The 62,953-nt window shown below is 38.1% G+C and overlaps 1 protein-coding gene across 1 annotated transcript; it reads right to left on the minus strand.

The window, feature by feature from the left end:
- Positions 1-26,562: 26,562 nt before the first annotated feature.
- Positions 26,563-60,586, minus strand: YIPF4 (Yip1 domain family member 4). Its single transcript, XM_027850576.1, has 6 exons — positions 60,453-60,586; positions 34,990-35,143; positions 33,603-33,774; positions 31,967-32,044; positions 29,538-29,651; positions 26,563-27,685 (listed from the first exon to the last, which is right to left on the minus strand). The coding sequence occupies exons 1-6, from the start codon at positions 60,532-60,534 to the stop codon at positions 27,548-27,550; spliced, it is 738 nt and encodes a 245-aa protein (XP_027706377.1). The 5' UTR covers positions 60,535-60,586; the 3' UTR covers positions 26,563-27,547.
- Between the last annotated feature and the right edge of the window lie 2,367 nt (positions 60,587-62,953).

Below are 62,953 nucleotides of genomic sequence, written 5' to 3' on the forward strand. Positions count from 1 at the left end.
CAAGGTATCTGCAGGTTTAATTTTGTCTCCATTGCTTTCACACCTTCTAAACAAACATTTATTTTTATATGTATTTATGAGCTCTCTCCCTCCTACTCCCCACCATCACTGAACAAAAATGAATCAAAAATGAAAACAAAATCCAAAACCTTGAAAAATTAAACTCTTCTCATAATCATTCTTGGTCAAGCAAAATAAAATCTTACATTCACTGTATTGGAAAATGTATGCCTCTTTCTGCATTTTAAGTTCAGTACTTCTCTAAATAGGAGGTAAGTGGTGTATTTCATCTTCAGTCTTCTGAACTCATCATTTATTATTGCACTGATAAGAGTTCTAAAGTCTTTCAAAGGATCAATTTGGATGTAGGTAGAGCAGCTGAACTCTCTCAACATTCCCCTCCAAACAACTTTAAAATAATGCTTCAAATCAAATTTTGGAGGGCAGAGCCAGCAAAAGATCAGGGTGAGACATTTTTCTGGCCTAAGAAAACTTAGGACATCTGAAGGAAAGGTCTGTAATACCCGCATGAAGGCCTGTCTAGACCACACACATGGGGTGGCAACAACAGTGGCTGTGACAGCAGTAACTTTGGGAGCTCTCAGCCCAGAGTCAATAAGGGGGTAGGAAAGAAATTGCAGGGGACACTTTGCTGGCACTGGGTACAACTGGTGTTGAATGATAACTCTATTGCCCAGGCACAGTTCTAGATCACAGTTCTGGGTCAGAAAAAAGTGCTTCTGGTCAGTCAGAAGGGAGCAGGGGCTCTGGTCACAGTTACAGGACAGAGAAGAATGCTAGTACTTGTGGCAGTTATAGGGGAGCTAGGGCCCTTCCCAGGTAGAGACCAGAATGCAGACCCCGAGAGGAATGATCATGCCTCTCCTTGGATCACACCACCTTAGAAGCACTGAAAATTTGTAGTCCCCCAGAACTAGCTCTGAAAATAGCAGCGCAAAAAAAGCCTAAAGCTTGGGACAGGATCTCTCCATCCCTGGTAAGCAGAGACCAACTTTAACATAAAGTTCAAAGTCAAGAAATAGGCTCGAAAAATGAGCAAACAAACAACAACAACAACAACAAAAAAGAACTTGAACATAAAAAGACCAAGATACAAACTCAGAAGACAATAATGCAAAACCAGCTATAACCAAAGCCTCAGAGAAAAATGCTAATTGGACACAAGCCCAACAAGAATTCCTGGAAGCTTTAAAGAAATAAATAAGAGTGGTAGAGGAAAAATTGACAAAAGAAATGAGAGTGATACAAGAAAATTATGAAAAGAAAATTAACATCTTGTTAAAAGAGGCACAAAAAATACTGAAGAAAATAACTCCTTAAAAAACAGAATTGACCTAAGGGTAAAAGAGGCACAAAAATTCACTGAAGAAAAGAACTCCTGGGGCGGCTAGGTGGCGCAGGGGATAGAGCACCTGCCCTGAAGTCAGGAGGACCTGAGTTCAAATCCGGCCTCAGACCAAACACTTGACATGTACTAGCTGTGTGACCTTGGGCAAGTCACTTAACCCCGATTGCCTCACAAAAAAAAAAAAGAAAAAGAAAAGAAAAGAACTCCTTTAAAAGCAGACTAGGCCAAATGGAAGAGGAGGGACAAAAATTTACTGTAGAAGAGAGCTCCTTAAAAAAAAAAAGTAGCCAAATGGAAAAAGAGGTACAAAATCTCATTGAAAAAAAATTCTTTAAAAATTAGAATTGGAAAAGTTGAATGACTCATGAGACATTGAGAAACAATAAAACAAAATCAAAAGAATGAAACCATAAAAGAAAATGTGAATATCTCATAGGAAAAACAACTGATCTGTAAAATAGATCAAGGAGAAATAATTTAAGAATTATAGGACTACCTAAAAGTCATGATCAAAGAAAGAAACTAGTCATCCTATTTCAAGAAATTTCCTATTTCATGGAAAACTACCTCAATATCTTAAATTCAGATGGTAAAATAGAAATCAAAAGACCTGACCAATCACCTCCTGAAAGAGATCCCAAAATTAAAACTCCCAGGAATATTATAACTAAATTTCAGAGCTCCCAGGTCAAAGAGAAAATACTTGAAGCAGCCAGAGAGAAACTATTCAAATCCTGGGGAGCCACAGTCAGGCCCACACAAGATTTAGCAGCTTCCACGTTAAAGGATCAGATGGCTTAGAATATATTTTGGGAGGTAAAGGAGCCAAGATTACAACCAAGAATAACACACCCAGCAAAACTGAGTATAAGCATACCTTCCTTCATTGAGCTTTGCTTTATTGCACTTTGCAGATTTTTTTTAATTGAAGGTTTGTGGCAACCCTGAGTCAAGCAATTCTTTCAACACCATTTTTCTAATAGCATGTGCTTACAACATGTCTATGTGTCATATTTTGGTAATTTTCCCAATATTTCAAACTTTTTCAGTATTATTATACCTGTTATTGTGATCTGTGATTAGTGATCTCTGATATTATTATTGTAATTGTTTTGGGGTGCCATGAACTGTGCCCATATACAATGGTGAACTTAAATTGATAAATGTTGCATGTGGTCTTACTTCTCCAACAACCAGGCATTCGAGTCTCTCTCCCTCTCCTTGGGTCTCCCTATTCCCTGACACACAATATTGAAATTGGGGCATTTAATAACCCTACAATGGCTTCTATGTGTTCAAGTGAAAGAAAAGTCAATAAATGTAGCAAACTTAATTGCTGTCTTATTTTAACAAATTTCCACAGCCACCCCAACCTTCGGCAACCATCACCTTGATCAGTCAACAACAAGGCAAGATCCTTCACCAGCAAAAAGATTATGATTTCCTGAAGGCTCAGATGATGGTTAACATTTTTTAACAATAAAGTATTTTTAAATTAAAGAATGTACTTTTTAAAGACATAATAACCATTATACACTTAATAGACTATAGTGTAGTGTAAAGATAATTTTTATTTGCACTGGGAAACCAAAAAATTCATGTGACTTACTTTATTGCAATATTTGCTTTATTGCAGTGGTCTGGAACTGAACCTACAATATCTCCAAGGTATGCCTGTATAATCCTTCAGGAGAAAAAAATGAATATTTAATGAAATAAAGGATTTTTAAGCATTTATGATAAAAACACCAGAGTTGAATAGAAAGTTTGACTTTTAATACAAGACTCAAGAGAAGCATAAAAAGATAAACATGAAAGAGAAATCATAAGAGACTCGATAAGGTTAAACTGTTTATATTCCTATATGGTAAGATGATTCATGTAACTCCTAAGAACTTTATCATTCTTAAAGCAGTTGTTTTTTTTTGGGGGGGGGGGGGAAAGGGGCCAAGATGGAAGAGTAAAAGCAATGACTTGCTTGAGCTCTCCCCCCAAGCCGCTGTAAAAATGATTCTAAACAAACTCTAGAGCAGCAGAACCCACAAAAAGACAGAATGAAACAAATTTCCAGCCCAAGACCATCTGGATGGTTGATAGGAAATGTTTGTTGCACCAGGCTGGGAGAAGAGCACAGTTCAGCATGGGCCACACAGGCAAAGATGGAGAAGGCCTCAGGAGACTGAATCACAGGCAGCTGTGGCAGTTTCCTGACTTCTCAACCCACAAATACCAAAGACAACTTAGAAGGTCAATGGGAAAGGTCTGTCAGACCTGGGTGAGAGAGGAGCATGGTCTAGCCCCAGCTCTGGGGCCGCAGGGCAGCAGCCACAGCAGCAGCAGCTGTATCTAGAGCTCTCTGCCTACAGACAGTTGTGGGATCAAGAGGCTGATCAGAGGGGCATTGCAGGGATCTCTCTGCAGGTGCTAAGGCAGGATTCTCTTGCTTTGCCTCTGCTTGGATCTGGGTTGCAATCCTGGGTGGCAGTTCTGGGGTGAGGAGCAGTGCTAGAGAGGCAGAGCTTGTGGCTGCAGTGGAGAGGGAATTCTCACAGTTCCAAGGCAGAAAAGAGTGTTTGTGGTCACTCATAGACCACAACACAGGCCAAAAAAGGAGTAAACACCTCTCCTTAGATCATACCACCTTGGAAGAACTGAAAATTTATCGGTACCTAACCTAAAAACAGTTGCACAAAACTCCTGAAGCTTCAGACTGTATACTTCCACACTGGAAGCAGAGTCCTACCTTAATGAAGTGTTTAAAAAATCAAGTAATTGACTGGGAACATGAGCAAACAGAGGAAAACAACCCAGACTGTAGAACCTTTCTTTGGTGACAAAGAAGATCAAAACATACAACCAGAAGAAAGCAAAATCAAAGCTCCTACATCCAAAGCCTCCAAGAAAAATATGAATCAGTCCCAGGCCATGAAAGAGCTCAAAAAGGATTTTGAGAAGCAAGTAAGAGAAGCAGAGGAAAATTGGGAAGAGAAATGAGAATGATGCAAGAAAATCATGAAAAACAAGTCAACAGTTTGCTAAAGGAGACCCCCCAAAAAAATACTGAAGAAAATAACACCTTAAAAAAATAGCCTAACCCAACTGGCAAAAGAGGTTCAAAAAGCCAATGAGGAGAAGAATACCTTAAGAAGCAGAATTGGCCAAATGGAAAAGGTAGTCCAAAAACTCACTGAAGAAAATAATTCCTTAAAAATTAGAATGGAGCAAATGGAAGCTAATGACTTTATGAGAAATCAAAATATTATAAAACAAAACCAAAAAAATGAAAAAATAGAAGACAATGTGACATATCTCACTGGAAAAACAACTGACCTGGAAAATAGATCCAGGAGAGATAACTTAAAAATTACTGGACTACCTGAAAGTCATGATCAAAAAAAGAGCCTAGACATCATCTTTCAAGAAATCATTCAGGAAAACTGCCCTGATACTCTAGAACCAGAGGGTAAAATAGAAATTGAAAGAATCCACCGATCACCTCCTGAAACAGATCCCCAAAGGAAAACTCGAAGGAATATTATAGCCAAATTCCAAAGTTCCCAGGTCAAGGAGAAAATATTGCAAGCAGCCAGAAAGAAACAATCCAAGTATTGTGGAAACACAATCAGGATAAAACAAGATTTAACAGCTTCTACATTAAGGGATTGGAGGGCTTGGAATATGATATTCTGGAGGTCAGAGGAGCTAGGATTACAACCAAGAATCACCTACCCAGCAAAACTGAGTATAATCCTTCAGGGGGAAAATGGACATTCAATGAAATAGAGGACTTTCAAGCATTCTTGATGAAAAGACCAGAGTTGAATAGAAAATTTGATACAAATTTCAAATACAAGACTCAAGAGAAGCATGAAAAGGTAAACAGAAAAGAGAAGTCATAAGGGACTTATTAAAATTGAACTGTTTACATTCCTACATGGAAAGATGATCTCTGTAACTCATGAGACCTTTCTCAGTATTAGGCTAGTAGAAGGGAATATATATACATACACACACACACACACACACACAAACACACACACACGGCACAGGGTGAGTTGAATATGAAGGGATGATATCTAAAAAACAAAATTAAGGGGGAGAGGGGATTGTACTGGGAGAAGGAGAAAGGGAAAGGTAGGATGGAGTAAATTATTTCACATAAAAGAAGAAAAAGCTTTTACAGTGGAGGGGAGGTGAGAGGAAATACGTGAATCTTACTCTCATCAGATTTGGCTTAAGGAGGGAATAACATACACACTCAATTGGGTATGGAAATCTATTTTACCCTACAGGAAAACAGGGGGGAAGGGGATAAGAAAGAAGAGAATGATAGAGGGGAGGACAGATTGGGAGAGGGGATAATCAAAAGCAAACACTTTTGAGGAGGAACAGGATCAAAGGAGAGGATAGAATAAATGAGGGGCAGGATAGGATGGAGGGATATATAGTTAGTCTTTCACAACATGACTAATATGGAAGTGTTTTGCATAACTACACCTGTATAACCTATATCAAATTGATTGCCTTCTCAATGAGGGTGGGTGGGGAGAGAGAAAGAGAGAGAATTTAGAACTCAGAGTTTTAAAAATGAATGTTAAAAATTGTTTTTACATGCAACTGGGAAATAAGCAATGGGGTATAGAAATCTATCCTGCCCTACAGGAAAATATAAGGGGAAGGGGATTGGAGAACGGGAAGCAGTGATAGAAGGGAGGGCAGATTGGGGGAAGGGGTATTTGGAATGCACATCATCTTGGGGTGGGGGAGGGAAGAGATGGGGAGAAAATTTGGAACTCAAGATCTTGTGGAAGTGACTGTTGAAAACTAAAAATAAATTAATTAATTTTTTAAAAATGCAGTTTAAAAACTTTACTTAGAGTTGATTATGTTGTAAGTTGATTATGTTGGAATTATCTTCCCAAAAAAATAAAGGTATGAAAAGGAGGGATGCACTAGGAGAAGGGGAAAGGAGAGGTAGAATAAGAAAAATTTTGTGTCGTAAAAGAGGTATGCAAAGGAGAGCTTTTACAGTGGAGGCAAAAGTGGGGGGGGGGGTGATGGGCCACGCTTGAACCTCACTCTCATTGGAATCGGTTCAAAGAGGGAAGAACACACACACATGCATGCACACGCACACACGTATGTATGTATGTATGTGTATGCATTCAGCTGTGTATAGATGTCTATTTTACCCAACAAGGGAATGCAGAGGGGAAAAGGATATGAGAAAGTGTGGGGTGGATGATCAAAGGGCAGGTAGATTAAAGGAGGCAGTGGTTAGAAGCAAAATAGACTTTTGTGAAGGGACAGGATAAAAAGAGAGAGAGGGAAAGAAAATGGGATGTAGGGGAATACAAAGTTAGTAATCATAATAGTGAATGTGTATGGGAGGAGTTTACCCATAAAATAGAAGCAGATAGCAGAACAGATTAGAAGACAATCCAATAATATGTTGTTTACAGGAAAAACAATTGAAACGTAAGGCATACACAGAATTAAAATAAACGGCTGGAGCAGCATCTAATATTCTTCAGATGAAGTTAAAAAAAAAGGCAGGGGTAGTGATCAGGAAAAGCAAAAGCAAAAACACAACTAATTAAAAGAGATCAGGGAAACTACATTGTGCTAAAAGGTACCATAGACAATAAAGTAAAACAAAAATATTTTACAGCAAGTTTGTCTTATAAAGGTCTTATTTCTCAAATATATAGACAATGGAGTCAATTTTATAAAAATTAGAGCCAGTCCCTGACAGATAAGTGGTCAAAAGATATGAACAGGCAGTATGTGGAAGAAGAAATCAAGGCTATCTATAGTTCTATGAAAAAAATGCTTTAAGTCACTATTGATTAGAGAAATGGAAATTAAAACAACTCTGAGGTACCTTTCATACCTATCAGAAATGACAAATGATAGAGGGGATGAGGGAAAATAGGTACACTAATGAACTGTTGGTGAAGTAGTGAACTGGTTCAGCCATTCCAGAGAACAATTTGGAACTATGCCCAAATGATTATAAAACTGTGCAAACTCTTTGACCCCAAAATACCACTACTATGTCTGTATCCCAAAGAGATCAAAAGAAAATAAAATGGATTTAAATGTACAAAAATATTTATAACTGCTCTTTTTTGCGGTGGCAAAGAATTAGAAATTGAAGGGATGCTTATCAATTGGGAAATGACTGAACAAGTTGTGGCATATGATTGTGATGGAGTACTATTGTGCTATAAGAAATGACAAAGAGTTCTGCCTGCCTGCTCTCTGCCTACTGTTGATCTGAGAAAAGAGATCCTCAGGGTCAAAGCCATGGCTCAAGTGCCCTTTGGTCTGGTTCTGTGCCCAAGCACCCAGGGACCTTTAGATACATCTCAGATTGAGTAGCTCATTTGCAAGGGCCAAGAAGCCAAGGAGTTTGCCTACTGTCCCTACAGTAACTTCCCAGTGGGAGCAGCTCTCCTGACTCTAGACAGGAAAATTTTTTTCAGGATGCAACATAGAAAATGCTTCCTACCCAATAGACACCTGTGCAGAATGCACTGCCATTCAGAAGGCCACAGAAAGACACAAAGCGTTCCAGGCCATTGCTATTACCAGTAATTTGGAGGATGACTTTATTATACCATGTGGAGCCTATAGACAAGTGATGAGAGAGTTTGGAAAACATTGGTATGTCTACATAACAAAAATAGATGGTACATGAAGTACTGCCTGCATCATTTGGATCAGATGACCTGCAGAAGAACTAGTGAACCCTGACCCGATGGAATTGTCCAACTGGGAGTCTTTTCAACCACCTGGGAGAAGATTTGCTCTCAGTATTGTACAGTACCATCATCCCCAGAGTAATATTGACATGAATCAACCCCAGCGCTGACTAGGTCCTAAGCATTGACTGCTTCGGTATCTCCTGTTCAGTCTAGGGACCTCTTTGCCATTTATATTTGAAGTGCCTTGAACATACTGGTGATACTGGAAAGAACACCAGCCTGGGAGTCAAGAGACCCGTGTTGTATTCCCAGCCCTGCCTCTAACTTCTTATGTGACCTTACAGTAGTCATTTAGCCTCTCTACGCCTCAGTTTCCTTTTCTGTCAAATCAGAATGTTGTCCTAAATCAGGGGTTCTTAATCTTGTTTATATCCTGGATCCGTTGGGCAGTTTGGTGAAGCCTATGGACCCTTTCTCAAGAATGTTTTTAAATGCACAAAATAAAATATATAGGATTACACAGGAAACCAATGATACTGAAATACTAATAGCAAAATATTTTTTTAAAAGAAACAAGAAAAACAAATTCATAGAGCCCAGGTTAAGAATCTTTGGCTTAGGTAGTCTCTGAGGTTCTTTCCAACTCAAACATTCTATGTGTTAAGGTCCATCATTTGTGTTACGGCTCAGCTCTAACATTCTATGTTCTCCAGTTTCTACTGTTCTCAGACCCTCCCTAGAAACTGTAGCCTTCATTGAAACCAGGTGCCAAGCAGGAATCCTGCTGACAGCCAAGATCTTTCTCCCTGTCTTCACCTTCCATTGTGGATGGAGTCTAGCTACTATATTAATTCTGCTTAGTTGGAACCAAAATAATCACCCTTTGGTGGCCAACCTTCTGATGACTTTATTTGGAACTAAGGGGGCCAGAGTCATTGTGTATTCAAGTCTTGAGTCCAGCTTCCTCTCTGGATGCTATACCTCATATTCCATGAGCACCATCCCACTCACAACAAAACCAAAACCAGAAGGTGTGGCTCCTGCTCAAACAACCCAAAACGCCATACAACAATCGAGAAAGGACATACAGCTTTGACATTTAAGTGACAAATGCCAGAACTCTATGTCCTTTCTGGGTTGTCATATATTACAGCTTGTATTATCTTGCACTGGTCTCATCCAAGTCCAAGCTTGGGGGGAAGATGGTAACAGTGTTACTGTGCTGTCCTATCACTGCCTCAATTTATCCTTTGGTTATCTTGACCTATCCTTTGCTTATTCTGCATTGTGTTTTGTTTTTTTTAAAATATCTATCTTCTTCCTGTAGCATCTGGCTAATTTCATGTACCAGCCTCAAGTCCCAAGCACTACCTAACTTTTCCATCTGTCATTTCTTTTCCTGAATCCTTGATACATATCCTTGATAATATACTTGGAGTGTTACATTCTTAAAGTTAATGAAGTTATTGTAAATAGCATAGAGGGGCCTCAACCAACCTCTGCTCACGCCAGCCTATACCCAGTTTAATCACTTACTCACCATAATACTCCCTCTCTCTTAACAAATCCAATAGAATAAGGATAATCAACAAATAAGACAAGTCAGTAAGAATTTATTACTATATGACAGGTACTGTGCTAAGGGCTGGGGATACAAAGAAAGGCAAAAAGCAGTTCCCGCCCTCAAGGAGCTCACAGTCTAATGGGGAAGACAACACAGAACTATGTATAAACAAGATAAAATGGGATAAATGGCTGGTAGTCTCAGAGGGAAGGCACCAAGATGATGAAGGACTAGGGTAGGGACCTGTGATTTCGTTGCTATAGTGAACACTCAGATAAGCAAATTCCTTCTACCAAGAAAGGTCAACTCCTTCCCTGCAACTTTATAGTGTCGGAGAGTAGTTTAGGGCATTGAAAGGTAAAGGGATTTGCTCAGGCTTCCACAGTCAGTACGTTTCAGAGGCAGGCCTTAAACTCAGGTCATACTGGCTTCAAGGCTAGATCGTCCTCTACTACATAGTTTTGCTTCAACAAACGTAAGAGAGTAAACGATTACCATACACAAGAAACATAGTACATGGTCTACAGGCCCAAATTGGTCCCTGGCTATTGGCCTGTATCATCTCCCAATGTATTATTTCTCCTGTCATTTCTTCTCCTGTGGATGTCATGAGGCCACCCTTCACATGCTTTATTTTTTGTTTGTTTTTGAGAAGCAATCAGGGTTAAGTGACTCGCTTAGGGTCACATAGCTAGTAAGTGTCTGAGGCTGGATTTGAACTCAGGTCCTCCTGACTCTGGGGCTGGTACTCTATCCTCTGCTGCATCTAGCTGCACCCCCATCCACATATTTTATTATTATTATTTTGCTTTTTGGTGAGGCAATCGGGTTAAGTGACTTGCCCAGGGTCACACAGCTAGTAAGTGTCAAGCGCCTGAGGCCAAATTTGAATTCAGGTCCTCCTGACTCCAAGGCTGGCACTCTAGCCACTGCATCACCTAGCTGCCCCTCCATGTACTTTAGAGGAAGGGATGGGAGGGAGGGAGAAAAATTTGGAATGCAATATTTTGTAAAAATGAATCAAAAATTTTCTTTACATATAATTGGGAAAATAAAATCCTTTAAAAAGAAAGAAATGACAAAGAGGTGGTTTCAGAAAAAACATGGCAAGACCTACATGAACTGACGCAAAATGAGAAGAATCGGGAGATCATTGTACACAGTAACAGCAATGCTGTAATGATGATCAACTGTGAAAGACTTGACTACTTTGATCAATATAGTGATCCAAGACAATTCCAGAGGATTCATGATGAAAAAAATGCTGTCTACTTCCAGAGAAGAGGACTGATGAACTCCAAGTGCAAATTCAAGTATAATTTTCTCACTTTTTATTTTTACAATATGGCTAATATGGAAATATGTTTTGCATGATTTCACATGTATAATTCATATCATATTGCTTGCCTTCTCAGTGGGTGGGGGAAAGCTTGTGAGGGAGGGAGGGAATTTGGAACTCAAAATTTGAGAAGAAAAGAATGTTAAAAATAACATATTTTTAAAAAGGAAAAAACGTCTTTCAAAGTTTTCTCTACAACATTGTGGTCAGTATGCTTTCTACTCCTAGATCTGCTCACTTCGACATGCATCAGTTCATATATGGCTTCTCAGTTTCCTAATTTCTTAATTTCATAATGTCTTGTGGCACAATAATATTCTATTACATTCATATAGCACAATTTGTTTAGTCATTTTCCAGTAGAGAGACAGCCTTTTAGTTTCCAATTTTTGGCTACTATGAAAAGAACTGCTATAAATATTTTTGTACACATAGGTTCTTTCTGTTTTGTCTGATCTCTTTGAGGTCAGGCCTAATAGTGTAAACATAGGTCAAAGAGTATTCAATTTAGTGACTTTTTTAGCATCGTTTCAAATTGCTTTCCAGAATGGCTGGACCATTAGTGTGACTGTTTCTCCACAAATCCTCTAACATTTGTCATTTTCCCCTGTTGTCATCTTTGCCATTTTTATGGGAGGAACCTCAAATTTACTTCACTGTGCACTTCTATAGTTATTAGTGATTTAGATTAATGATTATAGCATTTTTTTCATATAATTGCTGATAGCTTGGATTTATTGGATGAAAACTATCTTTGACCATTTATTTATTGGGGAATAGATATTAGTTTCTTTAAATTTGAAACATTTCCTTATATAACTTAGATAGGAGACCTTTATCAGAGAAACTTATTGCCAAGATTTTTTTTCCATTTACCTTCTAATTTTAACTTCATTCAATTTGTGCAAAAATTTTAATTTTACATAAATAAAATTATCCATTTTGTCCCATGTGATCCTCTCTATTACTTGTTTAATCATGAACTTTTCTCTTATTAATAGATCCAAAAAGTATTATCTTGGGGGCAGGTAGGTGGCGCAGTGGATAGAGCACCAGCCCTGATTCAGGAGGACCTGAGTTCAAATCTGACTTCAGGCACATAACACTTACTAGCTGTGTGACCCTGGGCAAGTCACTTAACCCCATTGCCTAGCTAAAAAAACCCAAAAAAACAGAAAGTGCTATCTTCCTTGATCCTCTAATTAGCTTATTGCATAACCTTTTATGTTTAGGTCATATATCCTTTTGGAGCTTATTTAGGTATATGGCATGAGCTGTTGTCTGATTTCTGCCAAATTGCCCACTGCTCTTTTCCCAGGAGTTTTTGTCCAATAGAGAGTCCTTTCCCCTTCCTTTGGATTTATCAAACGCTATGCTGCTGTGCTTGTTTGCTTCTATATGTTGTATAACTAATCTTTTCCACTGATTGACCTTTCTACTTTTTAACTGGTAACAAATAATTTCAAATTACTATTTTGTAATACAGTTTGAGATATGGTACTAGAAGAACACCTTTCTTTCCACATTTTTTTTCATCATTATCCTTCAGATTCTTGACCTTTTATTCCTCCATATGAACTCCATTATCTTTTCTAGTTCTATAAAACATTATTTGGTCTCCACTACTTATTTTTTCTGAGGCAATACTGTTTATAACCTTCTACTATCCTCCTCTGTAGTTTTTGTTTTTACCAAATGGCTTTTATTTTAAACCAGTGTTGCCTTTGTCTCCCGTTTCTTCTTTGGCAAGAAAATGAAGTGTTTGTTGAGAGGGGTAGTTTCTATGCTATTTTTGGCCTGCTCAACATGGTGACTTACTTATATTTGTGAGAATCAAGGTCAGCATCTTTGCCTTTTCCATTCCCTGTTTTTCAGCTTCAACAATTACTTTGAGTAGGTTAGATAAAACCTTTTGTATTTGTTTGCAGTGCCTTATTAGACTTAAAATTTGATGCTGATTGTGACCTTTGCTATAACTAATAAGAAGTCAATGCCTGAACACAGATCACTAATTCTGAAATTTCTCAAGTATATATTCAGTTGCTTATTGTTTGTCATGAAGTAGTCAATTTAATTTTTTTTTGTGCTGGCCATGTTCAGTGTTTTCTGAAAGAAAATATTCATGATATAGAGGCACAAGGCTTCAGCATAATCATTTAATGATAACAATTCACATTTATAGTGTTTTAAGATTTGCAAAGAACTTTACGTATGCCCATCTCACTTGATGCTCACATCAACACTGTGAAATAGGTACTATTATTAATCTAGTTTTATAGATAGGAAATTGAAGCTAGGAGAGGTTATCACTTGCCCAAGATCCAACAGCTAATGTCTGAGGCAGAAGTCAAACCAAGATCTTCCAATTCCAAACCTAGCATTCTATACTGCTTGCAATTCTCCTGGCCCTGCCTCTGACTTCCTGGACTTTGCCATGATGCCAAACTTTGAGTCTCACCTTAGAACTTCCCTTACTACCTGGTGCCTCCTCACTCCTCTACCATGCCATCCTCCTTTCATTGGTGAGTTCCTCCAAGGGTCTCATTTTGGGGAAGGTCATTGGACTGCCAACCTTCATTCTCCTCTTGGCTCTACTTCTGAATTTCCAAAATTACTATGCCCCCAAATGGGTACCTATTTCCCACCTCCTTTTTCACTCCCTTTTGTTTACTGTCTTCCCCCACTGGAATTCCCCAATCTCCTTGAAGGTAGGAACTTTCTTTTTACTTGTATTTCTACCTCCAGTGATTAGCACAGGGCCTGGCACACAGTAAGCACTTAATAAATGCTTATTTCCTTCATGCCTTCAGCTTCATTAATTGCTCCAGCATGAGCCATGTTTTCTAGCACACTTTTTGCTATCCTCCTCTTGATTCCCTTTTGCATTGCAGACATCAAGTATTAAAGCATATATTTATTGGTTTTGAAGAATTCATCAAATTCTTCAAATTCCTCAACCTTTTCCTCATCTGCTACAAATACTGGCACATAAGCTGTAATTATCTTCATGGTTGTTATTTTTGTTATCTTTCTCATGAGCTTTGTAAAAACAAGACCACCATTGTCCCATGAAATAAATGTTTCTTGTTAAATTTGTATGCACAGTGAAGACAACTCCACCCAACCATTTATCTTTCAATGGAGAACTTGTGAGTCACCCTTACATTTAGTGGCAACATTCATTTATTGATCAATATTGATGTTCACTTCTTATAATAGTACATTGAATCACAGGACAATGATGTCACGTATGGGGTAAGTAAATCTTCATAGTCTAAAAACAGTATAATGCTTAGCACATGTAGCCTCTTTTGTCATTCCACCACTATCACTGTGGAAATGGAAGGGGATTATGGTCCCTGGACAACAGATTCATTCTGTTGCTGGACCACGGTCAGAGCCTATGTAGCTTGGTAGAACTTCACTGTTTAAGTTTCTCTGGCATAGCTTTTAAGAGCACAGGGTCATTTCCATGCTAGAATGAAGCTGTACTTCTATTTATTATGAACTTAACAATTATTAGCAAATACAAACATTCCAAAATACAAATGACAAAGAGTATTGTATAAGAAACCATGAACTTTTACATTTTTAAAAAGTGCACATTACATTTAACAAAGCAGTGAAAATCACTTTTCATTCCTTTTAAAAACTTCATTTTCTTCTGTGTATATTTTGTGCTTTACTGCTGGTCTACATACCTGTATATAAAATTTTTCATCTCTCCCTCTGCTTTCCCTTTTCACTGTGCCCTCTGTAACATTTCTCCATTGTTAACAAATTTTCCCTCATTCGATAGCTCTTATGTTGCTTTCATGTCCAGATGCTCATGGAAACCTAGGTTTCTCCTGAAGATTCCTATCTCTTGACACTCTCTCCAAGTTTCCGTCTTTCATAAAGGTCAGGAAGAGCTAGAATACTTTTAGTTTCCTACTCTCATTGTCAGACCATCTATCTGACTCAGCAACTTCTTTTAAAGATCATTGCATCTTGGCCACAAACTTGTTTGCTGTTATTTCTAGACTTCCTCTCCAAAAAGTAAAGTACTTGGTTCACATTCTTCTTCATCCTCTTCATCCCCTAAACACCCCTCTCGAGGAGTGTATTCTGGGAAGATGGCGGAGTAGGTCAGAAAATTTCAAGCTCTCAAGATTTTCCTCCACAAATGAGATAAAATAGCGCCTCTGGGCGAACTTAGATCCATGAAAACAAGTAAGAGTAGGGGCAGAAGAGGGGTCCTCTTGGAAGATCTGAAGAAAAATTCCTGGATGAAATTTTCTCCCTGTGAAGAGCAAACACCTTCAGGCTAGGGTCCACTTTAACAACAAGGGGCAAGCCCTGGGGTTAGCTGGTTTGGGAGGCTGCCTCAGCCCCAGCCACAGGAACTTTTACCCCAGGTTCAGTGAGGGGAGTGGGGCGTCTGACCTGGGGAAGATCGAGGGAACCTCTGGTAATGGGGAACGCCAGACCCAATTGTGCTGCACAGATGTGGTGAAGGCTAGAAGGAACCAGCACACGCTGGGTGAGTGCAGAAGCAGTGGGGTGGGGATGCTGGTTATGGGCACTTACAGGAGGCTGGAGGTCTTGGTTTGAGTTCAAGGTTAGAACGGAGAAGTGAAGAGGATTAAAGGCCAGAGGCACCATCTCCCATATCCCTGGACTAGAGAAGATTATAAAAACTAAACTATTACCAAAAAAAAAAAAAAAAAAAACCAAAATGCACAAGCAAAGGAGAAAGAATCCAACCATAGAGAGCTACTATGGGAACAGAGATCGGACTGCGTCTTCAAAGGAGAATAATAAGGCAAAGAAACCCTTTTCTACCTCAAAGAGTAATGTCAAATGGCCACCGGCCCAAAAAGAATTTATTTAAGAATGTAGAAATGACTTTAAAAATCAAATGACAGAGATTGAGGAAAAACTGAAAAGAAAAATAAGAATAATACAAGAAAAACAAGATGATTATGAAAAGAAAGTCGACCCAATTAGAAAAAGAGATCCAAAATATTTAGGAAGAAAATGACTCCTTGAAAATCTGAGTTGGGCAAGGGGAAGTCAGCGAAGTTATAAGAGATGAAGAAATGAAAAAACAAAATATAAAGAATGAAAAAATAGAAGAGAATGTGAAAAATCTCCCAAGAAACACAATGGATCTAGAGAACATATCAAAAAGAGAACACATAAGAATCATTGGACTACCTGAAAGTTCTGATCAAAAAAATAATCTTGATACAATAATACAAGAAATAATTAAAGAAAATTGTCCTGAAGCATTAGAAAAAGAGGGGAAAGTAGAAACAGAAAAAAAACCTACCAATCACCACCTGAAAGAGATCCTAGGAAGAAAACTCACAGAATATTATAGTCAAATTCTGAAATTCCCAGACCAAGGACAAAATATTATGAGTAACAAGAAAAAAATTTAATATGGCAGTGCCACAATTAGAATCACACAAGACCTAGCAGTGGTGTCACTAAAAGATTACAGGTCTTGGAACACTATATATCATAAAGCAAAAGAACTGGGCTTCCATCCAAAAATATCATACCCAGCAAAGCTAAGCATAATTCTAAATGGAAAAAAAAAATGGACATTTGATCAATTGTCAGACTTTCAGGTCTTTGTTAAAAACAAAAACAAAAAAACAAACCCTGAACTCAACAGAATATTTAACATACAAGAGAATAGAAATATAAGGTACATACCAATGACCAATTACAAGGGACTAAATAAGGATATAATGTTTACCTTTTATGTATCAAAAATGTAAAATCTATGTCTATGATTGTTACTAGTAATTAGGTAACTTATAAGGAAGATTGGGGTAGACCTGAGTGTGATATGACTTCAAAAAGTAAAACCATTCAAGTACAGCTAAAAGAGTAATTATTTTTTACAAATGAGGTGCAAGAGGAAGAACCAATACAGAGGAATTAGATGGTGGAGGGGGCTGTTAGTTCTGGAAACCTACTCTCATTGTGAACGGGTTTAAGAGGGGAAAATACATATACATTTAGAAGAATATAAAAATCTTCTAAATTTAGAAAGAAATAAAACTAAGGGGAGAGGGAGGGAGGAGAGATTAAAGGAGGGATCTTTAGAGGCGAGGGTGTGGGAATAGGTTAAAAGGGGATATAGAAAGGAGTTTAGATTTAGGGGAATGGGAGGATAAGGGAGGGACTGCTGAAGTCAGGGTAGGTTAAGTAATAGGAGGATAAGGTAGCAGGTAGAAGTAAAGTAGAGGAGTTAGGAGAGATAGGAAAAAAGATATATACACAAAGATTAGGACTAGAATCTCTTGGTGAAAGTATATGTTTATATATGTATAAGTGTATGTATATATCAATACCTGTATTTAAATATATCCAATGCTCAATTGTAGCCTTGGAATAGTGGGTGGTGGGAAGAAGGGGAAAAAAAGAACAAAGTAAAAAGCATACAGCAGAGAACAAAAGAAAACCCACAATGAAGCAAAGAAAAGATGGATAGCTTTCAACATAATGCACAGTATTTAATATATAGGCTTCCCATAAAAAATAGGCTTTCTCGAAATGAAAAGTTATTGCTATATATTTTGAATGCTCTCCTATGTTCTGCTGTACACATGACATTTTTGTTCTTATTTTATATTTAAGTTTGTTTCTTTTTCTTTTCTTATTATGTATTTAAGTTTTAGTATTTGTCTTAAATAAAAAAAGAAGGTAGACATTAAAAAAAAAATAAAACAGCCTCCCCTCAACCCCAGATTCTCAACTTTATGACCTCTGTCTCTAGTCTACCTAAAGCACACACAAGAAAGGTCATACTTTAGACACTTTCATCTTCTCCTTAAGACTACTCAACTTAATCTGTACTAGGTAGCAGAATTGTCTCTGGATTTTAATGATCTCAAGTTGTTCACTGAAGTAGAGACCCATCTTTTTTAATACAAATGTTCTCCTACTGACACCATGTGATTGTAAAGCTTGGGACAACACAATCTCTGAAGAATCAAAATGACAGGTTATCTGAACAGCAATGGAGAGAAACATGGTAAGTCCAAGTATGTTGCTGCATGTTTCCAGTGATTGCCAAGGGTACAGTGGAAAGGTCCCTGATTTGGAGTCAGAGAACACATGAAAATCCTGAATCTGCCACTTAATACTTGTGCAAACTTGGGCAAGTCATTTAGCTTCCCTGGGCCTCAGTTCCCTCACCTATAAAAGTAAAGAATTAGACTAGATGACTTGTAAGGTACCTTCCAACTCTAAAATAATTCCATGAGACCTTCTTTTAGGATAAAGTTAACCTTTTGTGTCATGAAACCCTTTAGCATTCTAGTGAAGCCTATGGATGACTTTTCAGAATAATGATTTTAAATGTACAAAATAAGACTACAAAGGAAATTGAAAGTTGTTTAAAAAATGCTTCACATTCACAAATTCTAGGTTAAGAACCCCTCCCCTAGGTCATTTTACATTTTGGGAATACCAGTGGACTCAGGCCAATCACCTTTTTTCCTTCATTCTTGCCAAAATACTGGCTTTTTTTCTTTTGAATGTTTTACTAATACACCTTTTCATATTATCATTATTACTTTCCAGTCACTCCCTCCTTCCATCTCCCTCTCCCATGAGAGTCCTCCCTTATGACAAAAAAGGAAAACACTGATTCTAAAAAAGCACGTCTCATTCTACACTTACAGCCCACCATCTCTGCCAAAAGGCAGAAGACATGCTTCACCATCAGACCTGCGAAGTCATGACTGATCACTTGATTAATCAGAGTTCTCAAGTCTTTCCATGTTGTTATTCTTTACATTACTGGGATAGTCCTGTAAGTTGTTCTTTTGGTTCTGCTTACTTTGCTCTGTAGCAGTCATTTGTTATGGTATATGTTATTATATTCACATACAATCTGTTCAGTCATTCCCCCAGTCAAAGCTCATCCATTTTCCCTCCGGTTTTTTTGCTATTATAAAAAGTGCTGCAATATTCTCGTATATATGCACCTTCCTCTTTTTTATCTCCTTGGAGGTATATGCCTAGTAGTGGTACCACTAGGTCAAAGCATACATACAGTTTTGTGACTTTTAGTATAATTCCAAATTGATTTACAGAACAGTCACACCAATTCTTCGCTCTACCAAGAGTGCATTAATGTTTGTCTTTCCATAGTTCCTTCAACGTTTACGATTTCTCAACTGAGCCAATCTGATAGGTGTGAAGAAAAAATTCAAGAATTGTTTTAATTTGCATTTCTTTTATTCACATATAATGATCTGGAGAATTCTTTCATATGACCCAACTCCTTTTTGAAATACACTTATAAAAATGATATGACACCTCTTACATGTAAGCTGCCACTTAATATATGCTCCAGGCCCCTTTCAGTTCCAGTATTATTTGTACTAGGGTGCCTTACGACAACATGAAATTCAACACGTTCAAAATAGAACATGCTTTCTTCCTCCCTAAACAAATCTTCCTTCCCAACTATCTTGCTCCTATTGGTGGGTTACCAACATTCTCATAGTTTCCACATGAAAAACCTGAATTAACTTTGATTCTGAGATTTCATCTCCTTTAATCCCTATATTCAAGCTGTAAATAACTGTCAATTCTTCAAAATATCTCTCAGATTTATCTTATCTTTTCTATTTCTAATGTAACCATACTAGTTCAGAGTCTTTGGCCTGCTGATACTGATGCAACAACCTTCTAACTAAATTCCTATCTCCAGTCTCTATCCTAATCTATCATCTAAAACTATCAGATATTCAAACACTACTTTCTTCATGTCATTCATTTGCCTATGGAAAAATATGCTACCTATTATAACAGCTATCTCAGTTGTCTACCTCATAAATGACAAATGTCTCTGCCAAAATGAAGAAACTGCTACACAAGTTTAAAGACCTTTTTTTTTTGTTGGTTTTCAATTTGATGAAGGTAAAAAAAAATCAGGATCTGTTTCCATTAAGAAAAAGGTAGGCCATGTTGTAAATGGTAATGAAGTATAAACACTAGGGAGATGGGAGAAATCTTTGTAGATGCAGACAACACACTATAACCCTTTCTACCCAATAAGCTGCCCCCTTTTGTGAAAGAGGAGGTATTATCTTGACATTGCTCCATTCTCTTTCTACCTGACTATTCTGTGTCCTTTGGGGGTTTGTTAGCCATGTCATGACTCTTTAACATGGATACACCCCACAGCTTTGTCCTAGACTCCTCTTTTCTCTCTACTCTTTGTTTATGAGACCTCATTAGTTCCTTTGGGTTTAACTCTCATATCTAACATGGATGATTCCCAGATCTATTTATTTGGTCCTGGTTTGTCTCCGGAGTTCCATTCCCCTATCACCAAATGCCTAATGAACATTTCCAAGTGGATGTCCCATTGGCATCTAAAATTCATCATGTCCAAAGCAGAAATTATCTTTCCACTCAAAACTTCTATCTTGAACTTCCCTATTTTTGTTAAGGGTTTCACTATACACACAAATTTGCAACATGTCATCTTCAATTTCTCATTTCCTTTAACCCCCATATTAATCACCCAATCTTATCAACTTTACCTTCAGTTTTCTCACTTGCACCCATTGCTTTTTCTCTACTCATGCCACCACTTTACCTTTCGCCTGGACTATTACAATAGTTTCCTAATTGGTCTACCTGCTTTAAGTTTCTCCTCTCTTTAATCAAGCCTCCACATAGCTGCTAAAGTGATTTTCCTGAAGTATACTCCTAACCTTGCCACTCCCTGATTCAATAAGCTTTAGTTGCTCCCTATTATTTTTAAGATCAAATACACACTCTTTTTTGGCATTTAAAGCCCTTCACAAACTGGCTCCAACCTACCTTTTCAAGCTTATTATACATTACTTCCCATTTTAAGTATTATGTTCCAGTCACTGTCCTTGAGACATGAGACTTTACATTAGGCTGTTCCCAATCTGTCTCCCAGAATTCCTAGTTTCATGTACTTTGTACATGAAGCCTTTCCTATACCTAGCTGCTAGTATATTCCCTCCTCACTCCCCCCTCAAAAAACCTCCAATTTTTTATTTATTTTTATTTGTATATATGTATGTAAATGTTGTCTCCTCCGTTACTCCTTTCAGGCAAGGAAGTTCGTTTTTTTTTTTTTTAAATATAATACCAGCACTGACACTTTGCCTTGTACACAGTAAGTACTTTATTGCTTGCTGGCTAATTGCTGAAGACAGGTAGAGCAAAGGTGGAAACCGGGAACTGGAACCAACAGTCTATCTGTCTACTTCAACAAACTTCCTTCTAGCCAGACGGTCTGCCTGGACTCATTTCTCAAGGGTTAACATGCTCTGACCTCCTCATACTCTTTCAATCACAATAATATTGACTTTTTGTCATAGTATAAATCCCATTCCCCAAACTCCCAATGTCCCATTCCAGATCTGATTTAACCCTACCCTACCCCCCCACTGTGCTCTTGGAATACCAGCTTTATAATTAAGAAGTTTCCATCTGAAAACTTTCTCACTCCCATCTTCTGGTTCTCACTGAGATCTAGCTCCCTCCTATTAACATTGTATCTCTAGCCATTACAGGCATACCTTGGAAATATTGTGTTTGATTCCAGACCAACACAATAAAGCAAATATCACAATAAAGCGAGTCACAGATTTTTTTGTTTCTCAGTGCATATAAGTTATGTTTATACCATACTGTAGGCTATTAAGTATGCAATAGTAGTCTTAAAACAATGTATGTACCTTCATTAAAAAATTACTTTATTACTAAAAAATGCTAACTATAATCTGAGCCTTCAGTGAGTCGTAATTTTTTTTCTGGTAGGTCTTGTCTCTGTGTTGATGACTACTGACTGACCAGGATGGTGGTTGCTGAAGTTTGGGGTAGCTGTAGCAATTTCTTAAAATGAGACAATTAAGTTTGCTGTACCGATTGACTCTTTTCACAAAAAATTTCTCTGTAGTACATGATGATGTTGGATAACATTTTACCCATAGTAGAACTTCATTCAAAATTGGAGTTAATCCTCTCAAAACCTGCCTCTGCTTTATGAACTGTTTACGTAATATTCTTCAATATTGTTGTGTCTCAGGGAACAGGGAGGCTCAAAGACAGGGAAAGAGATGGGAAATGGCCAGTCAGTGAAGCAGTCAGACACATGCAACATTTATCAATTCGTGGCACCCCAAAGCAATTACAATAGTAACATTAAAGATCACTCACTGATCACAGGTCACCGTAACAGAAATAATTACAATGAAACAGTTTGAAATACTGGGAGAATTACCAAATGTGACAAGAAACATCATGTGAGCACAGTGTTAGAAAAATAGTGCCAATAGATATGCTTGATGCGGGGATTCCACAACCCTTCAATTTATTAAAAAAAAAGTCTGTGAAGTGCAATAAAGAGGTAGACCTAACGAGTTATACTTACTCATATTTTTCCTCTCCCCATTCCCACAATGGTCATGGTTGGGATGAGTACAAACTGGGCATGAATCATCTGTTCATTGCTCGATGCTGGTAACACGAACACACATAAGGGAAATATGTGCTGAGCTCCCTGTAAGGCTTTTTTATGCAAAAAATGAGGTCCTTTCTCTAGTTGACTGGGGTCTGATAAGACCAGTCCTCTCATATTTGCAGGGTTACCCAATTTAGTACTTTCTCCTTTCTTAAGAATACTTCTTGAATAAAATATCCCCTTTAACCATATGCAAATTCATCCTAGGAAAATCTCTCAATTACCTATTTCTTCACACATCAGGTCTTTCAGTTCAGTCCAGTCTCATGAATATCTATTACTATTTAAAATTCAAGATGAGATCCAATGTATCTTTTGTTCTCAAAATTTCATTGTTATGCTAGCACTGCACCATTCTTCCTTTTATTCATTTATTTACTTTTTGTATCTGGGAGATCTAGCATATTTGTCAAATTATTTTCTTGAAACAGGCCTGAGAAAAGTATGAAGAAACAATGAAATAATCCATCTTCATAAATAATCACTTCTGTTTTCATGATTAAAAGATTATTCATTCTGAAATTTCTTCTGTATATGGAACAAGACAGGAAGGAACATTCTATTTGTGATATGTTCTTTATGGGAGAATATAATTTAATAAATAATCATTATAATTCAATTACTTATACTATACAATTACTATACTTAACAATCACTGTAACTGCAGTACATAATGGGGCAAAGTACCAAACTTTTGATCAATCAACAGCTTCTACCTACTATGTACAAAAGAATCTGCATTATTTTAGCAATTTTCTCAGCCTTCTTTCCTTTATTTCTAGATGACAAATCTCTTCCTAGAATAAGTCATTTGAGTCCATTTCCCCTGACTTCATATAAACAAATTGATTTAGAAGTTATCTTCTAGAATTAAAAGGTGACCAGTGGCCATGGTTACAGACAAACCAAGGTTTATATACTTGATAAACCTAAGACTGCTTTATTCCAGAGTTAATGATTACAAGTAGGAATGTATACATAGTTTCAAGAATATTAACAAACTTTATACATTCTATAAACAAGTTAATTCAAAATAATTTTATAAAATATATTTCATGGCTTTTATATTCATTTTTAATTATATTAAACTACTTAGGATGCTTAACGGCTTTTCTTTTTTTGCATAGCGTTTGTAAAACTCAAGATTAAATACCTCAAAAGAAAAAAAAACCTATATACTCTTGCTACAAATGATAACTTTCATTATGGATAACCATCAATAAAAAACTTGGAGGTAATCATTTTAACAACTACATCCCAGAAACCACTGCTACTCTAAATTCTAAAAATACTTAATTTCTAAAAGAAAATTTATTAAGTCAAAAATGAATGATTTATGTAGCAAATAACTTTTAATCCTTCTTTTCAACAGATTCTAGTTCAACTACCATTTATTTTCATGTAATACCAAATTTATCTGTTCCCAATCTGCAAAAAGAAAAGGTAAAATCATAAACAGATTTCATGCTGGTTTGTTACAAAGAATATAAAGTGTGTGTGTTTTTAAAAATGTAGTGGCCACATCTAGAATTCCTTACTTAGTTACAGAGATGTCAGTATTTCTAAAGCTTTAACTAACTGATTTATACTGAAAAGCCAAACCCTAACCATTTACTCAAAAAATACCAACTAGCACCCATTAAGTATTTACCACATAACAAAAAATGTTTTTTTTTTAAATTCAAGTTCTAAAATGAAATTTTAAAAGGCGATATTACCTATGAGCTCAGGTAAACAAAGAACAAAGAATGAAATATGGCTATGAATCTATGCTTGAAATAACCCCCGCAGCACCTACTGACAATTATTTCTGCCTGTACCAAAACAAGAACTCGGTTTGCTGCACAGTCACTCTCACCACATTGTGTGGCAATCTTAAAACACAGAATCAAAAATTTAGAGTGAGAATGAGACCTTAGAGATAACTTCATTTTATAGAGCAGGACGCTAAGGCCCACAAGGGTTGAGGGATTTGTCCAAGATTATAAAAGGAAGAGATAGCACAGGTGAGTTCTGCCTATTGAAAGATGATGAACCAACTGACTTAAGGCATAGATATATGGCTGGCTAAATGCACACTAACCTGTTTAAGGAAAAATGATCTTTATTTAATTGTTGGTATCTAGGGTAATTTTAGAAATATTGTTTTTAGTTAAGTTGAATAAAAATAATTCTATAGATTTTACATGTTACATATAACATACATATAAGCTTACATATTGGGGAAGCCACGTGGTATAGTGAATAAAGTAGAGTGAGTGTCTGGGAAATCTAAGTTCAAATTCTTCCTCAGATACCTAGTAGCTATGACTCCGGGTAAGTCACAATCATTCAGCCTTAGTTTCTTTAACCATAAAATGGAGATAATAATGGGACCTACCTTATAGGTTTTTATGAGGATCAAATGAGATAACTTGTGTAAAGCACTTAAAACCTTAAAGAACTACATAAATGCAAGTTATTGTTTTTATTATTACTTAAACTTTAAGTTAAAAGAAATTAGTAACTTATAAGTTTAACTAAAACAACTGTCAAAATGTATTAGACAAAGTATAGCAATGAACCCTGTCTTTAAAAACCTACAAACTTGTGAAAGTCTTAAGACAATTATGTTCAAAATGAATGATAGGGATTTTTTTCTGTTTCAAATAAAAACAAGGGCATTGTATTATCTTCTTTTAAAAAAAAAAACCCACCTCATTTTTATAGCCATGAAACAAGCCAAAACCTACATGTTATCTTATGACTTTTTTTGGTTGACTATCTGAAAAGCAGTTTTGATAATAACAAGACAAAATGTGCACAAATAATGGCTAGTCTTACTTTTCCCAAATCAACTAAGACGTGATGTAAAAATTCTTACACTGATCCATCAATAATCTTAAATCAATATGACACCGCACAAAATCTAAAAAAGAGAATGACTTCACTATCTATCAGTGTACCACTACTAAAATATTAATACAAATTTGTACTTACTATCTTCAATCTAATCCTTTATTTAAGCAAATTTCCTCATTCGTGGCTCTCACATGTCAAAATGCTATCTGTTGAGCCTCATAAAAAGAGAAAATATGCTTTTGTTTACTCTTGTTCTTAATGCTAACTTATTTTTTAGGTGTGCTTTTTGAACACCCCAATGTACCAAATGCACACCACCAAATCATTTGCTTGGCAACTTTTAATAATGATATATTTCACATGAATCAATTTTCCAGATAACAGAAGTCTACTGCCTAAAGCATCGTAGCCATTTTTCAATGGCTACATATCTAAAATGTTTTATTTTCCTGTCTCCTTCCTGCACACAATTTAACCTTTCTTGATGCAAGGTTAATTATCATCAACCTCAACTACTTTCACTGTGCTGTAGTAGAGGGGTGACCTCAGGAACTACTGAAGTCTATAAAGTTGTTTTTCACATTGCTGCTGATTCTTCTGCTTCCTTCCTCACTCTGCTGTTATATTACTTCTCAACATTTTTGTTTTCTAGAAGCCTCTCTTCCCTTTCCTGTTACTTTTAATCTGCTATCCATCCTAAGTTTATAAAATCAGTTAGCTCATTTTTCACAGAATTCTAAACCCACACTGGCTTCATGCCTTTCCTAAAGAATACAAAACATCAGGTCTGTGAGAACTATTTTCCTTATAGGCCTTTTCCACTGTTATTTTCCAAGTTCATCGAAATAGGAACGTTAACTTGGTAAGAATCACTAATGAGGGTTCCAGTTAAGAAGACTGCAGTCCAGGGAACATATCATCTGGTAGTGAAGGGAACAGTTAAAACAGATACAAAATACTGATTTGACAATAGTTGATGGACATTTGCAGTTTATGGTCTTTAACCCCAAGACATACAAGAAAACATTTCATCTGCTTTTTAAAAAAAGAATATAATTAGATGACTTGATCTCTAGAGTTAGATTACTGCAACAAAATCAACTGTATGAGTTCTAAACATTTCTCTTTGAAAATTTGCATAATTGTTAAAACACATGTCACTTGTTAAAACATGAGACCATCAAATGTAACATAAAACAAGCTGTTATAAAACGCACACACAGTTGGGAAACATTTTATTTTTTTTTCTATTTCAAATAACAATTTAATATGTGAATTTCAAGCTTCTCTCTGCCACCTTCAATTTTTAATGACTAAAAAAACCTAACCATTTTACTGTCAAACTTAAGATTGACACTTTAAAATTATTTACTAATCTTGTAAATATACTGTTTTCCTAATATTAACAATTTTAATAAATGTCATACACAATACATTTCTTTGCTCCTTTGGTCAGAAATATAAATAGGAACTTTAAATCAGATTTCTGGATATTCAAAAATGGTTTTTAAAAGCACAAACTCAATCTATTGTAGTAACTACTAAAATTATTTTAGAAGTTACCAACAAGAATTCTTAACAAGTAAGTGTCAAAGCTGTGCAATAGATACAAAAATGTTATGTACAATTTAAAAAACAAATTTAAACCTATAAAACTCAATGGCCAAATTAAAGAAATTTTAAGCATCAAATTTAAAATATCTTCATTTTTTAGGTCATACAGAAATATATTCTGTGAATAATCAGGATTATTTCATAAATATATGTGTATATATAAATATATATACCTAAAGAATTTGCTGTGCGAAAAAAATCCAGCTTATTAAATGAAAAAAAAATTTGCATTTTTAGATTATCAAGATCTTGTCATATTTACCCTTCAAGTGTAATACAATAAGCCAGTTCTGGTGCTTTTGGCACAGTTATTCAGGTATATATTGACACAATCTTATAAACAGAATGCTTTTATATTTTATTCACTGAAATATGAAGAATTTTAAACAAAATCTAGAATTCTGACACATCTATATAGCTACACTGCTTAAATAGAATGGACAAGCAGGTTTTTAAATTCTAAACCTGCCTTTAAAACTGGAACATATAAGACTCCACCATCTACATGTTTTCTCCAATCTATTCCATGTGAATTTCCAGCCTGCATATGTATGTATTAACTTTCTACCCATAAATGACTTTTTTCAGATCACACCCCAGTATATAAGGACAAGAAATAAATGTATAATAAAAAAATTGGATAAATCAGGAGAGGCTTCTTTGTCTTGAATTCTTCACCAACTAATAGGGAAGCAGCGCTGTAGGCGGCCCAAAAGACTCCAAACAGCTTACGGGAAGAAAAAGATATTATATTAGCAAATAAAATTACTCTTTGAATATTACAGGTAAGGAAAAAACCTACCCTCATCCACTGATGACAAACCCTACTCAACCAATTATTATAGAAAATTTAAGCAGCACCCCAAGGACACTCATACTCTAGTAGAGAAAATGAGACTGCGAGTCAGAATACCTAGATTCTAGTCCTGGCTATGTTATTATCTAGTGGTGTACCTTTGGACAAGTTATTTCACTTCTTTGAGTCTCAGTTTGCTCAACTGAGAAAAACAAAAGGAGGCTAGATTAAATTGACTACGTTCTTATCAACTCTAATGGCCTAAGATTCACACTTAATTCAATTGTTTGTATACCCTTGTTTTTGCTTATTAGACCTTAAAATGACCCTGAGACCTTAAACTAGAGAAATAATAATAGTTTACATTTTCAAAATCTTTCCCCTACAAATTAGGGGAGGCAGGTAGGAATATCAGTGAAGAAGAGACCTCTTCCTCCTCACAAAAATTTATTTCAGTAGGGCGAAGCACAAACAAGAGTATACAACCTCTTGCTGGCCACCTCTGAGAAGGCTACTAATTTAAGTCAATTAAATTAAACAAAAATGAAAATCTTACTTCTTTCAAAGCACCTTCAGTCTCAAGTTTTAGCCCCCTCACTTGAAATTACTTTGTATTTACTTGTTGTTAAGTCGTTTAAGTCGTGTCCAACTCTTCATGATCCCACTTAGAGTTTTCTTGGCAAAGATACTGGAGCGGTTTGCCATTTCCTTCTTCAGCTCATTTCACAGACGAGGAAACTGAGGCAAACAGGGTAAAGTGACTTGCCCAGGGTCACATAGCTAGTAAGTATCTAAGGCCAGATGAAGGTCTCATGAAGATGAATCTTCCTGATTCCAGGACCAGTGCTCTATGCACTTCACCACTTAGGCTGCCCCTTATATTTACTTATTTATGTGCAAGTATTCTGCACCCCCAGTCTCCTTGAAGGCAGAGATTACTTTATTTATCTTTGTATTCCCAACACCAATTGTATTCTACACAAAGTAGGCTTTATACAAAATTAAAGTGCATATTTTCCTCATCACAACTAGCAACAACTGCTCAGCCACCACCAACAGGCAGATGAGCATAAAAGCCCTGGGAGGAGCAGTACCATGTACCCCACGCTCCCCTCCCATCAAAAACACCATGTGGACCACCATCTCCCCTCAGATCCAGATGAAGACAGCCCAGGATCCTGAACCCAAGAGTCTTTAGAATAGCAATACTTCCAACCCAGTGCCCAGAGTTATCATCTTGGGAAACAACCCCTGTGAAGAAGCCTAGTAAATGCTCCTACAAATGCTATAGTTACATATTGAAGACACAAAAAATAAAGTTTTGTCACTAAAGTCCTTGGCACTGTCAAATGGTTCAACATCAGAAAATTATATGATTTTATCAGTAAAAATTATATTAAAGAAGAAGCATCACCATCTGCTTTGCCATTACATCCTAAGGACCATAGGATCTCTCCATCTGACTTAAAGCTGAAACCTTCATTATGTGTTGTCTCCCCCATAAGAAGGTGAGCTCCCTGAGAACAGGGACTGTTTTCTATTTGTATCCCCAGGGCTTAGCACAGTGCTTTGCATACAGAGTGCATATAATAAATGCTTGATTCATTCATTCATTTGTTTATTCACTCATTTATATTATTTCAGGGGAAAGTTTGATGTTAAGTAAAAATAGTTCTGTTGGTACCTCAATCTTTTTTAAAGCTAGAGAACTAGCACAACGATTTTCCACTGGAAGATACTATATAGCTTTAAAAACAAAGTATTAACTGTATATATAACTTACCTTTATTAGTGTTGATACAACGTCAAATGATCCAACCACCAGAAGTAGAGGAGCTATTACAATGAGGGGAAGTAACGAATATCCTATGACACCAAGAACTTGACCATACGCAACCTGTGAATTTTAAAAATTAATATTATAGGAATCCAGAACATCGCAACAACTTTGAACATTCACACTATTTGTGTAGAATTGACATATAAGACTTAAGAAATAATTATGAGGTAACTAATAAATCATGCTTCATCTACCATTACCCAAATCAGTCCAGTCCAGGTCCCACCCCCTTTCTCCCATTTGCTGATTCCTTCATACAAGTGATATTGAGATAAAATGAACACTGAGAAACAAATGACAAGTAGAAATAAGCGCAGTCCGGTCTTATGTACATGTCTATGAGTGTATATGTGTATGTATATGTATGTTTATGGATATCTATCTATATGTATATATATCCATACTTAATTATAGCATTCTTTAGGGCAGAGGTGGAGGAGTGGGGTCCGGGGAAAGGAGAGGAAAAAAATAAAGTAAAAAGTGCATAGCAGAGAACAAAAGAAAACCTACAATGAAGCAAAGAAAAATGGGGCAGCTCTGAAAACAATGTGTAGTATTTATTATAAAGGTTTTCCTGAAATGGAAAATTGTTTCATATTGAATCCTCTCTTATGTTCCGCTGTGTACACAGCAATGTTTTTTTTTCTTTTCTCATTTTGTATTTAAGTTTAAAATAAATAATAAAATTTACCAAAAAAAGATAAAATTAATATTATGGGCAAACTTGAAATGTGGATCATAATGTCAAAGTAGAGAATAGGAGTGGTCCCATCCCATCTTTAGTTCTGGTGGAAGAACTTATTTATTGATATATACATAAATTCACATAATTAATTATATTCTGGGGCAACAATTCTCAAATTAACTTGGGAACAGAATTTTTTTAGGATAAAAATACACTGACAGAACCAATTAATATTTATTGAAGACAAGGGAAGGGAAAGATTTGGGAGTACAGAATACTGTGTTAAAATGGGGGACACTCAGAGATCTTTAGAGCAAAAGAGAGAAAATCAAATCTATTTTTGAAAACTAATATGTAGCAAATATTTTTCATCCATAATTTTGCATTTGATATTCTAGAATGAAAAATTATCACTAGCCTGAAATTCACAGACTCATTATTTACAGTTTGGGAGATGGTAATCTAGGTTCAACTTTGATACAGGATTAGAGTGATTTATATGTGTAAGATGGGGGTAAAAGCAATTGCTTTACTAACATATATTTCATGACAGACAACAAGAGTGTGAAATCAAGATAGATTTTCTCCCTTATAATTTGTTGGGGTTTTTTTTGTTTTGTTTTGTTTTTGGCTAGGCAATGGGGTTAAGTGACTTGTCCAGGGTCACACTGCTACTGTCAAGTGTCTGAGGTCAGATTTGAACTCCGGTCCTCCTGACTCCAGGGCCGGTGCTCTATTCACCGTGCCACCTAGCTGCCCCTTCTCCCTTATAATTTAAAGCCTGACTGGATATGTTCAATGTTTTGTTTTGCTTAACTATGTATGTATGTTACGAGACTTTTTTTCTCTTTTTCTTTTACGGTGTGGGGAGGGGTAAAAGGGAAAGAAAAGAAACACTTATCAATTAAAAAAATCTAAAACCCGAGCACACAAAAAAGGCTGCAGCGACTCTGCCCCATAAAAAAAACTGTAATTGTCCCAGTTCCCTCTATGTTCAATTACAGAATAAAGTACCACAATAAAGTATAGACTTAGGAATAATTTAATTCAAATTCCATTTCTGATACTGGCTAGCTGTGTGACCCCAGGCAACTCACTTCAACTCTCTGAGCTTGACCCAATCTCCTAGACTTTAAATTATACAGAGGTTGCTCACGAAATCATAGTTCCTTGGCATATTCAATTATTCCTGGATTGATGAAAGGGAAACCAGAAAGAATTAAGGAAACTTTTAGGGGGTAAAAATTTAGTAAAAACTGATAAAATAAAATACTGACCATTTTAATTGGGGGGTAAGAGGAGGTACATAATAATGATATCGAATTTTCTCTGAATTTGGAAAGCCAGTTCAAATTTTCTCCCTACCTTCAGGATCATCCTCTAGACAGCTCTTCTGATGTACTTTTTTCCTTATCTACATGAATATAAGCATGTTCTTTTAGATGATCTTTACGGTCCCTTCCAGTTTTCAAATTTTTGGTCATTCCTTTCCCAACAAGTTAAGGTTCTCAAAGAACTGTTATAACAGTCAAGTATATACAGTGAGAAACTATTCTCACAGTTCTCACATTTATTTTCTATTATTAACAAATGAATTATTCTTAAAATCATACACATTATAATGAGTCTATGGAACACAAAATTTTATCACCTAAATAAAGGATAATTTTCATAAAGAGTTACTTACTTCTCCACCAAGTACTCTGGCTAATAAGAAAATCGTTAGGGAGCCAAATATCCAGATAGTTATGATCCATGAAACCACCTTAATAGAAAATAAAAAATTAAACACAATTTTTTCCTCTTGTAAAGTACATCGTAATTGTCAATCATCAAGGTTCAAACTTAGTGGCTATATATAATTTACTGGTTATAAAAAAGTGCAGGCTGGAAAGTCTGGAGAGTACTCCTTTCCCCTTTACAATTAAGAGGTATCCCAACTTTGGAGTTGCTAAATTTTTAGAGAAAGTTGTTGTTTTCCTAAAGCCTTCAGGCTACCTAAGGGGGGTGAGTGGGTGGGTGGGTGAGTGTGTGTGTGGGTGTGTGTGTGTCTGTGTAGATGAATATGGAAAAACACAGGGTAAAAGCAGTGTTTTGGTTTGATGGCTAAAGCCTGAAAGGGAGTTGCTATAATCAATCTGTTGGAGACCCCTGTCATAGTTTTCTAATTGTATTTATTTCAAATAACTGGCATAAAAACTAACAAAAGGGAGAACAGAAATCAATATGAGGATTTTATTTCAAATGCTGAATGTCTGTAAAAACACTGTACTAAACTATAAAAGCAATAAGTCTGGACCTAAAGTATTAAAGTTTCCTTTTAATAGATATCTTATATTTCTCATGAGTAATTTTGACATGTGTATGAGTAAAATAACTAATTAGTAAACCATCATGATTTTCTAAAAACATGGAGCACATTGAACACAAAAGAAAGAATCAATAGCAGGAGACAGAGAAAAGGGAGGAGGTCAGTCAATCTGGCAAGACTTCTTTAAGAGACATCTGTTTGCAATGGGGACAATTAGCACACTGGCAAGGATTTGTAAAATGCTCACCGTCCAAATTTGAAAGACTAAGAATTTAGGAATACTGGAGAGGAGGAAATCAGTGGCCCACAAAAATAGGGGCTGCTGAAAGTTGAAGGGAACCACAAATAACAGGTATGGAGGCTGAAGGAACTGTTTCAGTGACCTATAAAAATAGTATACAAATTGTGGAATTTCACTTATTCTAATTTTAGATATTAAATAAAGTATGAGTAAAACTAGGACTGCCTTTGTATTGCATGACTCACTGAAGGTACCATCAAGTTCAGCAATTAAATTTTTTTTTCTGTCACAGACACGTCTTTGGCAATCTGGTGACTCCTACAGACTTCTTTTCAGAATACTGCTTTTATGTGCATTAAATAAAATGTTAGACTACAAAAGAAACCAACTATATTGAAATAAATATAGTTTTTCCAATCCAATCTCAGGGATCCTTGGGGTGTTTCAGTGTCCTTAGGGGTCTGTGGATCCCAAGTTAAAAACCCCTCAACATATTTATTATTCTTTATTAGTAGGGAAAAAAGTCAAATTGGTTGGTTCAATATACCAATACTCCTAAACAAATCAGCCTTCTGGACTTGTCCTTCACTAACTCTGCAAGCAAATCAAATGAGGAAGGAGTAACCTAGTTTGGCAAATTTTTGATTGACCAAAAGTTTTTATTATTCTAAAGGTACCTATCTCCTCAGTTAACCAAGAAAAACAAATACTTGACTGTATTCAATATTAAAACACTTTTTTAAAATGTATGAAATAAAGCAGTGTACTTACCCTGAACTGTCCATATAATGAAATCATTGAGAAGAAAAGAACAACTGCTAGAGGGCCCCAAAAATCAGGATTGTCCCTCACCACTTGTCTATTAAAACCAAGTGATGGCATTGGCATCAATACACATCGAATTTTGTAGTAAATATCCTTCAGATCAATGTCCAGTTCCTCCCTATAATTTAAAAGATATGGAATGCTGTCACTTCAAAATTACCAAGGCCAGTAATCTTGAGCCTGGGTATAAAAATATATACAGGGTTGTTTCTGGAAGCGCCAACTTTTAGTAGTATGTCTTTCCATCTGTGGTTATAGTTCCCATGTAGCATCTTTACTTTCACTGAATATCAAGCTGACCTGATCTGTTAATTACAGAATCCATTACAGAAAAGAAAGGGGGAAATTTTCTGGCTTCTTAAGAGTTCTTACTAAATGGAGAACATATACATTATGATGACACAGAAGAAAGAATTATGACATAAAAATCACCTTAACACAAAAAGTGTCCTGAACAAGGGAAGTGATAGTTTTCTTGCACTCAGATCTGCTTAGATCATATCTGGAAGACTATTTCCAATTCTCTGCTATCTTCATTAAATTAGAAGCTAGCCAAAAAGTGACTAGGGACTGAAAACCACATCATCTAACTTTTGATGAAAATATCTACTGATATTTAACAAAGGAAGAGGAGACCTTAGAAAAGAAGAGATTGCTTCCTTCTGAGGGGTTGCCATATCTTATTGTGTTTGGACCTAGAGGGAGAAAAAGAACCAAGGGGTAAAAGCTATAGAAAACCAGATTTATGCTCAATATAAAGAAGAGGTAGCATGGTCTAATGACAACCAACCTTGAAGCCACGAAAACATGAATTCAAGTTCCACCTCTGAAATATACTGGCTGTGTGAGCCTGGATTAATTCACTTAACTTTTCTGTGTTCTAGGCAACTATAAGTCTATAAATTGCAGAAATGATACTGATCTGCATTGGTAGAGGGACTTCCCTCACTTGGGAAGTTCCCTATAACAATGAAATCACAGGTCAAGCTCCTATCTATATAAGGAAGAACGTTCTAAAAATTATAGATATCCAAAAAGGGAATGGACTGCATGAGTAAGTCCTATCACTAACGGTGCTCAGAAAAAGGCAAGCTGATCATTTGTTGATGATGCCACAGAAGATTTTTTGCTTCATTAGAGGTTGGACTAGATGACTTCCAAAATTTGCCCCAGATCTAAAATTCTTTGGTTTTTAATAAAATCCATTAATTTAAAACAATCTTTAAGCTCTCTCCCATCTGTTTCTAAACAAAATGAAAGATGAATACCAGCCTCCACAGAGTAAAATTATCTTTTAATAACCAAAAGAAAGAGTAGCATTATTTGGACATACAAAAGAGGCTTGTTATCTTCAGGGTCATCATCTTCCACTTCCAAGAGCCAGCCATAGCCTCTCTGTCTCAGAAATGTAGTTGCTGTAGATTCTTTGATGAAGTCTCCACCAAGGTTTAGTTTGACTTCTGGGGATGCTATTGAACCACTGAGATCTTAAAGAGAAGGAGGGGAAAAGGGGATGGGGAGGTTGAATAAAATGTTCATGATTTAATAAAAAAAAAGCTTACATACAGCTTAGCTTCATTTACTCAACAAATACATATTAATCACCTGTTATGTGAAATACTGGACTAGAGCACAACAACAACTGGGAAAGACAAAAAGATAAATAAGACAGGTCGACAGTTTCTGTCATCAAATAACTCATTAAAATACAAATACTTCTAATTGTGAACGTTGAGAATTTAAAGAATTTTGTAACTGGTTAAGTACCTAAATATCATCTAGTTCAACTTCCTCAATTTATAAATGAGGGAAACAGGCCCAGAGAATTAAATTTTATATTTTAGGTCACATGGGAAGTTAGTTTTGAGCCAGAATTAAAACCCAGATTTTCCAGCTTCAAAGCCAATGAGCTACTACATTCTACCTCTCTAAAATGTAGATAGAAATACACAAAATTCAAAAGACTTTAAATATAATAATATGAAAGAGCAAAATGATAAGCTAACAAACCAGATTCCTTCATTATCAAAGGCATTTATTAAGCCTTTTAGGACATGGTGCTTAAAAGGGCCTACAAATTATCCGACTCATTTAACTATTATTTATTAAATATCTACTATATACACACAAAGCATTATTCTAGGTGCTGGGAAAGATACAATTATATGTGTATGTATACATATACATATGCAAATATATAATTACTATAATGCTAAATAGAAAACATTAAATGCATAAAAGTTGTACAAAATATGATGCAAGTTCCAAGTAAAGAAAAAACTTCCAACTGAAAGAAGGAAATAAAGGAAACAGGGAAGGCTTAGTGGAAGTGGCATTTGGGTTGGCCTTGAAAATCATATAAATTTGAATCAATTCCTTATATATCTTGGAAACTATGCACTGAACAGGAAAACTTGCTGCAAAGATTTGAGAATCAGGAGAAACAACAGGGGGAATTGGAAGAGGAGAAGGATGGAAGGAAGGACATTCCAGGTACAGAAAACTGATATAAAAAGAGCACAAGAAAGCAAGCACCGGACATACGTTAAGAATGATGAGCTATCTACTTTGGCTGAAGTACAGCACATGGAGAAAGGGAGAAAAGTCTGGAAAGGCAGAGATCTCAAATGACAGACTAAGGAATTGTGATTGTCACAGTTATAGAAATGGACCATCACCTGGAATCAAACTTTTTGAGGCCTTTTTTGTTTAGCCTCCTATCTTCTCCCCCAAACCAATCACAGTAAGAGCCACAGTACCATCAAAGGCTATCTTTCATTACATTTCAGTTTGGTACTCCATTTCAAACTTTGAGGTAAATATAATTTGCCAGTCTTTTATTCTTTAAATTCTGTTGTCAGACCAAGCCAGATCAATCTCCTTCCTATTGCACTAGTTTTCCATTCCTGGTCATTCAGTCATACCTGCATTAGATGCATATTCTATGCCTACACTTCCCCATCCTGAACCCATTTCTAAACAGCCCCTATTCCTCTCTACACTGACTCCAAATAGATTAGGCCTGTTTTTGTTTTTTGCCCATTCCACTGTGCTCTTTAAATTCTGCCTCCCTGATCACCAACAAAGTCTTCTATGTCCTTGATCTGTTCAACCAAAGACCTGCCTTCAATTTCTTTAACGTAACAGAAAACTGGCTCTCCAGTAAAGACATCTCATCTCTTGCAACCCTCTGTAATAAATGCCATTCTTTTCACTCCTCTCAACTCACAAGGCTAAGATTAGGGATTGGTATACTCTTCACTCCCCACTTATAGTTTTCAAATCATTTCACTGACACCATCCCCTAATGACCTCTCTCCTCTTTTGAGGTACATGTGATTTGTCTCCAGCACCTACTCCAACTTTGTTACTTTCGCTACTAAATTCCAGGTCATTTCTCAACTTTCTGAATGACTACATAATCTGGTTCACACTGAAACTTGGCTCTAGTATATTGATGTCATTTTTGGTCTCTTCGAGAACGAAGGACAACAACTACACACACATGCATATATATACATACATGACGATGATCCCTTAATTCCTCAAATCCAGTAAATACTACCACCCTACTTCAGTGCTTCACATGTCCCACAGTTTGAAGTGAATTGTGGAGTCAAAGAAATAGATGAAGAAAGGACCTTAAACATCCTGTAATATAGCTCCTTCATTTTACAGATGAAGAAACTGAGGCCCAGAAAGGAGAATTGACTTACCCAAGGTCACACAGCTAACAAGTCAAAGAGCCACAATGTTAACCTTGTTTTTCAGACTCCACGTCCAGTTGTCTTTTTACTACAACTAGCTTTAGTATTTTTCATGTTTCTGTAGTTATGTAACCCTAGAATCCTGATCCTCCACCATTCTTCAACTGTAAATCAACATCCTGGTGGTTTTCTTTACTTTTTCATTTCTCTGTTCCTGTTCTGGTATTACTAAGCATCACTAGAAATTTATGAAAGTGAACTGACTTAACCTGTTATAAGTTGGCACTCAGAGTTGGGCTCACATTCCTGCTTGACAATTCTTCCATTCCACCCCTATCACTTCCTTATTTTATTACCCAAAGAATTTGTCCCAAACCTTTTCTTCAGTGTGGTCCAGTGGAAAGTGCTAAAATTTGGCATCAGAGAACTGGGTCCAAATCCCATCTCTACTACTTACTACTTTGTGGTAATCTCTCTGGGACTGTTTCCTCATTAGCAAAATTGAAAGGAGTCAGGCTAGATAATACTTAGAAGTCCCTTCTAACAATAAATCTTATGATCCTATGATATGAACTTCATATGCCCTCACCTTCACCTAATACTGATCTATATACAGTAAGGTAAAGTCAATGTGGAATTACATCGAAATCAACATTTACTCCACAAAGTGGAGTATCGCGCTAGACACAACATATAAAGTATAGGTAATAAAGTCTCTGTCTTCATTAGGTACATAGTCTATTGGGGTCAGGAGCAAACACAGAATTATAATACAAAGTAAAACATAAGTGCATTACCTAATCCTATGTGAGGTCCCAGGGATAAAAGATCATTACTATCTGGGGAAATTCAGGGAAGACTTTATGAAAGAGGTGGCATTTGAATAGAGTTTTAAAATTAGGCAGAAATTTATCACATGGAGGCAAAGACGACATTCCAAGTTCAAGAAGCTAGATGACCTTAGAGATCATATAATGCAAGCCCCCTTATCTGATAGGCAATGAGGAGCAATGAAGGACTTTGATTTATGCATAATAAAGTTTAACTTGGCAGCAAGATGATGGATGGACTAAGGGGTGGGAAGAAACTGAAGACAAAGTAGCCAGTGGTTTCCTTTTACATATATGCCACTAATGGGGTGTTGAGTGTGTTCAGGGAAGACTAGAACCTCTGGCATGAGGGCTGCAGAGCCTTTTTCAGGCTTGTTTTCCACCTTTGGTGTCCACCTGATCCACCTAACTCTCACCTGTGCCTACAAGAAGCAATAGTATGCATAGCAGTCACACGCTGATAAACTGTTTCAGCAGACGGGCTAAACCAGATTAAGGGTAATGGAGGGGTCTCAAATCCATTGGTGAGTTGGGGGGGTGTCTACCCCAAGCATATGAAGACTTCCTCTGGTGGAATGAGCGGATAAGAACACTTTATTCCAACGGCCATGAAGGTGGTGGAAGCAGGCGCTATGGAGTGCTTAGAGCGTAGTTAGACATCGAATTCACCAAGATCATCCACTACATCTCAAGTCAGTCATCTTGACTCTGTCCTACCACTGGACTGCGATGACTCTGGACGAGAGAGTGAGGTCAAGGACTTCATGCAACTCTGCCTCACTTAAATCTAATTTACACATGAATCAAAAGACATCACCTATACCATTTTACCATTTTTACCTATCTCAAAGTCCTGTGGTGACAGGCAAGTGACAAAGCAGGTGTGGATACGCTGGGAATTGTAGTCACAATCCTGCACACAGAAAGCGTAGGCCATAATGTCATCTTCTCACTGGAAGCAGCAGTGGGATTTGGCAGCCCCCTGGGTGTCTGAGCAGCCTTTTAAAGATCACACTACTCACCTCCTGGTGTGAGGAAGAGGCTAGAGAAGGTGCTCTAAAAATTGTCTGCTTAACCAACCCTGGCCTGATCACTGTGGCAGGCAGGGATTCCACCCTGCGGATGAAACACACACACACAAAAAAAGTACAAAAACTTCTGCAAAAATGATTCTACTTACCATCAGTACATGGAATATGCACATACTTACAGACAACACAAAATGCAGTAGACCTGAAAGACAAACAGCTCTTGTTGCAAAGAACTCAGCAGGTATCACATCCAAATAGTAGCCCGAGTGAAACAAGACTGGCAAATGAAGGCCAGCTTATGTTTAAGTCAGAGCTAGATACACATTTTTCTGGAGTGGCTACAGTGAATGGGAATGCCATGAAGCTGGTATAGGTTTTGCAATAAAAACTAATCTAGTCAACAAGCTTGTATGTCTACCAAAAAGATAACAGCAGACTCAAGACAATGCGATTGCCACTTGCAGGAAAACACCATGCCACCATCATCAGTGCCTATGTTCCTACTATGATGAACCTTGATGAGGTCAAAGAAAACTCTTATGAAGACCTGGAGACCCTTATCATCAATGTGCTAAAAGAGAACAAGCTTATAATTCTAGGTGACTTTAATGCTAGAGTAGGTTCAAACTACCACACGTGGCAAGGAGTCCTTGGGAGGAATGGAGTTGGAAACAGCAACAGCAATGGTCACTTACTACGGAAGACTTGTGCATCTCATGACCTTCTCATCACCAACACTGTCTTCTATTTACCTAAATTCAATAAAACTTTGTGGATGCAGCCTCCCAAACACTGGCATTTAACAGACTACGTGACTGTAAGGAGAAGAGACAGACAGGATGTGCGAAAAATGAAGTCAACGTGTGGCGCAGAGTGCCAGATTGATCAGAGACTTATCCTCTCCAAGGATAAATATTTGTGTTCAACAAAAGAAGAGGTCCCAAGGCAAAATGATTACCAGAAGAATTAATGCCAACAGATTAGAGCACTTCTCTGAGGGAAAAGTAGGTTGCTAACTTGGAGGGAAAGTTGAGCCAACACAAGATTGGCAACAGTGGAGCAGAAAAGGAGTGGGCAGCTTTCACAGATTTGGTGTACAGTACTGTTTGCTCATTTGGGTTAGAACACCCACAAACAGCTAGACTGATTTGATGAAAATGATGGGGAAATTCAGAAGCTGCTAAACAAAAAATGAGAACTCCACTGGATTTACTATCAATATAGTTCATCCATCTCTACAAAGGCCAACATTTAATTCCATCAAAAGTAAAGTACAAATGAAACTTAGAGAGATGCAGGATTCTTGGCTCAGTAAGAAGGCAGATGAAATTCAGTTTTATGCTGATAGTAATAATCCAAAGCACTTTTATGATGACCTGAAGACTATTTATGGGCCAAAGACCTACGGTGTAGCTCCACTACTCAGTGCTGACGAAGCCACACTGATTAGTGATAAGGACATGATCCTAAGAGAGATGGGCTAAACACTTCCATAGTGTTCTCAACAGACTGTCATCAATCAATGCTGAAGCCACTGACCATTTATCTCAGGCTGAAGTCAATCCCTCCCTAGCTGAAGTTCCAACTGAAGAGGAGGTTTTGAAAGCCATTAGGCACTTCTTGTATGGCAAAAAAGTTGGTGCTGATGCAATTTCAGCTGAGATTTACAAGGTATTGGCGGGGGGGGGGGTGTTCACTGCTCATACAAAAGCTGACTGAAATTTTCCAGATTATATGGCGTCTCCACTGACCATCTCTATAAAGGTAAAGGAAATAGATTGTCCTGTGACAATCACAAGGTGGTCTCTCTCTTGGTCACTGCTGGCAAGATTCTTGCTAGAGTCCTCCTTAATAGACTGATTTTTCACCTGGAAGATGGTCATCTACCTGAGTGCCAGTGTGGCTTCAGAAAGGGCCAATATGGTGTTTGCTGCCCAACAACTCCAAGAGAAATTCCAAGAGGTCTGTATACAATGTTTGCAGATCTGACCAAGGCCTCTGATAGTCAGTCATGAGGGTTTATGGAAAATTATGTCAAAATTTGGTTGCCCAGAGAAGTTCATCAGTATTGTATGTCAATTTCACAATGGCATGCTTGCCTGGGTTCTGGATAATGGACAATACTCTTGCACTTTCCCAGTCACCAATGGAGTGAAACAAGGCTGTGTGTTTGCTCTCATGCTTTTCAGCATGATGTTTTCAGCCATGTTGTCAAACACTGTGAGGGACTGTCTGATGTTGGCAGCTGCCAGGTGGGCGTTGTGGCAAGATTGGGGTAGAATCTGGGTATTTGGAAGTTGAGGCAGGCGCTGTGGTAGGCGGAGTTGTGGTGAACTGGGATGGGCTGGGTACAGAGAAGCCCTGAGGCAGTGGGCAGTGCTATGTGAGATAAGCTGGGTGCAAGGAAGTAGCCAGAGCATGTGCTCCTGAGGCAGGGGGCGGTGCCACGTGGGAGTGGGACAGCAGAGGACGAGTTCCCTTTGCTTAGTCCCCTCCCTATATGCAACGTCAACCCCAGACGCCTCCTTCCTGTGTCCTTCCTGACTTCCTAGGTCACGTACTCTTTGTCTATGCACTAATCCCAGACGACTCCTTCCTGTATCCAGTCCTAGCCTCCTGCCTCACTCCCTCTCCCTTGGTGCGCTAAACTCAGACAGCCCCTTCCGGTATCTGACCCTACAATCACTGGCTAGTAGGTGGGCTGAGGAGGAGGGGCTAAGTAGGTACTTAGGAATGGTCACGGGTGGGAGCGCAGGCTCTCTTTGCTCCTGCTCTGTTGCTATGGCCTTCCTGCTTGGCCTTGCTGTGATGGCCTCTGAATAAAACTCGGGTGTTGGCAGCCTCCTGATGGGTCATCTCTGTGTGTGTATATCCGGGTAGGCACCGAAGACTGGTAAGTATGACTCTGGCAGCCTGCTCCTTATAGGAAGAGAGCGTTTGGCGTGGCCGGCACAAGGTCGGCACGGCCGGTACAAAACACCTTCAATGAAGACAAAAAAACAGCATCAAGGTCAGCTAACACACAGATGGTAAATTCTTCAACTTGAAAAGACTACAAGCCAAGACCAAAGTGGAGGGTGTGTTGGTGCATGATTTTTTATTTGCAGATGATTGTGCACTCAATGCAGCCTCTGTAGCTGGGATGCAACAAAGTATGGATCATTTCTCTGCTGCTTGTGCTAATTTTGGCCTAAAAAGTAACACTAAGAAAACACAGGTACTCCATCAGCAGCACCACACCACCCACACGTGGAACCACTGGTTACAGCAAATGGAGAAGTTCTGAATGCTGTGGATAAGTACACTTAATCTGTCAATATACTTTCTAGGGACGTACACATTAATAATGAGGTTGACACACGCACTGCCAGAGCTAGCTCAGTGTTTGGGAGGCTCCAAAGGGAAAGTATGGAAAAGAAGTGGTTTTAGACTGGCTACCAAACTGAAGATCTGCTGAGCCATTGTGCTGACCTCACTGTTGTATGCCTGGACAGCATACCAACAGCATGCCAGGAAACTGAATCACTTCCATTTGAATTGCCTTAGAAAGATTCTGAAGATCACGTGACAGGATAAGACACCAGACACTGAGGTCCTTTCTCAAACTAAACTCTATCACAGAGAGCTCAACTACAATGGACTAGCCATGTTGTTAAAATGCCAAATGCACGCTTGCCTAAAAGACTTTCATGAAAAACTCACACAGGGCAAGCACTCACATGGTGGTCAGAAGAAGTGATACAAAGACATTCTCAAGGTCTCTCTTGAGAAGTTTGGAACTGTATGACATGGGAGATACTGACACAGGACTGCCCTACATGGCATGCCCTCAATAAAGAAGGTCCTGTGCTCTATGAGCAAAGTAGAATTAAAGTAGCTCAAAAGAAACTCGAGATGGGCAAATATGGACAATCCATCCCAAATGTTAACATGTACTATCTGTGCCCAATCTGTGATAGAGCATTCTGAGCTTACACTTATCTGATCAGCCACAGTCGGACGCACTGTAACTTGACTCTAACATAGTGAAGTCATGTTGGTCCTCTTCAAGAATGAAGAACAGCAACAAACAACGCCACTAAGAGTTTTAGCTATTATGATCCTTGGTAACAATTTAGACTTATCAACATCCATCTCAAGGGGAGTTCACATCCTGCCTTAAATGTGATAACTTGTAGTTAATTACTGCTAAAGCTTTAATTCTGGAGCAAAGAATTTTTAATAGGTTTTACTCAGCTGGAGCTTTAAAAAAAATTGTGTAATACAACTAGTACAACTAGAGGTAGATATACTAAATAGAAAAGTGACTTGAAATAATTATCAGTCTACAGAAATAACTGTAATTAAATTAAAATGACCTAAAAAAAAATCTCCTGCCTAGGCTCTTGTAATTTTTCCTACTCCTATATACTGTGAGGCAGGCCTCTAGGCACTTCACAGGACATTACTACATGCCACAAGATTGGACCTTGAGGTAGAACCTTGAACAGTTTAACCTCATTTCCCTCAACTGACCTCTATCTAATAATCACTGATATTCTGCCTGGACTCATTCCTCCAAGGTTGGCATACTTCACTCTCTTAGACGCTTCCTATTCGCAAATAATTCTGAACTCCCAATGCCAACGCATAAACCCCATTCACCATCCCCAATTTATTCTGATCCTCCTCAACCTTTCTCCCTAGAATGACCCACTCCAGATCTGCCCTTTCCACTAAGATTTCTAGAATGCCCGGACCATAATTAACCAACTTCCTTTCATTTTAACCTCTACCTTTCTTACTCCTATCTTCTGCAGAGTTCTCATTGAGACCTAGGTCCTTCTTGATAACACTGCTTTCCTCACTACCCTTTCCAATACTTGTTGCACTTTTACTAATCCTCATTATGAACTATGGGTAGAGGGGTTGGAATACTCACTGCTGCCCATTGCTACTTTCATTGTCTCCCTGTACCATCATCACTCAGCACTCTGTACTCATTTGAGGTTAATAATTTCCAAATTTATCAACCAAATGGGAGGAAAGGTAAAATGTTTATCAGAACTTTCCTTTTCCCCTCTAATTTCAACTCCAAGCCCATAACAGGTAGGTATCACAAAGTAAGAGGGGGATGGAGTTGCATTTTTTTAAATGTTTTATCACCTCATCTCCTGTCCTGGCAAAGGACTCAGCCTAACCCTCGTGGCAGTCTGAAGTTCATATACTCCTCAGATCTTCATTTGCTGTTTGCTGCCCTCTTTCACTGTTGTGTTTTAGTTCATTTCTGTCTCTGTATCCTTGGATGTTTCCCTTTTCACCCTCCACCCCCATTATTTACTCTGGTCTTACAGTCTAAAACTCTGAAGAAAATCTTGATCTTCCACCTTTCTCTGTGTGGGGTAGAAAAAAAGTAGACATAGTACCCCAGGCACATGGAAGAGGAGAAAAGGGGGTAGTGTTTAAGCCAGATATAACCCTTTACAGCCTGAAAAGTTGGGATGAGGGTGGTGCTGACTTCTTTCCCAACCCCTTATTTGCTGAATGGGCATTACCTCACTCAAAGTGAGAACCTGAAAAGACCTTAGTTTAAAAGTGCCAAGGTCTCCCATTGCATCCAGTGCCATCTCAGTTGTTCTGATGAATATTTGGCCACTAGACTCAGATGACTGGAGGAGAAAGTGAGGCTGGTGACTTTGCACATCCTTCCCTCACTCAAATCAAAGTCAATTGCAAGTCATGTCATCATTTCCTTGATGTCATGGTCCTCTTCAAAAACGAAGGACAAACATAACCCAGTCAATGCCACTTCCAGTATCTAAACCATCAGGGATGAGGGTTGAATTATAAGTTTTGAAGGCAGCTAGATGGCAGAGTAGATTGAGTGCTGGGCCTGAAGTCAGGAAGACTTGAGTTCAAATCTGGCTTCAGACTGGGTAACCCTAGCTGAGTGACCCTGGGGAAGTCACTTAAGCCTGTTTGCCTTAGTTTCCTCATCTGTAAAATGAGCTGAAGGAAATGGCAAACCACTCCACTATCTTTGCCAAGAAAACCCCAAAAAGGGGTCATGGAGAGTTAGACACAACTGAAAAAAATACCAAATAGAGTCACAAAGAGTTGGACATGACCGAAATGACTGAACCACAACAATATCATATACGTTTTGAAGATTGGTGGGAATACTAAACAAGAAGGGGAGGATATCCTAAGAAACCTCAACCGAGGCATGTACCTTTCCTCTCCTACCAGGATAGAGGCACCATTGCTGATCTGGTCAATTAGTATTCGGGACTGGTTTAACAAATCTGAGTAGGTCCTAGAGGGCTAGCAGAAGTAGAAGATTGGGCTTGAATCCTTTGTGTACCCCCATCTACCACCTGTGTTGTTTTGGACAAGTCCTGACATTAGTTACAAAAATTTTTTTCTTAATCCAAAAATTGTAATTTTTTTTAAAGAAGAAAAAAAAAGCCAAATCTGAGTATAATCAAGAATAGAGCTTGGGTCCAAGGTAATTCCTGCTCCCCCTTTTCCATATCCCTCCTCCTTTACAGGAGGTAACCAAGTACCCTTCAGTCCTTCCAAATCATGTCATGGAAGCAGGAAGCAGATTGGGGTGGGAAACAGGGCCAGACTGAGTGCCTTCTGAGAGGCCATAGAACCCTCAACCCTTTGAGGGACTACTATAGCTCCCAAGAACCCACGCATGCTCTCTGAGTTATAACTGAGGATAACATGGTTCCTACCTTTTCCCTACCTGTCTAAAGTGGGAGATTTAGGAAGCAATTTAGGTAGATTCACCACAATGACTTGCCCATCTTTCTTCAATTCTCCCAACAAGATTCAGCCCACTCCCTACTGGACTACGAGATGAGCCTGGCCTAGCAGGGACGTTTAAGGAACTAATTCTTTCCTTTTGGGGAAAAAAAAACTCAATGCCCTTTAAATGCTGAGTTAGGAGATTTTCCCAGGTCTCTCTTCCTTCTCTTTCCCTATTTTGTTTTCTATTGTTCCCCCCAGTCCCTAACCAGGTGTACTGTCTACCCTGTAGGCACTCATGTCTGAGTACGTGTAAGGGTTCTATACTGTGATTTTTCTCCTTTCATGCATCATTCCCTTTTGCATGCCTGGCATTAATAGAAGCTGGGGCCTTTGGGAAGGGAGGAGAGTCCACTGTCTAGTGGTTTTGAAATTTTTAATTTTGCATATGTAATCCATCTTGTACAGGTACTTATATATATACTGTATACTCTCCCTTTCTCTCACTGCTGCTGGTGTAAATAAATTGCAACCTCCTGCTTAAAAAAAAAAAATCACAGGCCTCAGACACTTGACACTTACTAGCTGTGCGACCCTGAGCAAGTCACTTAACCCCAAATGCCTCACCAAAAACCCCCCAAAAAAGATCACCTAATACAGATCCTGGTGGTCATTATCTAAAAACCCTCAGAACATTCTCCTTTCCTCAATTAGTTCAGTGCCTAACTTACAGTCTCACTCTCCAATTCAACTCCTGCCCACATACTAAGGGGATTCAATATACACATTGGTAATTCTTCAACTACCCTAACTTTTCTAGTTTCTTAATCTACTCAATTCCCATGAACTATTCCTCCACTCAGCAACACATTAAAATGGTCATACTCTTGGTCCAGAAGTATTCCATTTTCTTATTCGTAAACTCTAAAATTTATCTCATCACATTAGTTTATCATTCCACTCTTCCTATACATTATAAGCCCTAATTCTATTCTTTATTCTCATCATGACTTCCACTCCTTCTACGTCTCAGTTTTTTCCCAGGCATTCACCCCTGCACTGTCCACAATTTCCTCCCGTCTTTATTTCAGCCTCTTGGTGAACCAACTCAATTTTACATTACCCTTTTACTCTTGAATTCCTTGCCCCTTTGCACTATTGTCCACCATACCTTGCCAAACCCTAATCCCTGTATTTCTCATCTGTCTCCTTCACTTTTATTCATCTATAGCTGAATGGAACTAGAAGAAATCATGAAACTGTGCTGACTGGATCCACGACAAAATTATGTCACTTTTTAAAAACTGGGTCTTCACTGAAGCCAGGAAATCCTTTTACACCTTCCTGATCAATTTGCTAGCCTACTCTTCATAGTGGCTATGCCAAAATGTCTTGTTTCTCCTCTTGTCTCCCATAGTATCCTCTCTCCTCACTTTCTCTGCTGAGGACCTCCCCTCATATTTGACCAAAATAACTGAGGCCAATTCACTGAAAGCTCCTTCTGATCCTCATCTCACATCACTCAAACATCTATCTTCCCCCAGTATCATCTCCTTCACTCTGTTCTTAGATGAAAAGACAGCCCTTCTTTTTGCCAAGGCCAACCCATCTACACACAACCTTGAACACATCCCCTCCCATCTTCTCCAAAAGACTGCCTCCATTATCACCATTCCTCTCATCTTTTATTTCTCCCTATTTACTGGCTCTTTCTTTGCTTCCTGCAAATAAACACATCTGTCTCATTCTTTAAAAATCCTCACTTGATCACACTATTCCCAATGTTTATTGTCTCATATCTCTATATTTTTAACTAAACTCCATGAAAAAGCCATATGCAGTAAATACCTCCATTTCTTCTCCCTACCCTCTATTTTAAATCCTCTACAATCTGTCATCCAGCCTCAAAATGCAACTGAAATTGCTCTCTCCAAAGCTACCAATGATTTCAACTGCCAAGTCTAATGGCTTTTTCTCAATTCTTAACCTTTTTGATCTCTCTACAACATTTGACACTATTGATTACTTTCTCCTCCCAGATACTCTTGAGGTTTTTCATGATACGGCTCTTTCCAGGTTCCTCTTCTACCTGTCTGACAGCTGCTTCTCAGTCTCCTTTGATGGATCTTAATCCAGATCAAGTCCAGTAATCATGGTTACCCTCCAAGGTTTTGGCCTGGACCCTCTTCTCCTCCTATACTATCTTACTTGGTGATCTCATCAACTTCCATCAGTTAAATTATATCTCTATGGAGATTATTCTCAGTTCTTGAGTTACAGCTGTATATCACCAACTGCCTTTTGGACATCTCAAACTGAACACATCTAAAAGTGAACTCATTACCAACTCTCCCCTATTTTTCTCAAGGCCATTACAATCTTCCCACGTTTGCAACCTCAGCATCATTTTGGACTATTCATTCATCCCACGTGCAATAATAATAAAAACAATAGCTAGCATTTATATAAAGTTTTAAGGTTTGCAAAGTGATACGCACATATTCTCATCTGATGTTCACAACATTTGATCTCATGACCATGTGTAGTATTATCCCTATTTTACAAATAAGGAAACTAATGCTCAGAGAGGTTAGCTGGTAGGCCCAAAGTATGAAAACTGATTCTCAGAGAGGTTAAATGACTTGCCTACAGTCAGCAAGCTAGCTAGGATCACAGGAAGGATTCAAATCCTGAATTCAAGACTAGCATTGTACCCACTACACCATGACCATCTATTGATAATAAAAAAAAGTCAAAAGATATCAGCTTGGCCAATTACCTTTTCCTACAGAAGCTTAAATGATATAAAGCAATTGTCACAACAAAGATCACCAATCTTATGCTTCAACATTTCAATCTATCCATTATCATATCAATGAAGGTAATTCATCCAGTAGTATAGATTATAACCTTTCTATGCCTTCTATCCTAAATAATTTTAGTCCATGTTCCCCCATAAATCCTTACACAAAGATCTATTCAATGTCTTGGAAATCTTCTCCAGGTCTTTTAAACATTCTATGGGTATCAGTGCAACACTAAAGCTGTCATTCTGTTATCACTTGCTCTTACTACATGACCAGCCTACCTTTTTTTTCCTGTTTGGATAAACTTTACACCACTTCCTGTATACAAGCCCTTGCTGACAATACATAGATTATTTATTCTCTTTGGTTTTTCAGAGACAGCACTGTTGTAGAATTTGCATCAATTATCAGCAAGATACTGGTTTTTAAAAGGTGGGTCTTTAAGTCAAGAAGCAGGGATTATTTAAAGTGCTGAATGCACAATTTCTCGAAGGCAACCCAGTTGATTCTCTTGCTCCTATTCAATTTCAGGCCCATTTCATTGTTTATCTGCAGTGTATGTTCAAGATATATACACTAATAAACTAACTCAATACATTGGCAATTCAACTGCATGCGTTTGTATAATAGTCATCTTTAATTTATTTTATTGTTCCTGTGTTCATTGTTCGGAAGACCTCATGAATTATTTTGACTATTTTTGATACGGCTCCGTAGCAGCCTGAGGCATGATGAAATCAGTCCCTCATTACACTCATATAGGGCAGTTGGAGAACTTTCACACCTAAAGTGAATCCCCTTTCTATTTGGCCTCCACACAGGACATCCTCCATGACAGTTACAAACATAACATCTATCTGTTTTATTCCTTGTTTAATATTGAGAATGAGAGGACTGCTAAACAAAATTAGCTCTACAGTTACATCTACTAAAGAAATGTGGAAATTTGAAGAAGGCAGAAAGAATGTTTAATTATTTCCCCCGTACCATCTTGCTCATAATTGGAATTTAATATGTTTTTTGAACAAATAACTGGATTAAAAACAAAGTAACAAAAGAAAACAAACAAAAAGGTCTCTACACAGAAAATCTGTCAGAATAGAAACTTCATCAACAGAAATCACAAAAGATGGCAATCACTATCTTTAATTTTTCCAGAAAAAGTGTTTCTTATACTTTTTTAAACAACTTCTGCAAATACTCCATGCCTTTAATTTTTTTTCTCTTTACCAACTGCAAGAGGAAAAAAATTCACAGTTCATCTTTGTAGGCACTGTCATAGTTAGCTCCTCTGATAACAAAGCAGAACTCAATGAGAAGTACAGGAGTTATAGGAAATAAGCAAACACATTCAAATTCTTGGCAATATTATATCAAAGTCTCTACCTTGTAAGTTGTACCACTTTGTGAAATACTGTCACCTGATAATAGCAAATAGCTTTTACACAACCACAGCTTTAGAGCCAGAATGGGCCTTACAGTAATTTAATACAACCATTCTCACCCAGACCAAGGCTTAGAGAAATCATGTAACTTTCTCTAGGTCACTCATATAAGGCATAAGAGCTGAGATTTGAACCCAGGTCATCAGACTCCAAAACCAGCACTCTTTTGACTTATAAGATTACATAATAATGTTGATCAGGTATAGTAAACATCTTGTTAAGTTATGAGATAGATATTAAGTTTATTTTTTTTTTATTATTTTATTATTTTGTTTTTTAGGCAATTGGGGTTAAGTGACTTGCCCAGGGTCACACAGCTAGTAAGTGTTAAGTGTTCCATCTGAGGCTGGATTTGAACTCAGGTCCTCTTGACTTCAGGGCTGGTGCTGTATCCACTGTGCCACCTAGCTGCCCCAAAGAAGTAATTTTTTTAATTTTTTTTTTTTTTTTTTGCTTTTTGGTGAGGCAATGGGGTTAAGTGATTTGCCCAAGGTCACACAGCTAGTAAGTATCAAGTGTCTGAGGTCGGATTTGAACCTGAGTTCAAATTCAAGTCAGGTCCTCCTGACTCCAAGGCCATAGCTCTATCCACTGCGCCACCTAGCTGCCCCCTGAGATATATATTAAGTTTAAATCTCCAATTATAAAATATTCTCAGTCCATGTGTTGAAAATAAAAACAGAGACAAAATGGCAGAATATAGTGAAGCTCTTCCAAACATACATAGAAAATGTATCAGATGAAATTCTGATCAGGAATCCAAGAAAAAAAACCACAGTGAGTCATTTTTCCTGCCAATGTTGGCAAAGGGAAGGAGACAGAGAGATCTGTAGAAACCAGGAGCAGAAAGGGTCTAGCGGGGAATCACCACACAGAGTATTTCAGCACAAAGAGAGGTTGCATAAGGACAGGAAGATCCAACTCAGAGGAGCCAACATTCATGTAGGGTACAAGAACAGGTACCAAACTGGCAGCTCTGTTGCTCCCTACCCTGTACCAGATCACAGATCCAGTGAACACTGAAGAAGGGACGTGCACCTAGGGGTAGAATTCAAGGGTGAGGTATTACAGGCTCTAGGCTGTTATATCAAGCAGGGACTAAGTTCAGAAACAATCAGCAGCTATGTTCCCCCCCCCCCACCCCCCCCCCAGGATAGAGCAGGGTCTCAGTTCCAACTTTTACCTCAATCTGAAGCCTACAGAGGAATAACCAAGACACAACTGTCAGACCAAAGGGCAGCCCACAATTATGTCACTCTAAACCAGCACAATTTTCTAAGTGGCTGACCATGGATGAGTCAAGCAGCAGTTTACAGAAACTTCAAAATGTGCAAGTTTATAAAACTATTGCTCAGATCCAAACCTAGGTCAGAAACTTGCTGAACTCTGAGAGGAAGGCAGGATTCAGACTTTGCCGTGGGACTTCAGACCACTTTGGAAACACTGAAAGCTTGCAGGTCCTCAGCTTGAGCTGTCCTTAAGAGCCTGGAAAAACAAAACATTCCAGAACTAGTGGCAGGACTAGCCTTGACATTCCCTCCAAAAGTGTTCAGAGCCTGGTCCTAACAAATCTGAAATCAGGAAGTAAGTTGGAAAAATGAGCAAACAAAAAAGCCTACTATAAAAAGCTATTGTAGTGACAAGGATGCTCAAGACACAAACCCAGAAGAGAATGGCTCCAAAATATCTATAAACAAAGGCTCAATGTAAAATACAGACTGAGCACAAATTCAACCAGAATTCCTACAAGAGATGATCAAGATCTTTTTTTTTAGGGTTTAAAATTATTATTATTTTTTGGGGGGTCAGGCAATGGGGTTAAGTGACTTGCCCAGGGTCACACAGCTAATAAGTGTTATGTATCTGAGGCCGAATTTGAACTCAGGTCTTCCTGGATCCAGGGCCAGTGCTCTATCCACTGCGCCACCTAGCTGCCCCTAAAATTATTTTTAAAGCCTAAGAATGTTGTTGTTGTAATGATATTCAATCATCCAGTCATTTCCTACTTTTCATGACCCCATGGACCATAGCACACCAGGCCCTTCTATCCTCCACTATCTCTCAAAAGTCCATCCAAGTTCACATTCAGTGTTTCCATGATACTATTTATATCCATTTTATTATCTGCTGTTGCCTTTTCCTTATGTCTTCAATCTTTCCCAACATCAGAATCTTTTCCGATGAGTCCCATCTTCTCATTTTGTGGCCAAAGTATTTAAGCTTCAGCTTCAGTATTTGATGGCCTGAATCGATTTCTTTAAGTATGGACTGATTTGATCTCCCTGTCCAAGGGATGCTCAAAAATCTTTTTCAGCACAATTCAAAAGCATTCGATTCTGGGGCACTCAGCTTTCCCTATAACTCAAGTCTCACAGCCATACATTGCTACTGGAAAAACCACAGCTTAGACTATATAGACCTTTGTCGGCAAGGTGATGCCTCTGCCTTTTAGTATGCTGTCCAGATTTGCTATAGTTTTCCTTTTGAGGAGTGTCTTTTAATTTCATGGCTGCAGTTGCCTTCTGCAGTGATCTTTGAGCCCAAGAATATAAATCTGACAGTGCTTCCATTTCTTTTCCCTCTATTTGACAGGAAATGATGGGACCAGTTGTTAAGAGCTTTTTTTTTTTTTATGTTAAGCTTCAATCTAGTTTTTACACTCTCTTCTTTCACCCTCATCAAGAGGCTTAACTCTTCTTCATTTTCTGCCATCAGAGTGGTATCATCTGCATATCTGAGACTGTTGATATTTCTCTTGGAAACCTTAATTCCAGCTTTCATCCAGCCTGGTATTTATCATGATGTACTCTGCGTATAAGTTAAACAAAAAAGGTGACAACATACAGATTTGTTGTATTCCTTTTCCAATCTTGTTTTTTTACATTAATTTATTTTTAGTTTTCAACAACCACTTCCATATGCTTTTGAGTTTTAAATTTTCCCTCCCCCTCCCTCCCCAAGATGGCGCACAATTTGATATAGGCTATACATCTACGTTCCTATTAAACATATTTTCACATTAGTCATGTTGTAAGGAAGAATAAGAACCAATAGGAAGAACCACAAGAAAGAGGAAATAAAACAAAACAGAAGATTAAAAAAAGAGCAAATAGTATGCTTAGATCTGCATTCAAACTCCATAGTTCTTTCTCTGGATATGGATAGTATTTTCCATCATGAGACTTTTGGAGATGCCTTAGATCTTTGCATTGCTGAGAAGGGCTAAGTCTATCAAAGTTAGTCATCCCACAACATGGCTGTTACCGTGTACAACATTCTCCTGGTTCTGCTCATTTCACTCAGTATCAGTCCATACAAATCTTTCCAGGTTTTTCTGAAGTCCACCTGCTCATCATTTCTTATAGCACAATAGTACTCCATTACATTCATATACCACAACTTGTTCAGCCATTCCCCAATTCATGGGCATCCCCTCAATTTCCAATTCTTTGCCAGCACAGAAAGAGCTGCTATAAATATTTTTGTACATGTGTGTCATTTTCCCATTTGTATGATCTCTTTGGGATACAGCCCTAGAAGTGCTATTGCTGGATCAAAGAGTATGCACATTTTTATAGCCCTTTGGGCATAGTTTCAAATTGCTCTTCAAAATGGTTGCATCATTTCACAACTCCTCTTTTTCCATTAAACCAATCAGCTGTTTATGTTCCACCCTAACAGTTTCTTCCTGGCTTGCATAAAGGTTCCTGGGGAGACAAGTAAGATCTGGTACTCCCTTCATTTTGAGGACTTGCCACATTTTGTTGTGATCCACACAGTCTAAGGCTTTGGTGTAGCCAATGAAACAGAAGCAGATGTTTTTCTGGAACTTCTTTGCTTTCTCTAGAATACACTGAATGTTGGCAGTTTGGTCTCTAGTTCCTCTGTGTCTTCGAAAACCAGCCTGCACTTCGGTAATTCTTGGTTTGCATGTTGCTGAAGCCTAGCTTGCAGAATATTAAGCATAACCTTGCTTAGGAAATGAATGCAATTGTTCAGTAATTTAAACATTCCATGGCACTGCCCTTCTTTAGGATTGGGACATAAACTGATACTTTCCCATCCAGTGACCACTGCTGAGTTTTCCAAATTTGCTGGCATATTGAGTGCAGCCGTTTAACAGCATCATCTTTTGGGGTTTTAAATAGTTCACCTGGAGTTCCATCAACTCCACCAGCCTTACTGTTAGCAATGCGTCCTAAGGCCCACCTGACTTTATTCTCTAATATGTCTCACTCTAGATCAGTAACCACACCATCCTACTTATCTGTGATGTTAAGATCTTTCTTGTGCAGTTTATTTCTTTGTGTTGCTCATTTAAGAAAACTTTCTTATCTCTCCTTGCTATTCTCTGGAATTCTGCATTCAGTTGGATATATCTTTCCCTTTCCCTTTCCTTCTTTCCTCAGCTATTTGTAAAGCCTCATCAGTAAATCATTTTGCTTTCTTGCTCTTTTTTTTTTTTAATGCTTTTTGTTGCTGCTTCTTGAACAATATTGTGAACTTGGTCCATAGTTCTTCAGGCACTCTATCTACCAGATTTAATTTCTTAAATCTATTTATCACCTCTACTTCATATTCATAAGGGATGACAAAAAATGATCCACTGGAGAAGGAAATGGCAAACTATTCCAGTATCTTTGCCAAGAAAACCACAGAGAGTATTAAAATGGTAAAAGAGATGAAACTGAAAGATGAGCCCCTCTGGTCAGAAGGTGTCTAATACATTATTTGGGAAGAGAGGAGGACAGCTACAAGCAGCTCCAGAAGGAATGAAGCAGCTGGGTCAAAGCCAAAAGGAAGCTCAGCTGCTGATGCATCTAGTAACAAAGTCAACAAAAGGGTAAGAAAAGTAGTCCTGCGGCATAATCTCAAAAACGACAGAATATCTGTTTGAATCCAAGGCAAACTGTTCAACATCACAGTAATAAAAGTCTATGCTTGGGGCAGCTAGGTGGCACAGTGGATAGAGCACCGGCCCTAAAGTCAGGAGGACCTGAGTTCAAATCCTGCCTTGGACCAAACACTTGACACTTAACAGCTGTGTGACCCTGGGCAAGTCACTTAACCCCAACTGCCCCCAAAAAAAAAAAAAAAAAAAAAAAAGTCTATGCTCCAACCACTGATGTCAAAGAGGCCAAAGTTGATCACTTCTATGAAGACCTATGACATCTTCTAGAAATAACAACAAAAAAGATGTCACATTCATCACAGGGGACTGAAATGCTTAAGTAGGAAATCAAATGATAATTGGAATAACAGACAAGTTTGGCCTTGAAGTACAAACTGTTTTTTGTTTTGTTTTGGTTTTTGGAGGCAATTGAAGATAAATGACTTGCCCAGGTTCAAATAGCTAGTGTCTCAGGCTAGATTTGAACTCAGGTCTTCACTGCATTATCTAGCTGCCCCAACAAAATGAAGCAGGGTATAGACTAATAGTTTTGTCAAGATAACTTATTGTTCACAACAAACACTCTTTTTCAACAACCCAAAAGGCAACTCTACACATGGACATCACCAGATGCTCAATACTGAAATCAGATTGAACGTATACTTTACATCAAAGTGGAGAAGCTCAATACAGTCAGCTAAAATAAAACCTGGAATTGACTGTAGCTCGGATCATGAGTTTCTCACTGCAAAATTCAGACTTAAATTGAAGAAAGCAGAGAAAACCATCAGGCCATATAGGTATGAGTAAGAATGGTAGAGGAAAAAAACTGCTAAATAAGTGAGAGTGATGGAAGAAAAAATTGGAAAGGGAATTAGCTTGGCACAAGAGGTACAAAACCTTGCCCAAGAAAAATAAAATTCCCTGAAAATTAGAATGGCTCACACAGAAGCCAATAACTCCATGAAAAAACTAGATATAGTAAAACAAAATCAAAAGAAAAAAACAGAAGAAAATTTAAGGTATCTTATGGCAAATACAACTGACCTAGAAAACAGACTGAAAAGATATAATTTAAGAATCATTGAATTACCTGAATACAAGTCAGACAACAAATATTTATTAAGTGCTTACTATGTGCCTAGCACTGTACTAGGTGCTAGATTTACAAATAAAAACAAGTTTAGCCCCTGTTCTCAAGGTGCTTACAATCTAATGGAGGAGATAAGAGACAAAAGGAAGCTGAAAAGTGGGGTAGAGGTGTTCAATCAAGAGGTGAAGTGGGTACTGATGAGATGTGGTACCAGACAGATTCAATCTTGCAGGATAATGAGATTTCCCAATGATGAGTTTCCTGGGGAAAGAAGGCATGTTGGAGAAGTCCAAAGAAGTACAAATACAGTGTGGCTGGGAATTCATGACCCTGACCAAAAAAAGGGCCTACACATCACATTTCAAGAAATCATAAAAGAAAACTGCCTCAGAAACATAAGGCAAAGTGGAAATAGAAAGAATCCACTGGTCACCTTCTAAATGAAACTTCAAAATGAAAACTCCCAGGAGCTTTGCAGCCAAAATCTAGAGCTTCCAGGTTAAAGAAAAAATATTGCAAGCAGACAGAAAGAATTTAAGCGCTAAGGAGCCTCAGTCAGGCTAACATAAGATTTAGCTGCTTCCACTACATAGGAGCAGAGAGCTTGGAATAAGACATTCAAGAAGGCAAAAGACAAAGGCCAATAACAGCAAACAAGAACAACTTACCTACTAAAACTGAGTAAAATCCTACAAAGGGAAAAAAATGGACCTTTAAAATGAAATAGAGGGTTTCAAAGCATTTCTGATGAAAAGAACCAGAGCTGTAGAAACTCAGATGAACAAATTCAGGAATATTAAGAGAAACATAAAAAGATAAACTGAGCAAACAATCTTACGGAATTAAATAGGGTAAACTACTTACATACTAATATGGGGAGATGATATGTGTCGTCTCTGGACCTTAATCATCATCAGGGGTCATAAAGAGTCTAACGATAAGATAGAAGGCTTGGAGAGGTAGGTGCTATTATTATCTCCATTTTACAAATGAGGAAATTGAGGCACAAAGAAGTTAAATGATTTGCCCAGTTGGCTAGAAAGTAGCTGAGGCTGCATTTAAATTCAAGTTTTCCTGACTCCAAGTCTAATACTATCCATTGTTCCACCTACTGGCCTCAGAAAAGGGGGAAAGGGAAATAAGAATGAGGCTAGATTGGGGGATAAATACTAATCAAAACAAATTTTTTTCTTTTTTTCTCCATTAAGTGAATGGAAGAGAGAAGGAAAGAAAGTAGATTTTTGCTACTGAAAAAATTTTTTAATAAAAATAAAAATACTTAACCTGTACAGTCAATGTTAGGGCCAGCTATGATACCAAACTAGACTTCATGAATAATTAAATTATATTCTCCGTACTCTATACCAGAAGATGCAGTTTGAACAAAATGGAGATAGCTTTTAGACTACTATATTCCGACAAATATCTTCATGCTGCATTGAAATGGAAAAAATGCTAGATTTGGGGTCAGAAGATCTGAGTTCAAATCCTGATTGTGCCACTTACTACCTGTGTGATGTCTGACAAATTACTTAACATGTCTCCATCTCAGTTTCTTCAAATGCAAAATTAAGATAATTATATAATTATTTAAGAGGTAATTTTTTAAAAATTTAAAACAAGCATTAGTGTTTTTAACACACAAAGCCACTAAAAAAATCTAAGAGGATAAAAAAGTTAAGTCAAAAGTTTTGTAACCTATGAGGATTCAATTTGAGAAGAAAAAATCTAAAGTTCTCCTTAGATCAAAAAAATTCAAATAATTACAAATCAACTCTCATTCATTTCTTGCACTGTTTGTATCCTATTTGGTTAAAAACCTGTCTTGTCCACAAAGTTCAATATTGTAAAAATTAAATAATGATAAAAGAAATATAAATCAAAACAATTCAAGTTTAACCTCATGCCCCAAAAACTGGCAAAGAAGATAAAAGATGGAAACCATCAATAGTGGGTGAAGATGAGGGTTGTGGAAAGACAAGCACAGCAATATACTTTTGATGGAATTCTGAATTAGTTCAATCATTGTAGACAGTAATTTGGAATTTTGCAAAGAAAATGACTAAAAGGTCCAAACCATCTGATACAGAAATTCCACTTCTACGAACATATATTTTATTTTATCTAGCATTTATACAGCACTGTTAAGATTTGCAAATTTACAAATACGGTATTATCTCATTATCTGAGGCTAGATTAATTTAGGTCTCTTCTGATTCTAGTTCCAGGTCTCTTATCTACTGTGCTAACTAGCTACATATTCTTCAAGGAAACCAAAGATAAAAAAAAAATAGTCCCATATAAGCAAAATATTTATAGCAGAACTTTTTGTAGTAGCAAAAACCTGGAAACAAAGTAGACACTCACTAATTGAAAGCAGCTAAAGAAAATGTGGTGCATGAACAGAAGCAGAAAAACAATATAAACAACATAACTAGGACAACAAAATGTGGAAATTGAATGCTGAGTGATTATAGACCATAATATAGAAATAAAATTTGCAACGAAGAAGAAATGTGAGAATGCATCTCCCTGCCATTTTTGCAGAGGTGAGGGACTATGAATGTCAAAAACTCCAAGTGTCAGACTTTTTTGCAATGTTGGTTAGTTTTGTTGAATTGTTTTTTGGTTTTGTTTTTTTTTTGCTTTGTTATTATATATAAAAGGTGATGGTGGGGGCATTGTAAAAGGCAGATCCTGTAAAAACAAATGATAATTTAAAAAAACCCTTACTACTGTGCAGAGTAAAAAAAGACAAAAAATGTAGATATAAAGGCTAGGAAAAAAAGGGAGCATCAGGAGAGAGGCTATGGATACTCAACTGCTACAGAGCCTTTATCCAGCAGACTTTGCTTCCACCACTACATACCACAGGACTGCACCAAAATCTCTACTAGCTGTCTACTTCCAGCTGGATCACTAGATGTACAAGGCTCAAGACCTGGCCAGGCCCTAGCATTTATTTACTAGCTATGTCACCATCATTTCAGCTTCCTCATATGTTAAATGAGAATTATATTATAGATCCTTTACAGCTTTTCACATTATAGGCATGTCAAGAGGCAGGCAATGAGGTGACTGACTGAATCCCAAACCCCAAACATATATTAAAACTGGGCTTCAACGATGAAGGACCTCAAAACTGGTGCTCCTTTGGTAACATTACTTCTTTTTTTTTTTTTTTGGTAAATAGTATTTTATTTTTTCCCAATCACATGTAAAGACAGTTTTCAACATTCATTTTTCTAAGATTTTGAGTTCAAATATTTTCTTCCTCCCTTTCTTGCCTCCCCAAGAGGGCAAGCAACCTGATATAGGTTATACATGTGCAATCATGGGAACATATTTTCACATTAGTCATGTTGTAGAAGATGAAACAAAAGGGAAAAGCCACCAAAAAAAGTGAAAATAATTGCTTCTGTCTGCACTTAGACTCCACAGTTCTTTCTCTGGATGTGGATAGTATTTTCCGTCATGAGTCTTTTGGAAATGTCTTGGATCATTGTACTTCTAAGAAGAGATAAGTCAATCATACTTGATCATTGCACAGTGTTACTGTTACTGTGTACAATGGGTAACATTTACTTCTATGAAGCTTTTCAGGATATGTGAATAAACACACTACAGAGCACTTCGGAGGAAGAAATACCTAACTCTAAGACTCTGACTACATCACTTAACCTCTACTAATCAACATCTCTGAGCCTGTTTCCTTCTCTGTAAAATGACAGCATCTTACTTAGAGTCAACATTTATTGTGAGGATCAAAAAAGAACCATGTAACTTGCCTGAAGGAAGAAGCTGTTTCATTTTTGTTCTTGTATCCCTAGCTTAGTGCCTGGCACTGAGGGGGAGTTTCATAAATGCTTGTCGATTAATGACGTACACAAAGTGCTTGGCAAACTTTAAAACGCTACGTGAATGTTAGTTATTACTAGGGGCACACACACGTCGTCTCTCACTCCATCCCTCACTCTCATCTTTCCTACCCACAACACCGGGGCCTTTCTCAGGTTCAATCTCTGGGTGGAAGCCTAGGTTGGCCCAGACTCCCCAAGTCCTCTCCCCTGAGCTGTCGCCGGGGCCAGTGGCCAGAATGGGTTTGGGTGGGTCTGAAGCCTCGTCCCCGTCCCTGCCCTGCCCCCCTCGCAGCCACGACGCCGGGCCGGGCTCGAACCAGGGCTCCGAGTAGGCCGGAACCCATGCAACTGGGGGCCGGCCTCCTCAGGGCCCTCTCGGGTGTCGCCAACGCCTCACCTTCAGCGTCGGCCGAGGAAACGAAGGTAAAGTCCCCGTTAGTAGGTGAATACAGCTGGGGCGGACCCGGAGGCGGCTGCATCTCCCCGCCCCGCGGAGGTGGCGACCGCAGCGGCGGTAGCAGCAGCGGCGGCGGCGGCGGCGGCGGCGGCTGGGCCCAGGCTCGGAGGCGGAGGAGGTGGCGCCGACCCTCGGACGCTAAAACTTGTCCAGGCCCCTCCACGCAAACGGCGGCGGCTTCTCGACCCCTCGAGCTGCGGTAAAGGCGGGCGGGGAAAGCGGGCAGGAGGATGACAACGCGCTCGAGCACAGCCGGGCCCAAACCCCGACCCGGGCCGTGCCGGTGGCGAGCACCCAAACCCCACGACGCCGGCGTCCTGACAGGACCATAACACTGACAGACGTCCTCCCATTGGCTGTTTGTAATGCGGCCGCCGATTGGCTGCCTCGAGGGTGATGCCGATTGGTTGTTCTAATTGTTGCTTCAGGAAGTTCTCCCCTGGGCTGGGCGAGGAAGTTTACTTCTGATTGGTGGAGACACTGGGTTGCCCATCTTGGCTTTTCTGTCCCTTTTTCCTTCCTTTGTTAATCTGGTGCGTTCTTTCTTTTGAAGAGTCCTTTTTCCTTCGTTCTCTTCCCTCTCCCATGTTCCATCCAACTTCATTCTGTCCTCTCCAGTCTTCAACTACTGAGAACCAGTAGTGAATTGGGCTGTTGTGGGAGCGTGGATCTTCCTAGAAGTGACATCGTGTTATAGAAGGAAGCAACTTAGAAATGCTTCTTTTACCAATCAATCAATCAACATGCATTTATTAATCGGCTGCAGAGCGGGCTCTGGAGATAAAAAGTCAAAAACAAAAATACTCTGATCTCAAGGAGCTATCTACACATGAAACTCATCCCCAAAAAGTTAATTTACATTACATTACATAGGATCTTAGAATCTAGTTAACAAACATTAAGCGCCTGTTATGTCAAGCACTGTATCAAACTCAGGGGATTTAAAAAAAAATTCAAAAACAGTCTCTTCACGGAGTTTACAATCTATTGGGAGAGACAAAATACAAACTATAATGTATAAACAAGATACATACAGGACAAATCTATCTCAAATCTTGGATCAGATCTCAAATCTGGGAATGTCAGAGGAAAGGCTCTAGCATTAAGGAAGCACAGGAAAGGCTTCTTTCAGGAGGTAAGATTTTAGGTGAAATGTGAAGGAAGCCTGGAGGTGGAGTAAGGAGAGAATTTCAGGTATGAGGACATCCAGTGAAAAACTTCAGTGGAATTAGTGAGGAATAGCAAGGAAGCTGTAAGTTAGAGGATACATTACATTAATTTATATAAGATGTTAGAGCTGGAAAGGAGCCCAGGGGCCATATAGTTCTGCCCTCTCATTTTGCAGAGGTGGAAACACTAGTCCAGAGAGGTTAACTCACTGGCCCAAGGTCAAATAAGAAGGTACAAGGTGGGATTTGAACTCCAAAGCTATTCTCTTTCCCAGTGGGCCTCATTGCTTTCTCAAGAAACTTGATTTTTCCTAATTATTGGAACCACAAGGAATAGGCTTAAAATGAACTTAAAATTTTTAACATAAAATTAAGCGGTTTTTTTTGGGAGGGTGCCTTCTACAAAGTGTAGTTAGTGGATGAGGTGGATGGGGTGCTCAGGAAGGACTAGTATTTTTGGTATGAGGGCTGTCAAGCTCTTTTCAGAACTGCTCATCTGCCTTTGGTGTCCACCTGCCAACCAGCTGTCACCTGTGGTTCCAAAAGAAGTTGGAGCATGCAGAGCAGCCACACCCCCATAAAACCATCTTAGCAGATTGGCTAAACCAAGTTGAGAGTAAGTGATGGTGAGTGGAGTTGGAGTGGGTGTCTACCCCAAGTATTCGAAGAATAGGTAGATGTGAACATTTTTGTTTCAATGGGCAGGCATTGTGGAGTGCTTAGAGCTTCATCAGATACCTAAGATGCCAAGGTCATCTACTGCATCCAGGGTCATTGCCAGTCATGTTGACTTTTGACTTGCCACTAGACTCTGATGACTCTGGAAGAGAGAGCGAGGCTGACAACTTCGCTCAACTCTGCCTCACTTAAATCAAATTTATTTGGGATTCAAAAGGCATCACCCATACCATTTTACTATTTCATTATTTTATTATTTTTCTATTCAATTATTTTGCTATTTTATTATATATTATTTTACTACATTACCATTTTACTGTCTTGCTATTTTACCTACCTCAAAGTCCTGTGCTAATGGCTAATGATGAAGCAGCAGGTGCAGATACACTTCGAGGTATAGTCACAACCCTGCACATGCTCAGGGCAGGCCATAGGGTCATCTTCTCACTGAGCTTTTCAATAACCCCCTGGGTATCTGAGCAGTCTTCTTAAGGACCGCGCTGGTCACCTCCTGGTGTGAGGAAGGGGCTAGAAATTGTTTGGTTCACCTAACCCTGGCATGCTTACTGAGGCAGGTGGGGAGCTCACCATATG

The sequence above is a fragment of the Vombatus ursinus genome, unplaced genomic scaffold (genome assembly GCF_900497805.2).
Source record: "Vombatus ursinus unplaced genomic scaffold, bare-nosed wombat genome assembly UNPS02009062.1, whole genome shotgun sequence".
Classification (NCBI taxonomy): Eukaryota; Metazoa; Chordata; class Mammalia; order Diprotodontia; family Vombatidae; genus Vombatus; species Vombatus ursinus.

Coding starts and splice junctions, on each gene's coding strand:
- YIPF4 (XM_027850576.1), bottom strand. CDS start 60,534: ATGCAGCCGCCTCCGGGTCCGCCCCAGCTGTATTCACCTACTAACGGG. Junction 33,775..34,989: donor GAAGATAACAAGCCTCTTTT/GTATGTCCAAAT, acceptor TTTAAATTATAG/GGAGGAACTGGACATTGATC. Junction 29,652..31,966: donor CCAGAGTACTTGGTGGAGAA/GTAAGTAACTCT, acceptor TAAAATTCACAG/GTTGCGTATGGTCAAGTTCT.